Source organism: Salmo salar, chromosome ssa14 (genome assembly GCF_905237065.1).
Source record: "Salmo salar chromosome ssa14, Ssal_v3.1, whole genome shotgun sequence".
Lineage (NCBI taxonomy): Eukaryota > Metazoa > Chordata > Actinopteri > Salmoniformes > Salmonidae > Salmo > Salmo salar.
In genome coordinates, this window is record NC_059455.1 from 94,476,445 (window position 1) to 94,527,343 (window position 50,899).

At 45.7% G+C, this 50,899-nt stretch overlaps 2 protein-coding genes and 1 pseudogene across 2 annotated transcripts; 2 read left to right on the forward strand and 1 right to left on the reverse strand.

Annotated features, from left to right (window-relative positions):
* The first annotated feature begins 15,832 nt into the window (after window positions 1-15,832).
* Window positions 15,833-18,699, forward strand: LOC106570689 (MARCKS-related protein 1-B). Its single transcript, XM_014143162.2, has 2 exons — window positions 15,833-16,200; window positions 17,275-18,699. Exons 1-2 carry the CDS (start codon window positions 16,114-16,116, stop codon window positions 17,842-17,844), a joined length of 657 nt encoding a protein of 218 aa, XP_013998637.1. The 5' UTR covers window positions 15,833-16,113; the 3' UTR covers window positions 17,845-18,699.
* A 5,189-nt stretch (window positions 18,700-23,888) lies between these two features.
* LOC106570688 (probable histone deacetylase 1-B) lies at window positions 23,889-42,847 on the forward strand. Its single transcript, XM_014143161.2, has 14 exons — window positions 23,889-24,171; window positions 25,203-25,315; window positions 26,001-26,118; window positions 26,417-26,491; window positions 26,719-26,857; window positions 27,134-27,275; window positions 27,606-27,698; window positions 27,814-27,922; window positions 28,627-28,767; window positions 28,919-29,027; window positions 36,011-36,141; window positions 36,255-36,413; window positions 40,204-40,249; window positions 40,340-42,847. Exons 1-14 carry the CDS (start codon window positions 24,117-24,119, stop codon window positions 40,365-40,367), a joined length of 1,458 nt encoding a protein of 485 aa, XP_013998636.1. The 5' UTR covers window positions 23,889-24,116; the 3' UTR covers window positions 40,368-42,847.
* A 2-nt stretch (window positions 42,848-42,849) lies between these two features.
* LOC106570690 (eukaryotic translation initiation factor 3 subunit I-like) lies at window positions 42,850-50,695 on the reverse strand (annotated as a pseudogene).
* Window positions 50,696-50,899: the final 204 nt, after the last annotated feature.

Sequence of the window (50,899 nt, forward strand, 5' to 3'; positions counted from 1 at the left end):
GTGTCCTGTTGGGGCCTTTTGGGTCTTGTGACATACGGGCATGCCAGCGACCTTATTACCAAGACAACAGCTTTACTCAGGACAGAATCATGGCAACACTGACCCAATATCAGTCAATATAATACTGTGATGGTTTCATATAGGGCACCATAACAATGTGTGTGTGTGTGTGTGTGTTTGTGTTTGTTCTGTGTGTGTGTTTGTGTTTGTTCTGTGTGTGTGTGTTTGTGTTTGTTCTGTGTGTGTGTTTGTGTTTGTTCTGTGTGTGTGTGTGTGTGTTTGTTCTGTGTGTGTGTGTGTGTTTGTGTTTGTTCTGTGTGTGTGTGTTTGTTCTGTGTGTGTGTGTTTGTTCTGTGTGTGTGTGTGTGTGTTTGTTCTGTGTGTGTGTGTTTGTTCTGTGTGTGTGTGTGTGTGTGTGTGTGCGTGTGCGTGTGCGGTGTGTGTGTGTGTGTGTGTGTGTGTGTGTGTTTGTCACCATGTTACCATGCAAACACATATTATATCAGGTATATCATGCCATGCTAAAATGGTTCTCCCTTCCCCTCACAGTATCCATTCTGTGTTTGCCTTGTGTGTGTGTGTTTGTGTGTGTGCGTGCGTGCGTGCTTGCGTGCGTGTGTGTGTGTGTGTGTGTGTGTGTGTGTGTGTGTGTGTGTGTGTGTGTGTGTGTGTGTGATACTGCGGTTATCTGACTAGATAGTGATCCATGAATGCAGTATATTATATGTAGTTAGGTTTATCTTAATATATAAACACTCAAAAAACATGCACTTGTATGCTGTGAACACACACGTGCACGTGCACGCGCACACACCCACACACCCACACACAGACTCACTCGCTGAGCTAATTTCCTCCCTGAGATCCTGGGATTCCCCGCACTGGACACAAACGAGAGAGAAAGAGAGATAGTGAAAGTAAATGCACGGCTTGCTTACTGGAAGTGATTTACACCATAATGCATTGCATAATGCACTGTGTTTATCCTCTCTGTATTCACCATGGAAAGCACCTCTCTTTCCCCCCCTGAAAGACCTCTTGTCTGGTAGGGAGACAGAGCTAAGAGATATGGAGAATGGAACTCTCAGGGCATTTAGGTGGATTCCATTTAAAATATCTACTGAGAATGGAAGCATGAAAAATACCATTACTACTTCAATAGTACCTCTTAGGAATAGATATAACCTTATATTTTAGCGGGGAAACACACAACTGGCCCTATATGACAGTCTAGAGACAACATCATTCATTCTTTATTTAATAAGATTAAATAAAGTTAAATAAAGGTTCAATTTAAAGATAAAAATGATCCCCAACATCCCACTGTGCTGTTCGACATGTGAGCCTTTCCTCAAACCTCTCGACACCAAGCTTGAGCTATTTTTCATCTGGTGTGTATTGTCTTGCAAGCGACATATGTCGTTGTCTCAGAGACCATGAAGCTGGGACATATATCTGTTATGTCAGAGACTATGAAGCTAGTCCATATATCTGTTATGTCAGAGACCATGAAGCTAGTCCATATGTCTGTTATGTCAGAGACTATGAAGCTAGTCCATATGTCTGTTAATATCTCAGAGACCATGAAGCTAGTCCATATATCTGTTATGTCAGAGACCATGAAGCTAGTCCATATGTCTGTTATCTCAGAGACCATGAAGCTAGTCCATATATCTGTTATGTCAGAGACTATGAAGCTAGTCCATATGTCTGTTAATATCTCAGAGACCATGAAGCTAGTCCATATATCTGTTATGTCAGAGACTATGAAGCTAGTCCATATGTCTGTTAATATCTCAGAGACCATGAAGCTAGTCCATATGTCTGTTATCTCAGAGACAATGAAGCTAGTCCATATGTCTGTTATGTCAGAGACTATGAAGCTAGTCCATATGTCTGTTAATATCTCAGAGACCATGAAGCTAGTCCATATGTCTGTTATGTCAGAGACTATGAAGCTAGTCCATATGTCTGTTAATATCTCAGAGACCATGAAGCTAGTCCATATGTCTGTTATCTCAGAGACAATGAAGCTAGTCCATATGTCTGTTATGTCAGAGACTATGAAGCTAGTCCATATATCTGTTATCTCAGAGACCATGAAGCTAGTCCATATATCTGTTATGTCAGAGACTATGAAGCTAGTCCATATGTCTGTTAATATCTCAGAGACCATGAAGCTAGTCCATATGTCTGTTATGTCAGAGACCATGAAGCTAGTCCATATATCTGTTATGTCAGAGACTATGAAGCTAGTCCATATGTCTGTTAATATCTCAGAGACCATGAAGCTAGTCCATATGTCTGTTATGTCAGAGACCATGAAGCTAGTCCATATATCTGTTATGTCAGAGACTATGAAGCTAGTCCATATGTCTGTTAATATCTCAGAGACCATGAAGCTAGTCCATATGTCTGTTATGTCAGAGACCATGAAGCTAGTCCATATATCTGTTATGTCAGAGACCATGAAGCTAGTCCATATGTCTGTTAATATCTCAGAGACCATGAAGCTAGTCCATATGTCTGTTATGTCAGAGACCATGAAGCTAGTCCATATATCTGTTATGTCAGAGACCATGAAGCTAGTCCATATATCTGTTATGTCAGAGACCATGAAGCTAGTCCATGTGTCTGTTATTGTCGCAGAGAGTTAGCGGATATAACCATAGCTTGTAATTAGTGCCCAGTATGTAAAGGGCCGATGTTGATAGATGGATTCAGAAGATCATGGTAGAAGATGTTACTCCACATTACTCACAGTATTTAGTCGTATTTATGTGGTATTTGTCTTCAGTTATTAAGGTAGATTTTTACATAAAGTTTGGAAACAAAAAAACAATCTTAATTTCTCCCCTTTGTGTGCGTCTCTCTTTCTCCCCCTTTCTGTACCACCTTCTTCTCCCCTCCCCTGTCCCCTTTAGGTGATCCACCTGTTACTGTAAATAGGTGACACACCTGTTACTGTAAATAGGTGACCCATCTGTTGCTGTAATTAGGTGACCAACCTGTTACTGTAAATAGAAGACCCACCTGTTACTGTAAATAGAAGACCCACCTGTTACTGAAAAAAGGAGACCCACCTGTTACTGTAAATACGCGACCCATCTGTGACTGTAAATAGGTGACCCACCTGTTACTGTAAATAGGTGACCCATCTGTTACTGTAAATAGAAGACCCACCTGTTACTGAAAAAGGAGACCCACCTGTTACTGTAAATAGGTGACCCACCTGTTACTGTAAATAGGTGACCCACCTGTTACTGTAAATAGGTGACCCATCTGTTACTGTAAATAGAAGACCCACCTGTTACTGAAAAAGGAGACCCACCTGTTACTGTAAATAGGTGATCCTCCTGTCACTGTCAAAACTGATGAAATCTAGACTAACTGGAATACACATTTGTTTTTTCAATGGAAAGCACCTCTTATTGTGTAATTTACCTGATGAACAGTTAAGGGCAGGGATGAAAACGTAATAATCTGTGTCGCCTCAGGTCATTTCCAATGACTTGATGGGGTGAGGTTGGTGTGTAGGTAAATTCTGTGGCAGTTCTATGGAAAATAATTCCAGTTCTGTGAGTATTGAGAGAACACATCAGTATCTGTCCGGTTTCTGTACTTTAGTAACACATTTTCACTGACTTTAACTCACTTACTCACTCACTTCCTCAAACCTTTCACCCCAGTCCTGATATAAACTAACCCTTCACCCCTGTCCTGATCTAATCTAACCCTTCATCCCTGTCCTGATCTAACCCTTCACCCCTGTCCTGTTCTAACCCCTAACCCTTCCCCCCTGTCCTGTTCTAACCCCTAAACCTTCACCCCTGTCCTGTTCTAATCTAACCCCTAACCCTTCACCCCTGTCCTGTTCTAATCTAACCCTTCACCCCTGTCCTGTTCTAATCTAACCCTTAACCCCTGTCCTGTCCTGTTCTAATCTAACCCTTCTCCCCTGTCCTGTTCTAATCTAACCTTTCACCCCTGTCCTGTCCTGTTCTAATCTAACCCTTCTCCCCTGTCCTGTTCTAACCTACACCTTCGCCCCTGTCCTGTCCTGTTCTAATCTAACCCTTCACCCCTGTCCTGTTCTAATCTAACCTTTCACCCCTGTCCTGTCCTGTCCTGTTCTAATCTAACCCTTAACCCCTGTCCTGTCCTGTCCTGTTCTAATCTAACCCTTAACCCCTGTCCTGTCCTGATCTAACCCTTCACCCCTGTCCTGTTCTAATCTAACCTTTCACCCCTGTCCTGTCCTGTCCTGTCCTGTCCTGTCCTGTTCTGTTCTAATCTAACCCTTAACCCCTGTCCTGTCCTGTTCTAATCTAACCCTTCACCCCTGTCCTGTCCTGTTCTAATCTAACCCTTCACCGCTGTCCTGTTCTAATCTAACCTTTCACCCCTGTCCTGTCCTGTTCTAATCTAACCCCTTTTCCCTGTCCTGTTCTAACCTACACCTTCGCCCCTGTCCTGTCCTGTTCTAATCTAACCCTTCGCCCCTGTCCTGTTGTAACCCAACCCTTCCCCCCTGTCCTGATATAACCCAACCCTTCATCACTGTCCTGTTCTAAACTAACCCTTCACCCCAGTCCTGTTCACATCTCCACATCTCAACATCAACTGTTCAAATCAAATCAAATCAAATGTATTTATATAGCCCTTCGTACATCAGCTGATATCTCAAAGTGCTGTACAGAAACCCAGCCTAAAACCCCAAACAGCAAGCAATGCATGTGAAAGAAGCACGGTGGCTAGGAAAAACTCCCTAGGAAAAACTCCCTAGAAAGGCCAAAAACCTAGGAAGAAACCTAGAGAGGAACCAGGCTATGAGGGGTGGCCAGTCCTCTTCTGGCTGTGCCGGGTGGATATTATAACAGAACATGGTCAAGATGTTAAAATGTTCATAAATGACCAGCATGGTCAAATAATAATAATCATAGTAGTTGTCGAGGGTGCAACAAGCACGTCCGGTGAACAGGTCAGGGTTCCATAGCCACAGGCAGAACAGTTGAAACTGGAGCAGCAGCACGGCCAGGTGGACTGGGGACAGCAAGGAGTCATCATGCCAGGTAGTCCTGAGGCATGGTCCTAGGGCTCAGGTCCTCCGAGAGAAAGAAAGAAAGAAAGAGAGAATTAGAGAGAGCATATTTAAATTCACACAGGACACCGGATAAGACAAGAGAAATACTCCAGATGTAACAGACTGACCCTAGCCCCCCGACACATAAACTACTGCAGCATAAATAAATACTGGAGGCTGAGACAGGAGGGATCAGAAGACACTGTGGCCCCATCCGATGATACCCCCGGACAGGGCCAAACTGTTCAGAGGAGACTGTGTGAATCAGGCCTTCATGGTCGAATTGCTGCAAAGAATCCACCACTAAAGGACACCAATAATAAAGGAGAGACTTGCATGTTCAAAGAAACACAAGCAATGGACATTAGACTGGTGGAAATTAGTCCTTTGGTCTGGAGTCCAAATTGGAGATTTTTGGTTCCAACCGCCGTGTCTTTGTGAGACGCAGAGTAGGTGAACGGATGATCTCTGCATGTGTGGTTCCCACCGTGAAGCATGGAGGAGGAGGTGTTATGGTGTGTGGGTGCTTTGCTGGTGACACTGTCAGTGATTTATTTAGAATTCAAGTCACACTTAACCAGCATGTCTGCCACAGCATTCTGCAGCAATACGCCATCCCATCTGGTTTGCGCTCAGTTGGACTATAATTTGTTTTTCTACTGGACAATGACCCAACACTCCTCCAGGCTGTGTAAGGGCTATTTGACCAAGAAGGAGAGTGATGGAGTGCTGCATTAGATGACCTGGCATCCACAATCACCTGACCTCAACCCAATTGAGATGGTTTGATATGAGTCGGACCACAGAGTGAAGGAAAAGCAGCTAACAATTGCTCGGCATATGTGAGAACTCCTTCAAGACTGTTGCCAAGAGTGTGCAAAGCTGTCATCAAGGCAAAGGATGGATACTTTGAAGAATATAAAATCTAAAATATATTTTGATTTGTTTAACACATTTTTTGGTTACTACAGTACATGATTCCATATGTGTTATTTCATAGTTTTGTCTTCACTATTATTCTACAATGTATAAAATATTAAAAATAAATAAAAATGTAAGGACCGATGCCGGAGACGGGAAGCAGCTGTGGTTAGTCAACATTTAATAAGGAACAGGCATAAAACAAGACAGGCACAGCGTTGGCACACGGGCAACACAACGACATTCGACAATCAACGCAGCGGCGGGGAACAGAGCTGGGGAACTGACAAATATAGGGTAAACAGGTAAACTCAGCCCCTGTCCCCACCCAGCCCCTGTCCTCATCCAGTCCTTGTCCCCATCCAGTCCCTGTCCTCCACCCAGTCCCTGTCCCCACCCAGTCCCTGTCCCCACCCAGTCCCTGTCCCCACTCAGTCCCTGTCCCCACCCAGTCCCTGTCCCCACTCAGTCCCTGTCCCCATCCAGTCCCTGTCCCCACCCAGTCCCTGTCCCCACCCAGCCCCCGTCCTCCACCCAGTCCCTGTCCCCACCCAGTCCCTGTCCCCACCCAGCCCCCGTCCTCCACCCAGTCCCTGTCCCCACCCAGTCCCTGTCCCCACCCAGCCTCTGTCCCCACCCAGCCTCCGTCCCCACCCAGTCCCCGTCCCCACTCAGTCCCTGTCCCCATCCAGTCCCTGTCCCCATCCAGTCCCTGTGCCCACCCAGTCCCTGTCCCCACCCAGCCATGTAATGTAATGTAATGAATTGTAATGTATTGTAATGTATTGTAATGTAATGTAGTGTAATCTAATGTAATGTAGTGTAATGTAAAGTAATGTATTGTAATGTATTGTAATGTAATGTATTGTAATGTAATGTAGTGTAATCTAATGTAATGTATTGTATTGTATTGTAAAGTAATGTATTGTAATTTAATGTAATGTATTGTATTGTAATGTAATGTATTGTAATGTATTGTAATGTATTGTAATGTAATGTGATGTATAGTAATGTAATGTGATGTAGTGTAATTTAATGTGATCTATTGTAATGTAATGTATTGTAATGTAATGTAATGTAATGTAATGTAATGTAAAGTAATGTATTGTAATGTAATGTATTGTATTGTAATGTAATGTGATGTATAGTAATGTAATGTATTGTAATGTAATTTAATGTGATCTATTGTAATGTAATGTATTGTATTGTAATGTATTGTAATGTAATGTGATCTATTGTATTGTAATGTATTGTAATGTAATGTGATCTATTGTATTGTAATGTATTGTAATGTGATCTATTGTAATATAATGTATTGTATTGTATTGTAATGTATTGTAATGTAATGTGATGTATTGTATTGTAATGTAATGTAATGTAATTTAATGTGATCTATTGTATTGTAATGTATTGTAATGTAATGTGATGTATAGTAATGTAATGTATTGTAATGTAATTTAATGTGATCTATTGTAATGTAATGTATTGTAATGTAATGTAATGTAATGTATTGTATTGTAATGTAATGTAATGTATTGTATTGTAATGTAATGTGATGTATAGTAATGTAATGTATTGTAATGTAATTTAATGTGATCTATTGTAATGTAATGTATTGTAATGTAATGTATTGTAATGTAATGTATTGTAATGTAATGTAATGTATTGTATTGTATTGTATTGTAATGTAATGTAATGTAATGTAATGTATTGTAATGTAATGTAATGTATAGCAATGTAATGTATTGTAATGTATTGTATTGTAATGTAATGTATTGTAATGTATTGTATTGTAATGTAATGTAATGTAATGTAATGTATTGTCATGTAATGTAATGTATTGTAATGTATTGTATTGTAATGTAATGTATTGTAATGTAATGTATTGTAATGTATTGTATTGTAATGTAATGTAATGTAATGTACTGTACTGTAATGTAATGTATTGTAATGTAATGTATTGTAATGTAATGTAATGTAATGTATTGTAATGTAATGTACTGTAATGTAATGTATAGTATTGTAATGTATTGTATTGTAATGTAATGTAATGTATTGTAATGTATTGTAATGTAATGTATTGTATTGTAATGTAATGTATTGTAATGTAATGTATTGTATTGTAATGTAATGTAGTGTAATGTAAAGTAATGTATTGTAATCTAATGTAATGTAATGTAATGTAATGTATTGTAATGTAATGTATTGTAATGTAATGTAATGTAATGTATTGTAATGTAATGTATTGTAATGTAATGTAATGTATTGTAATGTAATGTATTGTAATGTAATGTACTGTAATGTAATGTATTGTAATGTAATGTAATGTAATGTACTGTACTGTAATGTTTTGTAATGTTTTGTAATGTAATGTAATGTATTGTATTGTAATGTAATGTGATGTATAGTAATGTAATGTATTGTAATGTAATTTAATGTGATCTATTGTAATGTAATGTATTGTAATGTATTGTATTGTAATGTAATGTAATGTAATGTAATGTAATGTATTGTATTGTAATGTAATGTATTGTAATGTAATGTAATGTATTGTATTGTAATGTAATTTAATGTGATCTATTGTAATGTAATGTAATGTATTGTAATGTAATGTATTGTAATGTAATGTGATGTATAGTAATGTGATGTATTGTAATGTAATTTAATGTGATCCATTGTAATGTAATGTAATGTATTGTAATGTATTGTAATGTAATGTGATGTATAGTAATGTGATGTATTGTAATGTAATTTAATGTCATCTATTGTAATGTAATGTATTGTATTCGTATGTATGCTGATCTGTGGAGGATTGCATTTCTGCAACAGAAACAGAAAGATGAGATCTGCAGTTTTGTTTTTAATATTAAGGGTAGTTAGTTACTCATGTCATTCAGTTCAACTTCTCTCGCCCTCTCCTCCTCTCGCTGTCTCAACCTGTCACACAGGAAGCGATCCAGCTAGCTGTCGTCACTTAAAGGGCCAGTGTAGTCAAAATTCTGTTTTTCCTTTGTTTTATATCATATTGTACAACAGCTGATAAAACGAACACTATAAAAGTGTAAAAATTCTGCGTTAATTCCTGTTGATGGTTAGTTGATTGTTGAAAATACAATCTGAAACAGGAACTGGTTGCATCACTGCCTGGTATGGCAACCGCTCGGCCTCCGACCGCAAGGCACTACAGAGGGTAGTCCGTACGGCCCAGTACGTCACTGGGGCAAAGCTTCCTGCCATCCAGGACTTCTACACCAGGCGGTGTCAGAGGAAGGCCCTAACAATTGTCAAAGACTCCAGCCACCCAAATCACAGACTGTTCTCTCTGCTACCGCATTGCAAGCAGTACCGGAGCACCAAGTCTAGGACAAGAAGGCTTCTAAACAGCTTCTAACCCCAAGCCATAAGACTCCTGAACATCTAATCAAATGGCTACCCAGACTATTTGCATTGCCCCCCCTCCACTCTTTTACGCTGCTGCTACTCTCTGTTATTATCTATGCATAGTCACTTTAATAACTCTACCTACATGTACATATTTCCTCAATTACCTTGACTAACTAGTGGCCCCGCACATTGACTCTGTACCGGTATCGCCTGTATATAGCCTCTACATTGACTCTGTACCGGTACCCCCTGTATATAGCCTCCACATTGACTCTGTACCGGTACCCCTTGTCTATAGCCTCCACATTGACTCTGTACCGGTATCCCCTGTCTATAGCCTCCACATTGACTCTGTACCGGTATCCCCTGTCTATAGCCTCCACATTGACTCTGTACCGGTACCCCCTGTCTATAGCCTCCACATTGACTCTGTACCGGTATCCCCTGTATATAGCCTCCATATGGACTCTGTACCGGTCCCCCCTGTATATAGCCTCCACATTGACTCTGTACCGGTACCCCCTGTATATAGCCTCCACATTGACTCTGTACCGTAATACCCTGTATATAGCCTCCACCTTGACTCTGTATCAGTACCCCTGTATATAGCCTCCACATTGACTCTGTACCGGTACCCCCTGTATATAGCCTCCACATTGACTCTGTACCGGTACCCCCTGTATATAGCCTCCACATTGACTCTGTACCAGTACCACCCTGTATATAGCCTCCACATTGACTCTGTACCGGTACCCCCTGTATATAGCCTCCACATTGACTCTGTACCGGTACCGCCCTGTATATAGCCTCCACATTGACTCTGTACCGGTACCCCCCTGTATATAGCCTCCACATTGACTCTGTACCGGTACCCCCTGTATATAGTCTCCACATTGACTCTGTACCGGTACCCCCTGTATATAGCCTCCACATTGACTCTGTACCGGTACCCCCTGTATATAGCCTCCACATTGACTCTGTACCGGGACCGCCCTGTATATAGCCTCCACATTGACTCTGTACCGGTACCGCCCTGTAAATAGCCTCCACATTGACTCTGTACCGGGACCCCCTGTATATAGCCTCCACATTGACTCTGTACCGGTACCCCCTGTATATAGCCTCCACATTGACTCTGTACCGGGACCCCCTGTATATAGCCTCCACATTGACTCTGTACCGGGACCCCCTGTATATAGCCTCCACATTGACTCTGTACCGGTACCCCCTGTATATAGCCTCCACATTGACTCTGTACCGGGACCGCCCTGTATATAGCCTCCACATTGACTCTGTACCGGTACCCCCTGTATATAGTCTCCACATTGACTCTGTACCGGTACCCCCTGTATATAGCCTCCACATTGACTCTGTACCGGTAACACCCTGTATATAGCCTCCACATTGACTCTGTACCGGTACCGCCCTGTATATAGCCTCCACATTGACTCTGTACCGTAACACCCTGTATATAGCCTCCACATTGACTCTGTACCGGTACCGCCCTGTATATAGCCTCCACATTGACTCTGTACCGTAATACCCTGTATATAGCCTCCACATTGACTCTGTACCGGTACCCCCTGTATATAGCCTCCACATTGACTCTGTACCGGTACCCCCCTGTATATAGCCTCCACATTGACTCTGTACCGGTACCCCCTGTATATAGCCTCCACATTGACTCTGTACCGGTACCGCCCTGTATATAGCCTCCACATTGACTCTGTACCGGTAACACCCTGTATATAGCCTCCACATTGACTCTGTACCGGTACCGCCCTGTATATAGCCTCCACATTGACTCTGTACCGTAACACCCTGTATATAGCCTCCACATTGACTCTGTACCGGTACCGCCCTGTATATAGCCTCCACATTGACTCTGTACCGTAACACCCTGTATATAGCCTCCACATTGACTCTGTACCGGTAACGCCCTGTATATAGCCTCCACATTGACTCTGTACCGTAACACCCTGTATATAGCCTCCACATTGACTCTGTACCGGTACCCCCTGTATATAGCCTCCACATTGACTCTGTACCGGTACCCCCCTGTATATAGCCTCCACATTGACTCTGTACCGGTACCCCCTGTATATAGCCTCCACATTGACTCTGTACCGGTACCGCCCTGTATATAGCCTCCACATTGACTCTGTACCGTAACACCCTGTATATAGCCTCCACATTGACTCTGTACCGTAATACCCTGTATATAGCCTCCACATTGACTCTGTACCGTAATACCCTGTATATAGCCTCCACATTGACTCTGTACCGGTACCCCCTGTATATAGTCTCCATATTGACTCTGTACCGGTACCCCCCTGTATATAGCCTCCACATTGGCTCTGTACCGGGACCCCCCTGTATATAGCCTCGCTGTTGTTATTTCACTGCTACTCTTTAAATACTTGTTCCTTTTATCTCTTATTCTTATCTGTATTTTTTGTTTTAACTGCATTGTTGGTTAAGGGCTCGTAAGTAAACATTTCACTGTAAGGTCTACTACACCTGTTGTATTCGGCGCATGTGACTAATAACATTTGATTTGATTTGAACTTCTAATCAGCAGGTTTGCGTGGTCAGGAGTTTCAGCTTTCCATGGTGACGTCCCCATGAGGTCAATTAGTGAATAGAACAATAACAAAGAGAGTTCCAAACCTCTCTGCCAATAACAGCTAGTTTTCAGTTTTCCCCTCCACACTCAGACCAGTCTCAGATTAAGCCACCATCTCAGATGGTTCTGAAATGGTTTTATGTAGTTATAAACAGATTAGTTAAGCATTCCTGACACATTATTTTGTTGAAAGACAATTTTAACTCTCAGAAAGCTAAATGAGTGAACGCAAATTGGCCATTTCAATTGATAGGATTCGTATAGTTTTCAATAAATATAATAGCCAACATCCAATTTGTACCAAACCTCAATGAATAAAACTTGACGAATCAAAATAAATGGTAAAATCTCACCGACAGACCCCCACAAACCCCACACAAAGCTTTTGACAATTTTTGGGGGGGAATCCTCATGTCTTAACCATTGTTAAGAAGAGGTTTGGTCCAAATTGAATGTTGGGTGCTATGTTTATTGAATATTACACAAATCCAACAAATTGAAATAGCCAATTTGGGTGCAATCAATTAGTTAATTTCTCAGAGTTCAAATTATCTTTCAACAAAATAATGTTGCAGGAATGCTTATCTTACCTGTTTCTAACTACAGAAACAACTTGGGAACAATCTGAGATGGTGGGTGTTTAAGTGCTCTTTCTTGTGCTTTTTAAGGTGGAATGACTTAAAACGGCTGCATTGGGCCTTTAACCCTTAAGACTGTTTCTGCCTGGCCCAGTCCATTCTCAGAAAAAGTGAGAAATGTCAAATTTGCCGTAAGGCATGCCACACATTCTACAGCCAGACAGTGGAGACTATATGTCATGGTGAGAAATGAGAGGGAGAGGGGAGTGGGGGAGAGGGAGGTGAGGGAGAGTAATGAGAGGGAGGTGAGGGAGAGAAATGAGAGGGAGGTGAGGGAGAGAGAGACGGAGGAAGAGAGAGGAGGGATGTGAGAAAGGTTATCAGTGTGGCTCCATGGTTGGCACTCTCTTTCTCTCTCTCGTTCTCTCTCTCTCTCTCTCGCTCACTTAACCATCTCTCTCTCTCTCTCGCTCCCTCTCTCTCTCTCTCTTTGTCACTCTCTCTCTCTCTCTCACTTAACTGTCTCTCTCTCTCTTTCTCTCTCTCTCTCTCGGTTTCTCTTTCTCTCATTGACCACGTTTACATGCACACAGTATTTCAGGATAAGCTGTTTACATGGACCTTTGGTATCCCCCTCATGAGAATCCCTGTTTTCATGAATAAACTGAATATTCCTCATCTAAGTTCATATGGGTTAAATGGAATATTAAGTGAAATATGGACACTGACTGTAGACCTATAACCTCTCACATGTAATTTAATATGAACTCCTGCAGAATAATGCCTTTCTTCCATAAAAATTTAAGAACAAATGTTAATTTTTTAAATATGATTTATTTATTTCAGCATCTGTTGAGAAAATGTGAATGAGCCTGAGAGGTGTAATCGTTGACACATTATTTCAACTGTATAAATGATGCACCTAAGATCAAGATGCACCTAAGATCTTTCATCATTTTCTCAGTTTTAAATTTTATTACAACTGTTCAAACTGATGACAATTGGACATTTTACACAGGACCAATCTTACCAATGATTTTTCTTTTTTTAGTTATTGTGTTTTTTCCCCCGGTCCCTAAACGAAACAGACAATTTTACCAGTGTTAACTAGATTACTATTCATTCTATCAATGTAAGACATTATTCTGGTGAGCACTGCTTTATTTAGTCTCATAGGGCAACAAGGTATGACAGAAGAGAAACTGCATGTATATAACTAGATTACAACCAAATGTTCGAAATGATTTGTGGAAATGTGTCTAAATTAGGTGTGAAAGTAGCCAGTAGGCTGTATGATCCAGTGGAGAGTATCAGCTTAATTAATTATTAAGGAATTATTATGTTGAACTGTGTGGGTATCCTTCTTTTTGAAGTGATTTTGTTTCACAATCAGATCAAAACATGACCGCCCAACATCCATGATAATGCGATACTGACCCTGCGCAGATCGTGAAAAACAACTCTAAGCCTAAATACGCTAAGATGTATCTCGTCTAAAATCAGCATAGCCCACAATCTTTTTCGGGTTATTGTAAACGGGATATGACGTTTAGGTATATACGTCAATTCAAAAACAGACTACTTGAGTATCCCGAATAATACCAGGATATTGGTGCTCATGTAAACACGGCCATTCTCTCTTTCTTACTGGGGATCGAACATTGTGTCATAATGTGCCAGCCAACCAGGATCAGGCCAGGGTTTACATTTACAAACCATGGCAGACAGTGTGTATGTCTGATGGATTCAACAGGTAAAATGTTCATCTCCTTCTGATGAAAGATACTGATATGACTGTGCTTGCCTTGGTTTCCCCATTAAATCAGTCAACAACAACAAAAAATGCATTCCGAGCTATTGATGTTGTTGTTGTTTTGTTTAAAGTTGCATTATTAATCAAGTGAAGTCATCAATAAAGGTGATTGGAAGTGGAAGTCTGGAGCAAGCATGAATAAAGTAAACAGCTAGCTAGAATTTCTAAACAGCTGTAGAAGATAGTTTATGTTTGTGTTTGCAAACGGTTGGAATGTACGTGATGGCCACGTCACATGTTGTTGGGATGTTGGTGTTGTTTGTCGGTGTTGTTGACAAGCAGCGGGGGAACAAACAAACAAACAAACCTTTGAACACGTCAAGGTTGCCTGGTAACGCGACTTTGCATTGCATTGAATCCTATGCGGGGCAGAAATCAGCGTTTGAACCAGGAACGTTTCCTTTCACGACCTCCACAAACCCAGAACGTTAAATAAAATGATACGTGCCGTGATTCAAACACGAATTTCTGCCAGACATACCATTTCAAATGCAATTAAACATCGGCTTTCCAGGCAAATGTTGTTGTTCAATCTGTATTCAACCTGGTAGATGCGCACATCATTGCACGACTAATAAATAAAAAATTAAAACAATGAGCGCGATATCATTTTGCCAGTATTGGAATATGATGTTGGAGAGAGAGAGAGAGACCATTGGAATATGATGTTGGAGAGAGAGAGACCATTGGAATATGATGTTGGAGAGAGAGAGAGAGAGAGACCATTGGAATATGATGTTGGAGAGAGAGAGAGAGACCATTGGAATATGATGTTGGAGAGAGAGAGAGACCATTGGAATATGATGTTGGAGAGAGAGAGAGAGACCATTGGAATATGATGTTGGAGAGAGAGAGACCATTGGAATATGATGTTAGAGAGAGAGAGACCATTGGAATATGATGTTGGAGAGAGAGAGAGACCATTGGAATATGATGTTAGAGAGAGAGAGAGAGAGAGAGACCATTGGAATATGATGTTGGAGAGAGAGAGAGACCATTGGAATATGATGTTGGAGAGAGAGAGAGACCATTGGAATATGATGTTGGAGAGAGAGAGAGAGACCATTGGAATATGATGTTGGAGAGAGAGAGACCATTGGAATATGATGTTAGAGAGAGAGAGACCATTGGAATATGATGTTGGAGAGAGAGAGAGACCATTGGAATATGATGTTAGAGAGAGAGAGAGAGAGAGAGAGACCATTGGAATATGATGTTGGAGAGAGAGAGAGACCATTAGAATATGATGTTAGAGAGAGAGAGAGAGAGAGAGAGAGAGAGAGAGAGAGAGACCATTGGAATATGATGTTAGAGAGAGAGAGAGAGAGAGACCATTGGAATATGATGTGGGAGAGAAAACGTTTTAGAGTCTCTTGAAGAGGGCGGAGAGAAGTCATAAAGGTGCTCATGATTGGATAGAGTCGTGTGACCACGCCTGTTGGTGGTATCTTGGTGTATATTGAAGCGCTGCGTTCAGCCACATCTGAAACTAGTGGGTATCCTTCTACGGGAGCGACAGGTTGAAGTGCGAAGAAACGAGCTATTCTTGCTTCAAAGGATTCCCCCCTCCCCCCCTCCAAAATTACACGATCGCCTTTCTTTTCTGTTGCCATTGGATCCATAACACTGCGCGGGGCTGGATTAAATTGAGACCACTTTTTGTTTTTGTTTTTCCCTTTGAAATTTTCTTTAAAAACACCGAACAACGATGGGTTCCCAAGCGTCCAAAGGAGAGGTAGTAGTGGAGGCGAAAGCTGCTGCCGCGGACGCGGTTACCGTCAAAACTAACGGACAGGTATGAAACGCTCTCTCATCCCACCAGACAGCACACCCTTTACTCAACTAACTAAAAGTAGCTTAGTAAATATTTTATGTGGTATATAATGTTGCTATTTAATTTAAAAACGAGGTTGGTCTGTTTCGATTATATTTTTTTTCCCCGAGAATAAATCTGCATCTTGGTTTTAGTCAAAGGTTTGTGGCCAACATGGTCACCAGTGACAGCTGGCTAGTTACGAACACTAGATTGAAACTGACAACGTGTTTGCTGCTAAATCCGTGATCTGCTGTTTGAGAAAGAACCAAAAAAAATACACATAATATCTAAAATAACGTAGTTAATTCTGGGTTTGGACCGGGAGCATATGCCACCGTTAACTATGCGAGGTTCTAGCTAGTCTCAGTCGGTTACGGTTCCAAACCCGTGTATTTGATACATGTGCCATGGAGGGGAGGGTTGGAAAGGCGAGGACGCACGTAGACAAGCTACCCCTCATGCATAAAATATCAGAGACAATTTGTGAATTATGGATTTAAAAGCAGCGTTTTTAACAGTGGATGTCAATCTAATCACACCGAATTTATGCAGCCCATCCATGATGGATGAAGTTGCAGCCCCTCAGAACCGGCGAGTCTAGACATGTCTCGATCAGTGACTGTAAAACGTTATTTTATAGACAAATGCAAAATCGACATAAATCACATATTCACCTTGTGAAATTAATGTACATTTTTTTGTCAATGCATCATCGGTTTCATTGGCCTTTTAAAAAAAATATATAATTGATAGTTTTTTTTCATCGCCTGGTCCAGGTCTTTATTGAAAAGATACCCCTGTGTGCGATGTGGCACCGTCGCCGCCTGTCGTTTTCTGGTGGTTCTACAAGGCGTCGGCTTTTGAGCGACACGGTGGTTAATTGATGAGCACGACGAATTGTCGTTATATATCTCAATGTGTTGATGCTTGTGTTTGAGTCACAGTGGAAAAATCAAATGTAAATTGTATTTTCTTTATTAATTGAATTGTATTTTCTTTATTTATAACCATCCTGTAATTTTGTTCCTTCATTTTTCCCTCCTTCCCTCCTAGGAGAATGGCCATGTCAAGTCCAACGGTGACGTCTCTGCCACAGAGACGGCCGCCACCAACGGTTCCACTGACGCCGCCAAGGAGCCCGAGGCGGGCGCAGGAGGGGACGCCATCGAGCCAGCGCCAGCCGCCGACAAGGAGGCCGCCAAACCGGAAGGTGAGGCCGCCGCCAAGGATATCCCCAAGAAGAAGAAGAAGTTCTCCCTGAAGAAATCATTCAACTTCAAACTGAAACTGAAGAAGACCAAGAAAGAGGAGGTGGTGAAGGAGGAGGAGGCGGCGGCCGCTCCCGCTGAGGAGAAACCAGCTGAGAACGGAGCCGCTGTGGCTTCGGAGGAGAAGAAAGAGGAGGTGGTGAAGGAGGAGGCTGCTGCTCCTGCTACAGATGCCCCTAAGGCAGAGGAGGTGCAGGCTAAAGCTGAGGAGGTGAAGGAGGCTCCTAAGGAGGAGGTGAAGGTGGAGGTGAAGGAGGCGGCTGCCGCTGCTCCTGCCCCAGAGCCCACCAAACCAACAGAGGAGACCAGCTCGACTCCCACGGCAGCAGCCCCCTCCCAACAGAAAGCAGAGTGATTGTATCTTTACCCACAACAAGGACTGTGAACTGTTTTTCAAGAGAGAGAGAGAGAAAAAATTGAGTTATATATATATATATATTTATATATGTGTATATGTATACATATGTATAGATATATGTATATGTAAATATATACACATTTATGTGAGAGACTCCTTCGTGCCACTTTTGTCATGGTAACAAGATGACAGACTAGATTCACTAGTTCACTTCCCTGGTTACGACCCCTGGTTACAGCGAGACATCTGAACCTGTTAGTGTTATGTGCTGATTGCTGTGGGACATCGGGGAGAGTGGAAGACACAGTTATGGATGGGAGTTGAGTTGACATGTCTTTCTCAAAACACCCAGCTCAAAAAGATGCATCAACGCGAACAAGCTAGATAGGATAGGACACCAACCAACCACCACATGAAATAAAATAAAAAATAAACAAGAAATAAACAAAAAAAGACTTGCCAACTTTATACATTCCTATATTTTAACCCAAAATTTGAAGTATTTTGTGGTGTTACAATAGAGAAACATTTTAAAGATTCAGAGAAGCTATGTCTTGTTTTGTTTTAAAGAAGAAGAAATCAATAAGTTTAGATTTTTATCTTGGCTATAAAAAATTAAAAAAAGAGAGAGGAAAAAAGAAGAACAATATAGCTTGCTATGTTCACTGTTGCAGTTTTAAAACAAAGCAGAGTTGTTGATCTGTTTGTGGTGTGTAAGCCTGACTCTTGCTTGATGGTCTCTGTAAATACATTGGACTGATTCTGTTCTTTATTTTGCTAATGTTGACAGATGTTTATGGTTTTATTCTAAAGTTGGAAATGGTAAATAAATGTTGGTCACCAAAACCTGCCCATTGTTGTATGGAGATTGTTATTTTTAGGTGGGAAGTGTGATTTAGTAGTACAGCGCGCGCTGGCTGGGGGGATAACAACATTAGGATTAACTGTTTATTGTGGTCATAAACATTCCTTTATACTGAACAAAAAACGATAAACACAACATGCAACAATTTCAAAGCCTTTACAAAGTTTATAGAAGGAAATCAGTCAATTGAAATAAATTCATTAGGCCCTAATCTATGGATTTTCACATGACTGGGAATACAGAGATGGATCTGTTGGTCACAGAAAAAGGTAGGGGCGTGGATCAGAAAACCAGTCAGTATCTGGTGTGACCACCATTTGCCTCATGCAGCGCGACACATCTCCTTCACATAGAGTTGATCAGACTGTTGATTGAGGCCTGTGGAATGTTGTCCTACTCTTCTTCAAGGGCTGTGCGAAGTTGTTAGACATTGGCGGGAACTGGAACACGGTGTCGTACACATCGATCCAGAGCATCCCAAACATGCTCAATGTGACATGTCTGGTGAGTATGCAGGCCATGGAAAAACTGGGACATTTTCAGCTACCAGGAATTGTGTACAGATCCTTGAGACATGGGGCTGTGCATTATCATGCTGGAACATGAGGTGATGGCGGCGGATGAATGGCACGACAATGGGCCTCAGGATATCGTCACGGTATCACTGTATTCAAATTGCCATCAATAAAATGCAATTGTGTTCGTTGTCCGTAGCTTACATTTACATTTTAGTCATTTAGCAGACGCTCTTATCCAGAGCGACTTACAGTAGTGAATGCATACATTTCATTTCATTTCATGCATTTTGTTTTTTGTACTTATGCCTGCCAATATCATAACCCCACCTCCACCATGGGGCACTCTGTTCACAACGTTGACATCAGCAAAGCGCTCGCCCACACGACACCATCCACTGCGGTTGTGAGAGGCCAGTTGAACGTACTGCCAAATTCTCTAAAACGACATTGGAGGCGGCTTATGGTAGAGAAAGGAACATTACATTATCTCGCAAGAGCTCTGGTGGACATTCCTGCAGTCAGCATGCCAATTGCACGCTCCCTCAAAACTTGAGACATCTGTGGCATTGTGTTTTGTGACAAAACTGCACATTTTAGAGAGGCCTTTTATTGCCCCCAGCACAAGGTGTACCTGTGTAATAATCATGCTGTTTAATCAATTTCTTGATATGCCACATCTGTCAGATGGATCGATTATCTTGGCAAAGGAGAAATGCTCACTAACAGGGATGTAAACAAATGTGTCCACAAAATTTGAAAGAAATATTCTTTTTGAGCATCTGGAACACTTCTGGGATCTTTTATATCAGCTCATCAAACGTGGGACCAACACTTCACATGTTGTGTTTATATTTTTGTACAGTGTACAATGTGCTTTCCAATTCTAAGAATCAATCAGTTACATTACATTTTCCGATAGGAATGTGATTCTTGTAAGAGCACATTGATATGTTTTAGACTTCTCATAGTCCACAATCCCTAGATTAATGTCCAGCTAAGAGAAAGCCTGACATTCTTGACAAGCCTGACGAATGAAATATGTAATCAACCAATCACACATAGTAGTAAACCACTTACAACTGAAAACAAGAGTGGACAATACCTAATTTGTCATCATTTTAGACATAGGCTATTAGTTCGCACAGAGAAGAAGTTTTGATGGAGTATTGGTAAGTGCTGATGGAGAGGAGAGACTACTGCAGAGTATTGAGATCCACCCCATGATGCTACATTCTAGGGCTATGGCACAATCTCATTATATTTTTTCTTGACTCCTCACGTCCTCTCTCACCTCCTTTTCAAAGACATATTGGATAAGATAGTTAGAGGGACTTCCCTCTGACCTTCTCCACCAATGTGTTTTGAGAAGGAAGGATGTGAGGAGTCAAGGAAATGCAATTGAGATTCTCCCTATGTACCTTTTTGTCTCTCCTTCTTCCCAAAGTGTGCACTTGTTCACTACCCTTCACTGTGTTGAAAGGAAATGACTGGCCTAAGAAGCCCACGCCTCCACCAAACCAATGCTTTTAGATTTGTAATAAGTAGTGAACGGAACAAGTGCACACTTCTGGAAAATGATAGAGAATTGGAAAGCAGCCAATGATCCTTGCATGCACCCACATTATCCCTGTGACCTCTGTAACCTCTGTAGTGACAGCATCTCTCAAGACGTCATTGCTAAGGACTTAAATACCTCCTTAAATCTAAAAACATTTTAATCATATAAGAAATAACTTCTCCTCATGTATTCTTCCTTAATAATAAAGTTAATTCAATTGAATTTGTTGAACTCTAAATCGTTGATCCTGATCACGGTTGGTTGTAGGTTTGCATCCCAAATGACATCCTATTCACTATACTGTATGTAGTGCACTAATTTGGACCAGAGTCCTATGGGGAATAGGGTGCCATTGGGGATACGCCCACTGACCTAGTTCACATGGTGATATGATGAGTTGAGATCAGAGTTATTTCTAGTCATCCCAGCCTTCAAACAATGATGAATTATTCAAACACGGATGTAACTCCACATTTGTGTTCAGCCATCCACAGTTGCTTCAGCCATTTTGCACAGATTGCAGAGGCATTTGTCGAACTCACAAAGTCTATTACTCTAATCACTGAACTGACAATTTGTGAATACGTGAATGAGGTTGTTAGACAGCTTACTACTGTGGATGAGGTCGTTAGGGTCTAGCCTACTACTGTGGATGAGGTCGTTAGGGTCTAGCCTACTACTGTGGATGAGGTCGTTAGGGTCTAGCCTACTACTGTGGATGAGGTCGTTAGGTACTAGCCTACTACTGTGGATGAGGTCGTTAGGGTCTAGCCTACTACTGTGGATGAGGTCGTTAGGGTCTAGCCTACTACTGTGGATGAGGTCGTTAGGTACTAGCCTACTACTGTGGATGAGGTCGTTAGGGTCTAGCCTACTACTGTGGATGAGGTCGTTAGGGTCTAGCCTACTACTGTGGATGAAGTCGTTAGGTACTAGCCTACTACTGTGGATGAGGTCGTTAGGGTCTAGCCTACTACTGTGGATGAAGTCGTTAGGTACTAGCCTACTACTGTGGATGAGGTCGTTAGGTACTAGTTTACTACTGTGGATGAGGTCGTTAGGTACTAGCCTACTACTGTGGATGAGGTCGTTAGGTACTAGCCTACTACTGTGGATGAGGTCGTTAGGTAGCTTACTACTGTGGATGAGGTCATTAGGTAGCTTACTACTGTGGATGAGGTCATTAGATACTAGTTTATTACTGTGGATGAGGTCATTAGATAGTAGCTTATTACTGTGGATGAGGTCATTAGGTACTAGTTTACTACTGTGGATGAGGTCGTTAGGTACTAGTTTACTACTGTGGATGAGGTCGTTAGTACTAGTTTACTACTGTGGATGAGGTCGTTAGTACTAGTTTACTACTGTGGATGAGGTCGTTAGTACTAGTTTACTTGGACTATCGAGGAAGAGAGTTTTCATATAGAACCGCATCATTATCTAATTAATTAAAACGGTATATTTGTAAAAATTGTAAGAAGATTTTATCAATCATATCAGACGCACATTTTAAACAAATCACGATTCAGGATATGACCCAGATGCAGACATAGGAGGTGGATAGTTCTACTCTCAGAATAATTATGATATTAAAGGGTCAGGTCGAGGGCAGGTCGAGGGCAGGCGGAGGTTCGGAATCCAAGGCATAGTCAATCAGGGACAGAACGGCAGGCAGGCTCAGGACAGATAGAAAGGTCAGAACCGGAAGACTAGAAAACAAACTTCAGGAAACGCAGGTGAAACAGATCAGGGTGACACACCTGGTGGGGGGGTGGGGGGGGGTGACAGGTGAAACACAACTTAGACAGAGGATTATTCTCCACATCATCTTTGATGTCGACTATTGTGAAAAAATAACAAGGAGGCAAAGAAACTAAAAGAACACAACAACACTATGCAACATAATGGGTTATTCAATGCCAACTGCACTTGTGTTTGTCATCACTCACTTTATACGAATGCATGCTTGAGGTCGCTTGATACTACAACATTAAATTAATAAAATTACAGTTGAATGAGATTGATGAAATATCTGAAACTTTAAAAGTCTTAAACAGTACGGAATATAAAACACTGTGATGGTTGGTAAGCCAGGAGAAATTGTTGTGTCTGAGAGAATGTTCTCTCTGCTGCCGCACGACAAGCGGTACCGGAGCGCCAAGTGTAGGTCCAAAAGGCTCCTTACCGGGCTTCTCCCCCCAAGCCATAAGACTGCTGAACAGTTAATGAAATGGCCACCCTGACTATTTGCATTGATCCCCATTTTTACGCTGCTGCTACTCGCTGTTTATTATCTATGCATAGTCACTTTACAACTACCTACATGTACATATTACCTCAATTACCTTGACTAACCTGTACCCCCACACTTTAGCCTCGTTATTAATATTTTATTGTGTTGTTTTTTTTGTTTTTTTTTATTACTTTAGTTTATTCTTTATTTATATTTAATTTTTACTTTTATTTACTTTAAAAAAAATCTGCATTGTTGGTTGAGGGCTTGTAAGTAAGCGTTTCATGGTAAGGTTGTATTCGGCCCATGTGCCGAATATAATTTGATTTGTTTTGATTTTGACATGGAGGCAGAGACATAAACTGTTAAATTTTACAGCAGAGTGACTGTCGGTGACTGAAATAACAATAGAAACACATATTGAGACCCAGACTGAGTTCCAAAAAATAAAGCAGACCATTTATGTCACTTATGCCAGGATGATTTCAGCACCGATACTGAACTTCCCCTTTAAGAAGGGTTGGGTAGCGAACATGTATGCTGTTGTTCAGATAGGTATAATGCCAGAGATAGTAGGACTATAGTTTGAAACTGTGGGAAGCTTTTTTATAAGCAACACACACATGCAAAGCTGAGCAGATTTAGCTTATTGTAGTACAGTGGAACCATCTGGTGGCTAAAAGTTGAACTATTAAAAATGATGTATAAAGGTTAATGTACTAGACTATCATCACCATCATCATTTTGCCCATGTACCACAATATACAGCTCAATGTGAGAGAAACAATATTGTGCAAGATCATTTCACAAGGAATGTGTCGATTATGCGCAAGATCGTTAGTCTTGCAGTGTAGGTGGAACAACTTTTTTTTTGTCGTTCATCATACAGCAATATGAGGAATTTATATGAGCATGTATTTATTCCACATATTGTTGAAAGCTTGTTAGAAGCACATCTCTGGCACCACAGAGCAGTGAACAGTGCAGACAGGAAACAACGCCTTCGAGCCCAGCAGGCCTCGGTGATTGGACGAGACGACAGTGTAAATTATCCCGTGTGGACACAAAGAACTGCGCTGTGCTAATTGGAGTAAAATGGCGCTCTCGTCTGCAGGAGGAACAAAGAAGAAAGTTTGCTATTATTATGATGGTAAGATTTAATGTTATGTAGCTTAAGTGTTGTCTGCAATATTATTTATTGTATTGGCGAGGATTTGGTGCTCGATAAAAGGGATTTTTTTGTTGTTGTTCCACCTTGAAAGAAGTGCCGTAGGCGAGTTAGCTGCTAGCTAGCTAACGTTACTGTAGCTGCCGAGTGGTTAGCTTGCTAGCTAAGTTAGTTGCTAGCTAGCTAACGTTACTGTAGCTGCCGAGTGGTTAGCTTGCTAGCTAAGTTAGTTGCTAGCTAGCGAACGTTACCTGGTTAGGAATAAGGTTTTGGTTAGCTAGCCAAAGCAACCTGAGATTATCGTTTTTATTATTTTTCAATTAGCTGAATTGCCGATAGCTAGCTCGCTAGCTAGCAAGTTGATGCTTTTAATTTGCGGCAACTAGGCTAGCTAGCTAATGTCTTTAGCTCGCTAGCTAGCTAGTAACTGTCTAGTTTGCAGAAAGAAAACTAGGGATGGTTAGGAATGAGTCTTTGAATCACAAACTGCCTCTTCTTATTTAGCTACACCATTTGTTTAGTAAAGTGGGGTTATCATGTAGCTAGCGGTGTTGTATAGTCAAGTGTGTGTGTGTGTGTGTGTGTGTGGTGATCCAGTAATTTGAGCCTGTGTCGTCCATGGAGATTCAGATCACTTTTCAGAGGCTGGCCATTTGATTACTATTATAATTTGTGTTTCGTGCTGTGTAAGCTACCAGGCTGCATGTGTGATTCAGGCGTGATAGTGCTAGCCTGGAACAAAAGCCGGCACTTAAAGCGACAGTTAGCCTAGCGGTTAAGAGCCTTGGAAGGCCAGTCATCGAAAGGTTGCTGGTTCGAATCCCAGAGGCGACCAGGTGAAAAGTCAGTCGGTGCCCTTATTGTTCCTGTTAAGTCGCTCTGGATAAGCGCATACAGCTAAATGACACATGTTAAGAACAGAGTTACATACCCTATCTCTGAGGCTAGGGGAGAGAAATGTGGTTTTGTTGTCTCTCAGTAGTTTGTCTAAACCTCATTTCCTCTTCCCCCAGGCGACGTCGGGAATTATTACTATGGCCAGGGTCATCCCATGAAACCCCACAGGATCCGTATGACCCACAACCTCCTGCTCAACTATGGGCTGTACAGGAAGATGGAGATATATGTAAGTATAACAGCTACAGGGGATTTATACACTATTTTATTTATTTTTTTACAAACATCCTGTTAGTGATGCACACATTAACCATATTTAAAAAAAGAATCCCAAGCATCAAATAAGCCAAAGCGTTACTTTTCAGTACGTGGCCAAGAGATGGGTCTATAGAGGATGGCGCAGCGGTCTAAGGCACTGCATCTCAGTGCTAGAGGTGTCACTACAGACCCTGGTTCGATTCCAGGCTGTATCATAACCGGTCGTGATTGGGAGTCCCCCATAGGGCGGCGCACAATTGGCCCAGTGTCGTTAGGGTTTGGCCGTGGTAGGCAGTCATTGTAAATAAGAATTTTTCTTCTTCTCATAACTGACTTGCCTAGTTAAATAAAAACATGATATAAATATATGGTATAGGACTGAAGCTGATACGAGTGGACTCCTAATTCTTCAACACACTTATACACTACAGGTCCAAAGTAACTTTCTGTATAGTGGAGCTGTTCCAAAGTCCTATAGACTTATAAAGATCTAGATGGATAGTTGTGGACGACAAGTTTTCTGACCTTCCATATATTTTGGGTTATTGAAAATATAAGCTGAAATTAGGGGACCGTTTTTAGCAACCAGGTAATGGTGGAGTTTTCGACTTTTAAAACTGACATTTTCAGACCTTATGGTTTCCTCTGTCCTCCAGAGACCTCACAAGGCCAATGGAGAGGAGATGACCAAGTACCACAGTGACGACTACATCAAGTTCCTGCGTTCCATCCGGCCGGACAACATGTCAGAACACAGCAAGCAGATGCAGAGATGTAAGTAGCAGACAGTGTTTCCCCTAGCATTGTTTAGGTGGGGCGCCCTATGTGTTTTTTTTTTTTTAAGGGATAGTTCACCCCAAAACCAAAGTTTGCCATACGTTTTAATAACTTGTTTGCCATACGTTTTAATAACTTGTTTGCCATACGTTTTCATATGGGCTAATGTTGAGCTGACTTTAGACTGTACTCCACACTCACATCTGTTTAGGTAGTGCTTTATGCATTGGAACAAATGTGCAGGATTCAATCAAATCTCAAATGAATGTCTTCTATCCTTGCTGTTCTGTAACAGTTAATGTAGGAGAGGACTGCCCAGTGTTTGATGGCCTGTTTGAGTTCTGTCAGCTCTCAACGGGAGGCTCTGTCGGTAAGTCTCATCTCCTCTCTCGTTTGTCTCGCTCCTTATTGACTGTCTCTGTCCTCTCTCTCGCTCCTTATTGACTGTCTCTGTCCTCTCTCTCGCTCCTTATTGACTGTCTCTGTCCTCTCTCTCGCTCCTTATTGACTGTCTCTGTCCTCTCTCTCGCTCCTTATTGACTGTCTCTGTCCTCTCTCGCTCCTTATTGACTGTCTCTGTCCTCTCTGTGTGTGTAGCGGGGGCAGTGAAGCTGAACAAGCAGCAGACGGACATCGCCATCAACTGGGCCGGAGGACTCCATCACGCCAAGAAGTCTGAGGCCTCTGGGTTCTGCTACGTCAACGACATAGTCCTCGCCATCCTGGAGCTGCTCAAGTAAGAGCCCTTTGTGTGCCGCCCCCCCGGTCCTCACTGCTCTCCATCCTTATCAGTGACCACAAACATGTGATTGCCTTTCCCTCACACAGTAACATTCCAAGCCCCCTGGTTCATATCCAACGTTAATTGACTCCACCATATATGTTCCTCCTACAGATAACCATTCACTTCTGGTGTGACAACCTGACTGTGGCCCTTCTTCTTTCCATAGGATACCTGATGATTTAACAATATTGTAAAGTTTGTAATGAGTTTCCTCGTCTGTCCTATCAGGTACCACCAGAGGGTGTTGTACATAGACATCGACATTCACCATGGAGACGGAGTGGAAGAGGCTTTCTTCACCACAGACCGGGTCATGACTGTCTCCTTCCACAAGTATGGAGAATACTTCCCAGGCACAGGAGACCTGAGGGTGAGTGTGTGTGCGCTCTGGGAGAATACTTCCCAGGCACAGGAGACCTGTGTGTGTGTGTGTGTGTGTGTGTGTGCTCTGGGAGAATACTTCCCAGGCACAGGAGACCTGAGGTGGTGTGTGTGTGTGTGTGCGCGCGCTCTGGGAGAATACTTCCCAGGCACAGGAGACCTGAGGGTGAGTGTGTGGGGGAGTCAGAAATAAGGGAAGTATATTTCAGTGTGTTCCTTTGTGTATGATTACACTTCCTTCTTCAGTGTTGGATTGTCTGCCTATATTTCAGTCATTTCTCTATTCCAGAATGTACAATAAGGTGTGTTGTTTTTTTAGGACATTGGAGCAGGGAAGGGGAAGTACTATGCTGTAAACTACCCTCTCAGAGACGGCATCGACGACGAGTCTTATGAAGCCATCTTCAAACCTGTAAGTCTCCTGCTGCAAGTCATTCTGTGTTTTGGTTCCACACAAACACACAAGGTAACTTTTTTTTAATTTTTGTAATCAATGTGTGTGTGTGTGTGTGTGTGTGTGTTGCTAGGTGATGGCTAAAGTGATGGAGATGTTTCAGCCCAGTGCTGTAGTGTTACAGTGTGGAGCGGACTCTCTCTCAGGAGACAGGCTTGGCTGCTTCAACCTGACCATCAAAGGTAACACACATTTTACTCAACACTTTGTGTTTTCAGGTGACGTGTGGTGTACAGTAAGACTGGAATAATTGTAGTTAACTTTTTTTTTTTTGTCTCAATGATACTGCTCCAACGGTGTTGGTATTAATGTGTAGGCTTGTTTAGTATACTGTCTGCCTGCCTGGCGCTCTGTCTGTCTGCCTGCCTGGCGCTCTGTCTGCCTGGCGGTCTGTCTGTCTGCCTGCCTGGCGGTCTGTCTGCCTGCCTGCCTGGCGCTCTGGCGGTCTGCCTGCCTGGCGGTCTGGCGGTCTGCCTGCCTGGCGGTCTGTCTGCCTGCCTGCCTGGCGGTCTGCCTGCCTGGCGGTCTGCCTGCCTGGCGGTCTGTCTGCCTGCCTGCCTGGCGGTCTGCCTGCCTGCCTGCCTGGCGGTCTGTCTGCCTGGCGGTCTGTCTGTCTGTCTGTCTGCCTGGCGGTCTGTCTGTCTGTCTGCCTGGCGGTCTGTCTGCCTGCCTGCCTGGCGCTCTGGCGGTCTGCTGCCTGCCTGCCTGGCGCTCTGGCGGTCTGCCTGCCTGCCTGCCTGGCGGTCTGTCTGCCTGCCTGTCTGTCTGCCAGGCGCTCTGGCGGTCTGTCTGTCTGCCTGCCAGGCGTGAGCCACATGCATATGAAGACACGTTTCCATTCCAGAAGAATGGACAATAAATGTTTTGAACGTTGATGCCGTTTCAGGTCATGCTAAGTGTGTTGAGTACATGAAGAGTTTCAACCTGCCTCTGCTGATGTTGGGTGGTGGAGGTTATACCATCCGTAACGTGGCCCGCTGCTGGACCTACGAGACCGCCGTGGCTCTGGACAGCACCATACCTAACGGTACACACACACACACACACACACACACACAACAAGCATTATACCTCACGGTATGTACAAACGCATCTCATTCTACCATTAAGCAACAGAGTAAGATCTCAGTCTCTCTGCTTCACGTTTTGACTTTATAACGTCTCTCTCGTCCTATCAGAGCTGCCTTACAATGATTACTTTGAGTACTTTGGTCCTGACTTCAAGCTCCACATCAGCCCGTCTAACATGACCAACCAGAACACCAATGATTACCTGGAGAAGATCAAGTAAGTTACACAGACAGCCACTGCACTCCCACACAGCAACACAGCAGGGTTTCTGTTAGGAAAATGTGGTGCTGGATATTTGACTATACATTAACTGGACCCGTATGCATTGGTAACCTGATTATGGCATAGCAGTCAGACGTCCTCGTCTTGTCGTGTCCCGTGTGTATATATATTTACATATTTTCTTCGCATATCTTTTTATATACACTGCTCAAAAAAATAAAGGGAACACTTAAACAACACAATGTAACTCCAAGTCAATCACACTTCTGTGAAATCAAACTGTCCACTTAGGAAGCAACACTGATTGACAATCAATTTCACATGCTGTTGTGCAAATTATAGGCAATTAGCAAGACACCCCCAATAAAGGAGTGGTTCTGCAGGTGGGGACCACAGACCACTTCTCAGTTCCTATGCTTCCTGGCTGATCTTTTGGTCACTTTTGAATGCTGGCGGTGCTTTCACTCTAGTGGTAGCATGAGACGGAGTCTACAACCCACACAAGTGGCTCAGGTAGTGCAGCTCATCCAGGATGGCACATCAATGCGAGCTGTGGCAGGAAGGTTTGCTGTGTCTGTCAGCGTAGTGTCCAGAGCATGGAGGCGCTACCAGGAGACAGGCCAGTACATCAAGAGATGTGGAGGAGGCCGTAGGAGGGCAACAACCCAGCAGCAGGACCGCTACCTCCGCCTTTGTGCGACAGAGTCTGGAGATGCCGTGGAGAACGTTCTGCTGCCTGCAACATCCTCCAGCATGACCGGTTTGGCGGTGGGTCAGTCATGGTGTGGGGTGGCATTTCTTTGGGGGGCCACACAGCCCTCCATGTGCTCGCCAAAGGTAGCCTGACTGCCATTAGGTACCGAGATGAGATCCTCAGACTCCTTGTGAGACCATATGCTGGTGCGGTTGGCCCTGGGTTCCTCCTAATGCAAGACAATGCTAGACCTCATGTGGCTGGAGTGTGTCAGCAGTTCCTGCAAGAGGAAGGCATTGATGCTATGGACTGGCCCGCCCGTTCCCCAGACCTGAATCCAATTGAGCACATCTGGGACATCATGTCTCGCTCCATCCACAGACTGTCCAGGAGTTGGCGGATGCTTTAGTCCAGGTCTGGGAGGAGATCCCTCAGGAGACCATCCGCCACCTCATCAGGAGCATGCCCAGGCGTTGTAGGGAGGTCATACAGGCACGTGGAGGCCACACACACTACTGAGCCTCATTTTGACTTGTTTTAAGGACATTACATCAAAGTTGGATCAGCCTGTAGTGTGGTTTTCCCCTTTAATTTTGAGTGTGACTCCAAATCCAGACCTCCATGGGTTGATAAATTGGATTTCCATTGATTATTTTTGTGATTTTGTTGTCAGCACATTCAACTATGTAAAGAAAAAAGTATTTCATAAGATTTTCTTTCATTCAGATCTATGATGTGTTGTTTAAGTGTTCCCTTTATTTTTTTGAGCAGTATATTTCTTTCTAAAAACTCAACTTCAAAACACTCTCCTGCAACCCGCCTCAACTTTTTTCTTTTTAAATTGGTATTTACCTCAAATCTGAAATAGCCAGAGGTTGGTTAGCCGGCCGGAGGTTGGTTAGCCGGCCGGAGGTTGGTTAGCCGGCCGGAGGTTGGCTAGCCGGCCGGAGGTTGGCTAGCCGGCCGGAGGTTGGCTAGCCGGCCGGAGGTTGGCTAGCCGGCCGGAGGTTGGCTAGCCGGCCGGAGGTTGGCTAGCCGGCCGGAGGTTGGCTAGCCGGCCGGAGGTTGGCTAGCCGGCCGGAGGTTGGCTAGCCCGGCCGGAGGTTGGCTAGCCCGGCCGGAGGTTGGCTAGCCGGCCGGAGGTTGGCTAGCCGGCCGGAGGTTGGCTAGCCGGCCGGAGGTTGGCTAGCCGGCCGGAGGTTGGCTAGCCGGCCGGAGGTTGGCTAGCCGGCCGGAGGTTGGCTGTCATCAGCTATCCTTTAGCTGGAAAAGCTAATTGCCAGTTTTGTACAACGTGATTCAGACCAGAGCATACCGGACCTATTTTCTCTCCATATCCCTGGATTTCTACCGCAAGCTCTGGACATTTACACCTGGATCTTGCAGCTAGCTAGCTGCTATCCGAGTGACTATTGGCTAACGTCGGTCCCGGAGCTAACATCAATTATTCCGGAGCTAGCCAGCTGAAGAGTTCCATCAGCCACTCCTGGGCTACGATCACCTATCCGGACCCGTTTTACTGCGGAGCCCCATCGGGTCTTCACGACTTGACCACTGACGTTATCTGCCCCGAGGGAATTATCCAACTGGCCCCTCCGTCGCGACGTAACCTGAACGCCCATCTGCCGGCCCGCTAACCGTTAGCTGTCTTATCAGCTGCTATCGGACAATTTTTCTTGGGCCACAAACTATTTTTGCCAATTGGATTGCTCCCCTCTACCACACGGAACCCCACTAATCTACCGACGGATACGCACGAGGTGGCTAAAAACAGACCCCCCTCTGTCTTCTGCTAGCTTCCTACCAATGGCCCGGCTAGCTGTCTGAATCGCCGTGACCGCAACCGACCTCACTACTCACTGGACCCCTTTGATCACTTGGCTAAGCATGCCTCTCCTAAATGTCCATTATGCCTTGTCCATTGCTGTTCTGGTTAGTGTTTATTGGCTTATTTCACTGTAGAGCCTCGAGCCTTGCTCATTATACCTTTCAGTTCCACCACCCACACATGCGATGACATCACCTGGTTTCAATTATGTTTCTAGAGACAATGTCTCTCTCATCATGTTTACCTCCACTGTATTCACGTCCTACCATACCTTTGTCTGTACATTATACCTTGAAGCTATTTTATCGCCCCCAGAAACCTGCTCCTTTTACTTTCTGTTCCGGATGTCCTAGACGACCAATTCTCATGGCTTTTAGCCTTATCCTACTCCTCCTCTATCGATGTAGAGGGGAATCCAGGCCCTGCAGTGCCTAGCTCCACTCCTATTCCCCAGGCGCTTTTGATGACTTCTGTAACCGTAATAGCCTTGGTTTCATGCATGTTAACATTAGAAGCCTCCTCCCTAAGTTTGTTTTATTCACTGCTTTAGCACACTCTGCCAACCTGGATGTCCTAGCCGTGTCTGAATCGTGGCTTAGGAAGATCACCAAAAACTCTGAAATCTCCATCCCTAACTGCAACATTTTCAGACAAGATAGAACGGCCAAAGGGGGCGGTGTTGCAATCTACTGCAGAGAGAGCCTGCAGAGTTCTGTACCCAAACAATGAACTTCTCCTTTTAAAAATCCACCTCTCCAAAAACAAGTCTCTCACCGTTGCCGCCTGCTATAGACCACCCTCTGGACACCATATGTGAACTGATTGCCCCCCATCTATCTTTAGAGTTCGTGCTGCTAGGTGACCTAAACTGAGACATGCTTAACACCCCGGCCATCCAACAATCTAAGGTTGATGCCCTCAATCTCACACAAATTATCAATGAACCTACCAAGTACAACCCCAAAGCTGTAAACACGGGCACCCTCATAGATATCATCCTAACCAACTTGCCCTCTAAATACACCTCTGCTGTTTTCAACCAATATCTCAGCGATCATTGCCTGCATCGGTAATGGGTCAACGGTCAAACGACCTCCACTCATCACTGTCAAACGCTCCCTGAAACATTTCAACGAGCAAGCCTTTCTAATCGACCTGGCCCTGGTATCCTGGAAGGATATTGACCTCATCCCGTCAGTAGAGGATGCCTGGTTATTTTTTTTAAATGCTTTCCTCACCATCTTAAATAAGCATGCCCCTTTCAAGAAATTTAGAACCAGGAACAGATATAGCCCTTGGTTCTCTCCAGACCTGACTGCCCTTAACCAACACACACATCCTGTGGCATTCTGCATTAGCATCGAACAGCCCCCGTGATATGCAACTTTTCAGGGAAGTTAGAAAAGCCAAGGCTAGCTTTATCAAGCAGAAATTTACTTCCTGCAACACAAACTCAAAAAAGTTCTGGGACACTGTAAAGTCCTTGGAGAATAAGAGCACCTCCTCCCAGCTGCCCACTGCACTGAGGATAGGAAACTCTGTCACCACCGATAAATCTGCTATAATTGAGATTTTCACAAAGCATTTTTCTACGGCTGGCCATGCTTTCCACCTGGCTACCCCTACCCCGGTCAACAGCACTGCACCCCTCACAGCAACTCGCCCAAGCCTTCACCATTTCTCCTTCCCCCAAATCCAGATAGCTGATGTTCTGAAAGAGCTGCAAAATCTGGACCCCTACAAATCAGCCGGGCTAGACAATCTGGACTCTTAATTTTAGAAATCATCTGCCGAAATTGATGCAACCCCTATTACTAGCCTGTTCAACCTCTCTTTCGTGTCGTCTGAGATTCCCAAAGATTGGAAAGCAGCTGCGGTCATCCCCCTCTTCAAAGGAGGTGACACTCTTGACTCAAACTGCTACAGACCTATATCTATCCTACCCTGCCTTTCTATAGTCTTCGAAAGCCAAGTCAAACAGATTACCGACCATTTCGAATCCCACCGCACCTTCTCCTCTATGCAATCTGGTTTCGGAGCTGGTTATGAGTGCACCTCAGCCACGCTCAAGGTCCTAAATGATATCTTAACCACCATCGATAAACAATACTGTGCAGCCATATTCATTGACAGAGTCGAAAGCCTTGGCCAGGTCAATCACCTCATTGGCAGACTCAAGAGCCTTGGTTTCTCAAATGATTGCCTCGCCTGGTTCACCAACTACTTCTCTGATAGAGTTCAATGTGTCAAATCGGATGGCCTGTTGTCCGGGCCTCTGGTAGGGTCTATGGGGGTTCCACAGGGTTCAGTTCTTGGGCTGACTCTTTTCTCTGTATACATCAATGATGTCACTCTTGCTGCTGGTGAGTCTCTGATCCACCTCTACGCAGACGACACCATTCTGTACACTTCTGGCCCTTCTTTGGACACTTAACAACCTTCCAGACGAGCTTCAATGCCATACAACTCTCCTTCCGTGGCCTCCAACTGCTCTTAAATACAAGTAAAACTAAATGCATGCTCTTCAACCGATCGCTGCCCGCACCTGCCCACCCGTCCAGCATCACTACTCTGGATGGTTCTGACTTAGAATATGTGGACAACTACAAATACCTAGGTGTCTGGTTAGACTGTAAGCTCTCCTTCCAGACTCACATCAAACATCTCCAAAGTGAAATCTAGAATTGGCTTCCTATTTCGCAACAAAGCATCTTTCACTCATGCTGCCAAACATACCCTCGTAAAACTGACCATCCTACCGATCCTGGACTTCAGCGATGTCATTTACAAAATAGCCTCCAATACCCTACTCAATAAATTGGATGCAGTCTATCACAGTGCCATCCGTTTTGTCACGAAAGCCCTATATACTAGCCACCACTGCGACCTGTACGCTCTCGTTGGCTGGCCCTCGTTTTATACTCGTCGCCAAACCCACTGGCTCTAGATCATCTACAAGTCCCTGCTAGGTAAAGTTCCCCCTTATCTCAGCTCGCTGGTCACCATAGCAGCACCCACCTGTAGCATGCGCTCCAGCAGGTATATCTCTCTGGTCATCCCCAAAGCCAATTCCTCCTTCGACCGCCTCTCCTTCCAGTTCTCTGCTGCCAATGACTGGAACGAACTACACAAATCTAAACTGGAAACACTTATCTCCCTCACTAGCTTTAAGCACCAGCTGTCAGAGCAGCTCACAGATTACTGCACCTGTACATAGCCCATCTATAATTTAGCCCAAACAACTGCCTCTTCCCCTACTGTTATTTATTTATTTATTTTGCTCCTTTGTACCCCATTATTTCTACTTTGCACTTTCTTCCACTACAAATCTACCATTCCAGTGTTTTACTTGCTATATTGTATTTACTTTGCCACCATGGCCTTTGCCTTTACCTCCCTTATCTCACGTCATTTGCTCACTTTGTATATAGACTTATTTTTCTACTATATTATTGACTGTAGGTTTGTTTTACTCCATGTGTAACTCTGTGTTGTGTCGAACTGCTTTGCTTTATTTTGGCCAGGTCGCAATTGTAAATGAGAACTTGTTCTCAACTAGCCTACCTGGTTAAATAAATTATGGTGTCCACACATGATTCTCAGAATGACAGAAATCACGGTTATTCATCTTGACAGAGGATGCAATGGCTCACGTCCTTCTTACTGATTTCCGAAGACGTTACAATAACTGTCCACATTTAGGTTACTTTTCCTCAGGCAACAAGACAATCACTAGGTCTAATCTACTATTCCCCCATAGTACCATAGTTGACCTACTCTATTGGTCAGCTTGTCGTTCTGTGTGAAATAAATGGCCTACTCCAAACACTGTGGGACGATAGATCCCAAGTCATACAACCAGTAGGCCTAAGCTACGTAAAAAGAAACTATGGAATCATGTAGTAACCAAAAAAGTGTTAAAGAAATCAATATATATTTGAGGTTCTTCAAATAGCCACCCTTTGCCTTTGACAGCTTTGCATTCTCTCTACCAGCTTCATGAGGTAGTCACCTGGAATGCATTTCAATTAACAGGTGTGCCTTGGTAAAAGTTAATGTGGAATTTCTTTCCTTCTTAATGCGTCTGAGCCAATCAGTTGTGTTGAGACAACTGGTACAAGGTAGGGGGGTATACAGAAGACAGCCCTACTTGGTAAATCTTCTGTATACCCCCCCCTATCTTGTCACAACTGATTGGCTCAGATGCATTAAGAAGGAAAGAAACTCCACAAATTAACCTTTACCATTGCATTCCTGGTGACTACCTCATGAAGCTGGTTGAGAGAATGCCAAGAGTGTGCAAAGCTCTGAAGGCAAAGGGTGGCTACTTTGAAGAATCTAAAATATATATTTTGATGTCTTCACTGTAGAAAATAGTAAAAATAAAAACCCTTGTAGGTGTTCTAAAACGTTTGACCGTTAGTGTACATACTAAGCATATCTCTCCCTCCCCAGACAGAGGTTGTTTGAGAACCTGCGTATGCTGCCCCACGCCCCGGGGGTCCAGATGCAGGCCATCCCTGAAGACGCTCCACACCCGGACTCTGGAGATGAGGAGGACGAGGACCCTGACAAACGCATCTCCAGTAACTACACACACTAGCTCCTCCAACAAGAGTACTGTCTCACTCTCACCACTGTTTAGTACATGTGTTTATGAATCTCTTACTGAACTGGGTGTGTTTTTTTTCCTGTGTAGTCCGGGCCCATGATAAGAGGATAGCTTGTGAAGAGGAGTTCTCTGACTCTGAGGATGAGGGACAGGGAGGAGGGGGAAGGAGGAACGCTGCCAACCACAAGAAGACCAAGCGAGTCAAGACTGAGGAAGAGAAAGAGAAGGAGGCAGAGGAGAAGAAAGGTAAACTAACACACTGACTGGCCCGGGACGCGACGCCTCACTGACTGACTGACTGGCCCGGGACGCGACGCCTCACTGACTGACTGGCCCGGGACGCGACGCCTCACTGACTGACTGGCCCGGGACGCGACGCCTCACTGACTGACTGACTGGCCCGGGACGCGACGCCTCACTGACTGACTGACTGGCCCGGGACGCGACGCCTCACTGACTGACTGACTGGCCCGGGACGCGACGCCTCACTGACTGACTGACTGGCCCGGGACGCGACGCCTCACTGACTGACTGACTGGCCCGGGACGCGACGCCTCACTGACTGACTGACTGGCCCGGGACGCGACGCCTCACTGACTGACTGACTGGCCCGGGACGCGACGCCTCACTGACTGACTGACTGGCCCGGGACGCGACGCCTCACTGACTGACTGACTGGCCCGGGACGCGACGCCTCACTGACTGACTGACTGACTGGCCCGGGACGCGACGCCTCACTGACTGACTGACTGACTGGCCCGGGACGCGACGCCTCACTGACTGACTGACTGACTGGCCCGGGACGCGACGCCTCACTGGCTGACTGACTGGCCCGGGACGCGACGCCTCACTGGCTGACTGACTGGCCCGGGACGCGACGCCTCACTGACTGACTGACTGGCCCGGGACGCGACGCCTCACTGACTGACTGACTGACTGGCCCGGGGACGCGACGCCTCACTGACTGACTGACTGGCCCGGGACGCGACGCCTCACTGACTGACTGACTGACTGGCCCGGGACGCGACGCCTCACTGACTGACTGACTGACTGGCCCGGGACGCGACGCCTCACTGACTGACTGACTGACTGGCCCGGGACGCGACGCCTCACTGACTGACTGACTGACTGGCCCGGGACGCGACGCCTCACTGACTGACTGACTGGCCCGGGACGCGACGCCTCACTGACTGACTGGCCCGGGACGCGACGCCTCACTGACTGACTGGCCCGGGACGCGACGCCTCACTGACTGACTGACTGGCCCGGGACGCGACGCCTCACTGACTGACTGGCTGACTGACTGGCCCGGGACGCGACGCCTCACTGACTGACTGACTGACTGACTGGCCCGGGACGCGACGCCTCACTGACTGGCCCGGGACGCGACGCCTCACTGACTGACTGACTGGCCCGGGACGCGACGCCTCACTGACTGACTGACTGACTGACTGGCCCGGGACGCGACGCCTCACTGACTGACGACTGACTGGCCCGGGACGCGACGCCTCACTGACTGACTGACTGACTGGCCCGGGACGCGACGCCTCACTGACTGACTGACTGGCCCGGGACGCGACGCCTCACTGACTGACTGACTGGCCCGGGACGCGACGCCTCACTGACTGACTGACTGGCCCGGGACGCGACGCCTCACTGACTGACTGACTGGCCCGGGACGCGACGCCTCACTGACTGACTGACTGGCCCGGGACGCGACGCCTCACTGACTGACTGACTGGCCCGGGACGCGACGCCTCACTGACTGACTGACTGGCCCGGGACGCGACGCCTCACTGACTGACTGACTGACTGGCCCGGGACGCGACGCCTCACTGACTGACTGACTGACTGGCCCGGGACGCGACGCCTCACTGACTGACTGGCCCGGGACGCGACGCCTCACTGACTGACTGGCCCGGGACGCGACGCCTCACTGACTGACTGACTGGCCCGGGACGCGACGCCTCACTGACTGACTGACTGACTGGCCCGGGACGCGACGCCTCACTGACTGACTGACTGACTGGCCCGGGACGCGACGCCTCACTGACTGGCCCGGGACGCGACGCCTCACTGACTGACTGACTGGCCCGGGACGCGACGCCTCACTGACTGACTGACTGACTGGCCCGGGGACGCGACGCCTGACTGACTGACTGGCCCGGGACGCGACGCCTCACTGACTGACTGACCGACTGGCCCGGGACGCGACGCCTCACTGACTGACTGACTGGCCCGGGACGCGACGCCTCACTGACTGACTGACTGGCCCGGGACGCGACGCCTCACTGACTGACTGACTGGCCCGGGACGCGACGCCTCACTGACTGACTGACTGGCCCGGGACGCGACGCCTCACTGACTGACTGACTGGCCCGGGACGCGACGCCTCACTGACTGACTGACTGGCCCGGGACGCGACGCCTCACTGACTGACTGACTGGCCCGGGACGCGACGCCTCACTGACTGACTGACTGGCCCGGGACGCGACGCCTCACTGACTGACTGACTGGCCCGGGACGCGACGCCTCACTGACTGACTGACTGGCCCGGGACGCGACGCCTCACTGACTGACCGACTGGCCCGGGACGCGACGCCTCACTGACTGACTGACTGGCCCGGGACGCGACGCCTCACTGACTGACTGACTGGCCCGGGACGCGACGCCTCACTGACTGACTGACTGGCCCGGGACGCGACGCCTCACTGACTGACTGACTGGCCCGGGACGCGACGCCTCACTGACTGACTGACTGGCCCGGGACGCGACGCCTCACTGACTGACTGACTGGCCCGGGACGCGACGCCTCACTGACTGACTGACTGGCCCGGGACGCGACGCCTCACTGACTGACTGACTGGCCCGGGACGCGACGCCTCACTGACTGACTGACTGGCCCGGGACGCGACGCCTCACTGACTGACTGACTGGCCCGGGACGCGACGCCTCACTGACTGACTGACTGGCCGGGACGGACGCCACTGACTGACTGGCCCGGGACGCGACGCCTCACTGACTGACTGACTGACTGACTGGCCCGGGACGCGACGCCTCACTGACTGACTGACTGACTGACTGGCCCGGGACGCGACGCCTCACTGACTGACTGACTGACTGGCCCGGGACGCGACGCCTCACTGACTGACTGACTGACTGGCCCGGGACGCGACGCCTCACTGACTGACTGACTGACTGGCCCGGGACGCGACGCCTCACTGACTGACTGACTGACTGACTGGCCCGGGACGCGACGCCTCACTGACTGACTGACTGACTGGCCCGGCCCGGGACGCGACGCCTCACTGACTGACTGACTGGCCCGGGACGCGACGCCTCACTGACTGACTGACTGGCCCGGGACGCGACGCCTCACTGACTGACTGACTGGCCCGGGACGCGACGCCTCACTGACTGACTGACTGGCCCGGGACGCGACGCCTCACTGACTGACTGACTGGCCCGGGACGCGACGCCTCACTGACTGACTGACTGGCCCGGGACGCGACGCCTCTGACTGACTGACTGGCCCGGGACGCGACGCCTCACTGACTGACTGACTGGCCCGGGACGCGACGCCTCACTGACTGACTGACTGACTGACTGGCCCGGGACGCGACGCCTCACTGACTGACTGACTGACTGACTGGCCCGGGACGCGACGCCTCACTGACTGAGCTGGCTGAGCTGGCCCGGGACGCGACGCCTCACTGACTGACTGACTGGCGCCCGGGGACGCGACGCCTCACTGACTGACTGACTGGCCCGGGACGCGACGCCTCACTGACTGACTGACTGGCCCGGGACGCGACGCCTCACTGACTGACTGACTGGCCCGGGACGCGACGCCTCACTGACTGACTGACTGGCCCGGGATGCGACGCCTCACTGACTGACTGACTGACTGACTGACTGGCCCGGGACGCGACGCCTCACTGACTGACTGACTGGCCCGGGACGCGACGCCTCACTGACTGACTGACTGGCTGGCCCGGGACGCGACGCCTCACTGACATTTTCTGTTTTCCCCCAGATGTGAAAGAGGAGAAAGAGACAGAGGAGAAGATGGACACCACAGGGTGAGGCACGACCACAACACATACTTGAGTTTAAATGTAACTGATCCAGTCTGAGCCCAGTCAACTAGCATTTGTTCATTTCACCACCAGGCCAACAGAAGAAACTAAGACGTCTTGAAGTGGAAGCAGCAGAGGTATCCATGGGTTTCCAGTTGTGCAATCGAAATGGACTGTAAATTATTCTCTTAACACGGTTTTAGTATTTCCTCAAACAGTCAAATGTTTTAGCCTGTGTCAGTGTTGAATTGCACTTTTAATTTTTATTTTTTACTCATGTCTCTGCCACCTATTTGTTTTTACCATGTTAGTTATGGAGCCTGAGAATCAAAAGCAGTAGGGTCCATTTCAATAGTCTAAAAAGCCTGGTTGGGATTCAGTCCAAGGTGTGCACACTACTCTAGCTGACGTTTTCCAGGCGGTTACTGTAGGTGTGTTGTCGGCTGTCTAGTGCACTGCTCTATAACACGGCTTGGATTGAATCTCGACCTTATTTCCGCTCTCTCTCTTTTCACTGATCTGAGGTGACTTGATGAAAGCAAATCCCCCTGATAAAAGACTGAGGCCATACTGCTTTCTCAGATCAGTCCAGATGAAGAGGAATCCACTTTCCACTGCAAACATTCCCAGTTGAACAATAGTCACCATCCCTAAGTTATTTTAAATCATGGATCAACATTTGTGTTTTCCTCTTCTCCCAGGGTTAGTTTCTGACTGTGCTGGCTTCCTCTTCTCCCAGTACTGGCTTCCTTCTTCTCCCAGGGTTAGTTTCTGACTGTGCTGGCTTCCTCTTCTCCCAGGGTTAGTTTCTGACTGTGCTGGCTTCCTCTTCTCCCAGGGTTAGTTTCTGACTGTGCTGGCTTCCTCTTCTCCCAGGGTTAGTTTCTGACTGTGCTGGCTTCCTCTTCTCCCAGGGTTAGTTTCTGACTGTGCTGGCTTCCTCTTCTCCCAGGGTTAGTTTCTGACTGTGCTGGCTTCCTCTTCTCCCAGGGTTAGTTTCTGACTGTGCTGGCTTCCTCTTCTCCCAGGGTTAGTTTCTGACTGTGCTGGCTTCCTCTTCTCCCAGGGTTAGTTTCTGACTGTACTGGCTTCCTCTTCTCCCAGGGTTAGTTTCTGACTGTGCTGGCTTCCTCTTCTCCCAGGGTTAGTTTCTGACTGTGCTGGCTTCCTCTTCTCCCAGGGTTAGTTTCTGACTGTGCTGGCTTCCTCTTCTCCCAGGGTTAGTTTCTGACTGTGCTGGCTTCCTCTTCTCCCAGGGTTAGTTTCTGACTGTGCTGGCTTCCTCTTCTCCCAGGGTTAGTTTCTGACTGTGCTGGCTTCCTCTTCTCCCAGGGTTAGTTTCTGACTGTGCTGGCTTCCTCTTCTCCCAGGGTTAGTTTCTGACTGTGCTGGCTTCCTCTTCTCCCAGGGTTAGTTTCTGACTGTGCTGGCTTCCTCTTCTCCCAGGGTTAGTTTCTGACTGTGCTGGCTTCCTCTTCTCCCAGGGTTAGTTTCTGACTGTGCTGGCTTCTTCTTCTCCCAGGGTTAGTTTCTGACTGCGCTCCGTGCTGGCTTCTTCCTTACCTTGTTTTATATTTCTAAAAGTAACAATGTTGAAATGTCTTTTTATTAGGTCATACATAGGGCAGAGTTTCCCCAACTGGCAGGCTGAATTTGTCGTAGTCGCCCCCTCCCCAATTTATTTTAATTAATTGTTGGACATAAGACTGTAAAAACACCAAGTATTCCCACATAAGACGTGATCGTATGCAATGTTTTGAAATTGTTTTAGTCAAATTCTGTTTGCAAAAAAACCCGGTCTAGAAAGTAATGCTCCTGACTTATGATCCCTGGGACAAGGTGTGTTCAGCTTCCCCATCAAGGAAAATCCCCAAGAGCTGCATATAGAGGCAACTTCAGCCTACATCGTTGGGAACCAGCTCACGTTTTAAACCCCTGATATTTTCTACTGTAAGGTGACATATGGTGCTTGGTTGGGTGTTCAGTTGTGAAAATAACTTTTATAGAAGAAAAATACATTTCTCATTGACTTCGTTCTTCTTTGAAAAATGATAAAGGCAATCATTTGGTTTGTCAATTTTCCATGCAAGTATAAAACTGATGTTGCTGATTAAAAAGCTGTGATGAGTGCATACCTCTTGCGGTTAAACCCCCCCCCCCCACCATTATGCCACTCGGCCCACCTCAATGAGATTCCTATTACGGTCAAAAGGCAATTATAAACTGGGTGGTTCGAGCCCTGAACCATTTTTACTGCTCTAATTACATTGGTAACCAGTTTTTATAATAACAATAAGACACCTCTGGGTGTTTGTGTCCAGGCACTCCGCCGTGGTATATCGGCCATATCAAACCCCCAGAGGTGCCTTATTGTTATTATAAACTGGTTACCAATGTAATTAGTATAAGACCTTCCATTGAACGCAACCTCACCACCCTGTTATAGTGGGAGGTCCACAAGTTTACTTCACTGCCACAACTTAAAATATCCTGTTTTAGCCAATGTTTGGAAAGTTTACCATGAGGCCTGTACTTTACTGGTGTGGAAAGCTGGTTAGTGACCGTGTTTGGTAGTCATTAAATGAAGTAATTTGTGCATGACGTAGCAGCTCAATTTCCTTTTATTTTGGAGAATCAGTTTAAATACTCTGGAATAGTGAGGAAAAAAAAAGTGAACTCTTCCTATATCGTCAGCCAAACATTCCAGTTGGGCTATTTGTTGAAGAACAAATTATTGCGTGGCTTCCTTTCCGCCAACCACTTAATTCTGGAATCGTATCCCTGTTATCAGCTGATAAGATGGAGGGATGCATCACTGCTGGCCTCCAGCTCGGGGTCAAAGTGATGGGTCTTCTCCTCCACTGGAATAGCTAAAGACGAGAAAGAGGGTCATCACATAGAGATTATCATTAAGTATTAAAAAGACAACTCCTCTACTTACATTATTTTTTGGTCATTTAGCAGACGCTCTTATCCAGAGCGACATACTTTTTTTTCTTTTTCGTACTGGCCCCCCGTGGGAATCGAACCCACAATCCTGGCGTTGCAAACACCATGCTCTACCAACTGAGCTACAGGGAAGGCCCTACTTCATTGTGTAATGGAAGTCACACTGCTTGCTGAGCGAGTACCACTTCCTGATTCAGCTCATACCAAGGTTTCCAACCCAGAACCTCTGCGCCCCCAAAAGGGTCTTACCCGTCACCACAGAAAAACTAGCTATTCAGCAGCCTGCTTCACACTTGGATGGATAATAAAGTTATATTATTTAGTGCCTTTTGGACCTTACCTCTTGCCGTCGGGGTCCGAAGTGACCCTGCCAAACTCCTCTTCGTAAGCTGCGTGGAAGAACCTTGCCTCGAACTTGCCGATCCTGGTGGTGACCTCCCATCACCACCTACACACACAGGGGTTAAAGGTCAGGTAACCCTAACCCCTTGACTTTTCCCATGTTTTGTTACATTGCAGCCTTATTCTAAAATTTTTTTTTTTTTTTGCTCAATCTACACACAATACCCCATAATGACTAAGCAAAAACGGGTTGACATTTTTGCAAATTCATTAAAAATACAAAACTGAAATCACGTTTACGTAAGTATTCAGACCCTTTACTCAGTACTTCGTTGAAGCATTGATTACAGCCTCGAGTATTCTTGGGCAGGAGGCTACAAGCTTGACACACCTGTATTTGGGGAGTTTCTTGCATTCTTCTCTGCAGATCGGATGGGGAGCGTCGCTACACAGATATTTTCAGGTCTCTCCAGAGATGTTCGATCATGTTCGGGTCTGGCTGGGCCACTCAAGGACATTCAGAGACTTGTCCCGAAGCCATTCCTGCGTTGTCTTGGCGGAAGATGAACCTTTGCCCCAGTTTGAGGTCCTGAGCGGTTTGGAGCAGGTTTTCATCAAGGATCTCTCTGTACATTGTTCCGTTCATCTTCCCCTTGATCCTGACTTGTCAGTTATGTGCCTTTTACTGAGGCGTGGCTTCCGTCTGGCCACTCTACCATAAAGGCCTGACTGGTGGAGTGCTGCAGAGATGGTTGTCCTTCTGGAAGGTTCTCCCATCTCCACAGAGGAACTCTGGAGCTCTGTCAGAGTGACCATTGGGTTCTTAGTTGCCTTTCTCCCTGATTCCTCAGTTTGGCTAGGCGGCCAGCTCTAGGAAGAGTCTTGGTGGTTACAAACTTACTCCATTTAAAGGGTCTGAATACTTATGTAAATAAGGTATGTTTTTATAAATACTACATTTTCTAAACCTATTTTCGATTTGTCATTGTATTGTCTGTAGATTGGAGGGAAAAATAATTATCTATTTTAAAATAAGACCAACGTAACAAAGTGGAAAAAGTCAAGGGGTCTGAATACTTTGTGAATGCACTGGTCTCAAAAGTGACTGAGTGTCGTCGTACGTGGTCCATGATGGGGGAGATGGCAGCAGAGTTGACAGGTCTCTCTGTCTTGAAGGACTTGATGTGATCTAGAGTTGTAGAGTCAAACAACTGAGGTAGACAGACAGACAAATAGACAGACAGAGAGGGTTATAGTCAGCCAACTGTACCCTACCTTGAGTGCCACTCTGTGTGATCTTGTCACTCACTGTTATAACATGTCATGTTTGGCAATGAGGGTGAGAAGACAAGGACGGTAATGGAGTAAATAGGAGCACAAAACAGATCTGGGACCAGGCTGGAGCATCCATCCGTCCGTACCTTAGGAGCAGTCTTTAGAGGCTGTGTATTCCTTAGAGGAGAAGTCTTTAGAGGCTGTGATGACCATGGTCAGATCAGCGGAGGTCTGGATGTCGATCTGTTGTGTTCCTTCACTTTCTTCAGCACCTCTCCAGACTGTGACGACAAAGACAAGACTATCACGTGATACGTGTTAAGTCTACAGTTCATCTGCCTTCTGTGTTCCAGAAATGTGTATAAACTGGGGTGTGTACCTTGGCGCTAAACTGGTTGATCTCCCCGTTCTCGTGACCAGCGATAACAAGCTCTCCCAGAGGCCCCCAAACAGCACTGGTGATCTTAGACTCAGCACAGGGCACCGTCAGGTACGGCTGGTTGTCCTCTACACAGACACAGACAGCGAGAGAGAGTCAGGGTGTCAAATGTCTGTTTGCTGATGATCTGGTGCTTCTGTCCCCAACCAAGGAGTGCCTACAGCAGCACCTAGATCTTCTGCACAGTTTCTGTCAGACCTGGGCCCTGACAGTAAATCTCAGTTAGACAACAACAATGGTGTTCCAAAAAAAGGTCCAGTTCCCAGGACCACAAACACCATCTAGACACCGTTGCCCTAGAGCACACATAAAACTATACATACCACGGGTAACTTCCATACAACTGTGAACGATCTGAGAGACAAGGCAAGAAGGGTCTTCTACTCCATCAAAAGGAACATCAAATTCGACATACCAATTAGGATCTGGCTAAAATACTTGAATCAGTTATAGAACCCATTGCCCTTTATGGTTGTGAGGTCTGGGGTCCGCTCACCAACCAAGAATTCACAAAATGGGACAAACACCAAATTGAGTCTCCACATGCAGAGCAGAATTAGGCTGATATCCGCTAATGATCAAATCCAGAAAAGAGCCGTTAAATTCTACAACCACCTAAAAGGAAGCGATTCCCAAACCTTCCATAACAAAGCCATCACCTACAGAGAGATGAACCTGGAGAAGAGTCCCCTTAACAAGCTGGTCCTGGGGCTCTGTTCACAAACACAAACAGACCCCACAGAGCACCAGGACAGCAACATAATTAGACCCAACCAAATGATGAGAAAACAAAAAGATAATTACTTGACACATTGGAAAGAATTTACAAAAAAAATAATTATATTTGTCCCTAAACAGAGAGTACACAGTAGCAGAATACCTGACCACTGTGACTGAACCAAAGTTAACTACATCTTTAACTATGTACAGACTCAGTGATCATAGCCTTGTTAATGAGAAAGGCTGCCGTAGGCAGACCTGGCTCTCAAGAGAAGGCAGACTATGTGCACACTGCCCACAAAATGAGGTGGAAACTGAGCTCATTGAATTGAAAGGGGTAGAGGGAGAGAGGGGATGGGTAGAGGGAGAGAGAGAGAGAGAGGGGATGGGTAGAGGGAGAGAGGGCGTGAGAGAGAGAGAGGGGATGGGTAGAGGGAGAGAGGGCGTGAGAGAGAGAGGGGATGGGTAGAGGGAGAGAGGGCGTGAGAGAGAGAGAGGGGATGGGTAGAGGGAGAGAGGGCGTGAGAGAGAGAGGTACGGGGAGAAACATCCTCAGACAACTGATGGCTGTGAAACCAGATATATACATTCTGATCTGAAGGAATGGCATAAACAATACAGCTGACGCTCCAGAAAGCCCATTAGAAGGGAAGGTTGCTTTCACCTTCATCTGCAAACAGCAGTTTCTTTCTTTCCCGTCCCTTCAGTTGTGAAACCAATACGGTTAAGGTAAGGGCCTAGGGCAGGGGTTTTCAACTCATACCCCACGAGGTCCGGAGCCTGCTGGGTTTTCAGATCAAACTAGAATGCTATTTGGCCCTAAAAAGAGAGTACACAGTGGCAGAATACCTGACCACTGTGACTGAACCAAACTTAAGGAAATCTTTGACTATGTGCCGACTCAGTGAGCATAGCCTTGCTATTGAGAAAGGATGCCTCTCCTCCTCATTGGTTTTTAGGAGCATATACCCACGTCAGTGATTGAAAGATGAACTGAGGTCCACACTCCAGTTGGTGGTGGTAATGCACCTTAAAGTTGGTGGCAAACCACCATATAAAGTCCACAGAAGAAGAAGAGATTACTAGAAACTAACTTCCCAGTTTACCCTTTTTATCTGTGGATTCATTGTCAGAGTAGAGGACCTTGTGCATTTCAGGTAAAATAACAACCCAATGTTTATATCCCAGGACAAATTAGCTAGCAACAGCAAACTAGCTAGTTAAATTGCCATAAATGTTTAATGCTTTTCGACCTGTCAACCCCAAATTAATACAGTTGGTTTTGATATTTCAACCTGTGTGTCCTGATCGAGTCTGGTGTGGTCAGCATGTCAGAGAGATACACATGGTCGGATACAGTAACAGACCCACGAGTGAAAGAGACTAATCAGAAGTGTACACTACTTACCGATCTGCTGGGGGTCGTGGAGGTCGAAGTAGTTGAGGAAACACTGGTAGCCCATCTGCTTGTCTGTAGAGAACATGATGATGTTGTCACTGAAGTCAAAGCCACAGGTCCTCACAGCCGAGCTGGTGTTCAACATGGCTAGCTGTTTACCTGAGAGAGAGAGGACAGTGGGCATTATACCACACACAGTTACACGCTTACACACACACACGCCAGGAAGTTGTTCACTAAACCTCAGTCTCACACATTCAACACACGTATACGAGTAAACACAAAAACACACACAGACGTAACTAAAATCCGGCTTCTCCATCTTGTTTTCTCACTCACACGTACCCGTCTCACAGTCTACAGCTGTTGTCTGCTGATCCTGTCAGCACCTTCTTGGTGTCCCCTGAGAGCACGGTTAAGGACAACACTACACTTGTCCCCCGTAAACTCATGTTGCCCATAACTACCTTAGGGTTGCAAGCAGGACCTTAACCCCAGATTACCCACCCCCTGTAACCCCAACATAGGACCTTAACCCCAGATTACCTACCCCCTGTAACCCCAACATAGGACCTTAACCCCAGATTACCTACCCCCTGTAACCCCACATTACCCACCCCCTGTAACCCCAACATAGGACCTTAACCCCAGATTACCTACCCCCTGTAACCCCACATTACCTACCCCTGTAACCCCACATTACCCACCCCTGTAACCCCAACATAGGACCTTAACCCCAGATTACCCACCCCCTGTAATCCCAACACAGGACCTTAACCCCAGATTATCCACCCCCTGTAACCCCAACACAGAACCTTAACCCCAGATTACCCACCCCCTGTAACCCCAAAACAGGACCATAACCCCAGATTACCTACCCCCCGTAACCCCAGATTACCTACCCCCCTGTAACCCCAGATTACCTACCCCCGTAACCCCAAAACAGGACCATAACCCCAGATTACCTAACCCCAACACTCAATGACACCTATATAAACATCACATACAGTGCATTTAGACCCCTTGACTTGTTCCACTTTTTTACGGACAGCCTTATTCTAAAACGGATTAAACAAATGTTTTTCCCCCTCATTCTAGACATAACACCCCATAATGACAAAGATTAAACAGGATGATTAAAAAATAAACACCTTATTTACATAAGTATTCAGACCCTTTGCTATCAGACTCGAAATTGAGCTCAGGTTCATCCTGTTTCCATTGATCATCCTTGAGATGTTTCTACAACTTTATTAGAGTCCACCTGAAGTAAATTCAATTGATTGGACATGATTTGGAAAGGCACACACCTGTCTATATAAGGTCCCACAGTTGACAGTGCATGTCAGAGCAAAAACCAAGCCATGAGGTTGAAGGAATTGTCCGTAGAGCTCCGAGACAGGATTGTGTCGAAGCACAGGTCTGGGGAAGGGTACCTAAAAAAAAATGTCTGCAGCACTGAAGGCCCCCAAGAACACAGTGGCCTCCATCATTGTTAAATGGAAGAAGGGCCTTGGTCAGGGAGGAGACCAAGAACCCGATGGTCACTCTGACAGAATTCCAGAGTTCCTCTGTGGAGATAGGAGAACCTTCCAGACAGACAACCATCTCTGCAGCACTCCACCAATCAGGCCTTTATGGTAGAGTGGCCAGACTGAAGACACTCCTCAGTAAAAGGCACATGACAGCCCACTTGGAGTTTGCCAAAAAGGCACCTAAAAGGACTCTCAGACCATGAGAAACAAGATTCTCTGGTCTGATGAAACCAATATTGAATTATTTTGCCTGAATGCCAAGTGTCACATCTGGAGGAAACCTGGCACCATCCCTACGGTGAAGCATGGTGGTGGCAGCATAGTGCTGTGGGGATGTTTTTCAGCGGCAGGGACTGGGAAACTAGTCAGGATCGAGGGAAAGATGAACGGAGCAAAGTACAGAGAAATCCTTGATGAAAACCTGCTCCAGAGCGCTCAGGAACTCAGACTGGGGGCGAAGGTTCGCCTTCCAACAGGACAACGACCCTAAGCACACAGCCAAGACAATGCAGGAGTGGCTTCGGGACAAGCCTCTGAATGTCCTTGAGTGGCTCAGCCAGAGCCCGGACTTGAACCTGATCGAACATCTCTGGAGAGACCTGAAAATAGCTATGCAGCATCGCTCCCCATCCAACCTGACAGAGCTTGAGAGGATCTGCAGAGAAGAATGGGAGAAACTCCTCAAATATCACATTTATTGATTAAGCCCTTCTTACATCAGCTGATGTCACTAAGTGCTGTACAGAAACCCAGCCTAAAACCCCAAACAGGTGTGCCAAGCTTGTAGCATCATACCCAAGAAGACTCAAGGCTGTCAAAGGTGCTTCAACAAAGTAAAGGGTCTGAATACTTATGTAAATGTGATATTTCATTTTTTTTTATTTTTAATACATTTGCAAAATGTTCTAAAAACCTGTTTTTGGTTTGTCATTATGGGGTATTGTGATGTCATTATGGGGTATTGTGATGTCATTATGGGGTATTGTGTGTAGATTGATGGGGGGGAAGACTATAATACGTTAAAGCCTTATTTTAAAATGTAACAAAAAGTGAAGGGCTTTAAACACTTTCCAAATGCACTGTACATGAACAGACGTGAACATATAACATACACAGATTATATAGTGGTAAATTGCACTGTTTGATGACCTAATGTAAAGGATACAGTCACAATCCACACACCACAAAGCTCCAGTATGTCCATTGTTAAGTGCCGAGTCGCTCCCCGTTCACAGAGTACCACACGTTTGCTACCTTTAAACAAAAATTACACATACTAAGATTCAGTTGTCAGATTTAGACAATCCCTCATTCTGTCTGACAAACATGGAGTGAATTAGGAATTAAATAAATGGTGGGTGAGAGACGATACTAGTATCTCAATATTTGTTCCAAGGCAAAAATGAAAACAACGCAGAGCAAACTCTTTGGTCCTTTAAGAAACGTTATGTATGTAAAATATTGTCCGCTATAGCTTGGGGAAAAAATAAATACATGTGACAACAGAAATGTTTGTTTCCAACATTAGGACTGTTTTCCTAAAGAAGTTGAATCCGCTTTGTGTTTCGTTTCCTTTCCTTTCCACGACACTAACGAGAACAGCAATACTGGTATGGTCCCGGCCCTATGAGTGACAGGTCTCGTTTCTACATACATGGCAACAGAGAAGATCAGGTCTCCCTCTGCAGTAGGGACGACCAGGGATGTTCTCTGTTTAGTGAGTCCTCCAGACCAGATGCAGTAGGGATGACCAGGGATGTTCTCTGTTTAGTGAGTCCTCCAGATCAGAGGCAGTAGGGACGACCAGGGATGTTCTCTGTTTAGTGAGTCCTCCAGATCAGAGGCAGTAGGGACGACCAGGGATGTTCTCTGTTTAGTGAGTCCTCCAGATCAGAGGCAGTAGGGACGACCAGGGATGTTCTCTGTTTAGTGAGTCCTCCAGATCAGAGGCAGTAGGGACGACCAGGGATGTTCTCTGTTTAGTGAGTCCGCCA

Coding starts and splice junctions, on each gene's coding strand:
- LOC106570688 (XM_014143161.2), top strand. CDS start 24,117: ATGGCGCTCTCGTCTGCAGGAGGAACAAAGAAGAAAGTTTGCTATTAT. Junction 27,923..28,626: donor CTTCAACCTGACCATCAAAG/GTAACACACATT, acceptor ATGCCGTTTCAG/GTCATGCTAAGTGTGTTGAG. Junction 36,414..40,203: donor GGAGGCAGAGGAGAAGAAAG/GTAAACTAACAC, acceptor GTTTTCCCCCAG/ATGTGAAAGAGGAGAAAGAG.
- LOC106570689 (XM_014143162.2), top strand. CDS start 16,114: ATGGGTTCCCAAGCGTCCAAAGGAGAGGTAGTAGTGGAGGCGAAAGCT. Junction 16,201..17,274: donor CCGTCAAAACTAACGGACAG/GTATGAAACGCT, acceptor CTTCCCTCCTAG/GAGAATGGCCATGTCAAGTC.